Source organism: Rhinoraja longicauda, chromosome 38 (assembly GCF_053455715.1).
Source record: "Rhinoraja longicauda isolate Sanriku21f chromosome 38, sRhiLon1.1, whole genome shotgun sequence".
Taxonomy (NCBI): Eukaryota; Metazoa; Chordata; class Chondrichthyes; order Rajiformes; family Arhynchobatidae; genus Rhinoraja; species Rhinoraja longicauda.
This window is the reverse complement of record NC_135990.1, coordinates 5017104-5088732: the sequence shown is the minus strand read 5'-3', so window position 1 is coordinate 5088732 and position 71629 is coordinate 5017104. Positions and strand designations below refer to the sequence as shown.

Here is a 71629-nt window from a genome sequence, read left to right as displayed (position 1 = left end):
TTAACGAAGAGACTTTGATTTGCACACAAGAATGCTGAACTATTCGAGACGCAATGTTGCTGAGGATTACATGGCAGGATTCGGACGATTCCTTGGCACCATTTCCCTGTTGTTCTGCTCAATGTTTACCTCCAGACGATGCACGACGAACTTATCAAATGGCCGTCAGACTGTGGGGACTTGCTTCCTGAAGTCAATGGATCCAAACTTCAGAATTGGAAGTTGATGTGCATTAGCCAGCGCACTACATATTTAATGCATGGACAGGGCAAATTATTTTACCCTGACATTTATAATTTTCTTTCAGACTTGGTGCAGCGGTAGAGTTGCTGCCTTACAGCGTTTGCAGCGCCGGAGACCCGGGTTCCATCCCGACTACGGGTGCTGTCTGTACGGAGTTTACACGTTCTCCTCGTAACTGCATGGGTTTTCTTTGGGATCTGGTTTCCACCCACACTCCAAAGACATAGAAACATAGAAAATAGGTGCAGGAGGAGGCCATTTGGCCCTTCGAGCCAGCGCTGCCATTCATTGTGATCATGGCTGATCATCCACAATCAGTAACCCGTGCCTGCCTTCTCCCCATATCCCTTGATTCCACTAGCCCCCAGAGCTCTATCTAACTCTCTTTTAAATTCAACCAGTGAATTGGCCTCCACTGCCCTCTGTGGCAGAGAATTCCACAAATTCACAACTCTCTGGGTTAAAACGTACAGGTTTGTACGTTAAGTGTAAATTGTCCCCAGTGTGTGTAGGATAATGTTAGTGTGCAGGGATCGCTGGTCGGTGCGGACTAGGTGGGTCGAAGGGCCTGTTTCCGCGCTGTATCTCTAAACCTAAAACTAAAACAAACACTAAGTATATTTATAAGAAAATAACTGCAGATGCTGGTACAAATCGATTTATTCACAAAATGCTGGAGTAACTCAGCAGGTCAGGCAGCATCTCGGGAGAGAAGGAATGGGTGACGTTTCGGGTCGAGACCCTTCTTCAGACTGATGTCGGGGGTGGGACAAAGGAAGGATATAGGTGGAGACAGGAAGATAGAGGGAGATCTGGGAAGGAGGAGGGGAAGGGAGGGACAGAGGAGCTATCTGAAGTTGGAGAAGTCGACCTTCATACCACCGGGCCGCAAACTGCCCAGGCGAAATATGAGGTGCTGCTCCTCCAATTTCCGGCGGGCCTCACTATGGCACTGGAGGAGGCCCACGACAGAGAGGTCAGACTGGGAATGGGAGGAGGAGTTAAAGTGCTGGGCCACCGGGAGATCAGTTGCGTTAATGCGGACCGAGCGCAGGTGTTCAGCGAAGCGATCGCCGAGCCTGCGCTTGGTTTCGCCGATATAAATAAGTTGACATCTAGAGCAGTGGATGCAATAGATGAGGTTGGAGGAGGTGCAGGTGAACCTCTGTAAGTATATTTATTGGGTCGAACCACTAATCTTTTGCGCCTCTCTGACCTTCCCAAGATCCAATAGGGATGGTCAATAAATGAGGGCCTTGTCAGTGATGCCAATTCTTTCTTCGTTTAGTTCAGAGATACAGCATGGGTTTCCTCCGGGTGCTCTGGTTTCCTCTCACGTCGCACAAGACGTGCAGGTTTGTAGGTTAGAAACATAGAAACATAGAAACATAGAAAATAGGTGCAGGAGTAGGCCATTCGGCCCTTCGAGCCTGCACCGCCATTCAATATGATCATGGCTGATCATGCAGCTCAGTATCCCGTACCTGCCTTCTCTCCATACCCCCTGATCCCTTTAGCCACAAGGGCCACATCTAACTCCATCTTAAATATAGCCAATGAACTGGCCTCAACTACCTCCTGTGGCAAAGAATTCCACAGATTCACCACTCTCTGTGTGAAAAAAAACGTTCTCATCTCGGTCCTAAAAGACTTCCCCCTTATCCTTAAACTGTGACCCCTTGTTCTGGACTTCCCCAACATCGGGAACAATATTCCTGCATCTAGCCTGTCCAACCCCTTAAGAATTTTGTAAGTTTCTATAAGATCCCTCCGCAATCTTCTAAATTAATTAGTTCTTTGTAAATTGCCCCTCATGGGACAGATGGAACTGGTGCACGGATCGCTGGCAGACACAGGCTCGATGGGCCGAATGGCCTGTTTCGCCAAAACTCAAACATAAACGTAAGATAACACTGAAAGATTGAGTCTACAGGGCCTATCCAGAATGCCGACTTTCAGTTCAGTTCAGTGATACAGCACGGAAACAGGCCCTTCGGCCCACCGAGTCCGCACCGACCAGCGATCCCCGCACACTAACATTATCTTACTCGGGATGATTTACGTTTTAACCTACAAACCTGTACGTCTTTTTGGAGTGTGGGAGGGAACATGAGCACCCGGAGAAAACCCACGCAGGTCACGGGGAGAACGTACAAACTACGTACAGACGGCGCCCGTAGGTCAGGATTGAACCTGAGTCTCAGGCGCTGCATTCGCTGTAAGGCAGCAACTCTACCGCTGCGCCGCCATTACAATTTGGCACCAGTGCCGTCGCAGGAGCAGCCAGAACCAGGTTGTAGACAACGACCAACTGATCCGTGGGTGGTTGTGGCTGGACGCAGGTCACGGCCTGATCAACTGCTGGGTCGTCTGGACGAGGGGGTCTGATGTTGTGAGACCCGGAACCCCCGATGACCCCAGGTCACATCAGTGATGATGCGTCCCAGTGCATCCAGAAGATGTATCTTGCACATTGATATGTAACTGTTGAACATAGTACTGTGACACAGAGCAGCACAGGGACAGGCCCTTCACTGCTCAACGTCGCTGCCAAACATGATGGCACGATAAACTAATAGACAATAGGTGCAGGAGGAGGCCATTCGGCCCTTCGAGCCAGCACCGCCATTCAATGTGATCATGGCTGATCATTCTCAATCAGTACCCCGTTCCTGCCTTCTCCCCGTACCCCCTGACTCCGCTATCCTTAAGAGCTCTATCCAGCTCTCTCTTGAATGCATTCAGAGAATTGGCCTCCACTGCCCTCTGAGGCAGAGAATTCCACAGATTCTCAATCTCCTCTGGCTGCATGTGTTCCGAAGTTCATAACTGATAGGAGCAGAGTTAGGCCATTTAACCCATCATGTCTACTCCACCATTCAATCACGGCTGATCTCTCCCTCCTAACCCTATTCCCCTTCCTTTTCCCCATAACCCCTGACACCCGTGCTAATCAAGAATCTATCCATCTCTGCCTTAAAAATATCAATTGACAGCCTGACAATTGACAAAGAATTCCACAGATTCACCACCCTCTGACTAAAGAAATTCCTCCTCATTTCCTTCCTAATTCAATGCCCTTTTATTCCGAGGCGGTGGCGCAGCGGTAGAGCTGCTGCCTCACAGCGCCAGAGACCCGGGTTCGATCCCGACTACGGGTGCTGTCTGTATGGAGTTTGTACGTTCTCCCCGTGACCTGTGTGGGTTTTCTCCGAGATCTTCGGTTTCCTCCCGCACTCCAAAGGTGTACAGGTTAATTGGCTTGGTGTAAATGTAAAATTGACCCTAGCGTGTGTAGGGTAGTGTTCGTGTGCGGGGATCGCTGGGCGGTGCGGACTCGGTGGGCCGAAGGGGCTGTATATCTAAACTAAACGTACAAATGTACAAGTATTGCTTAGCTAATTAGATTCACTGCATCCGCTCAGGGAACCTTGCCAGGGAATATTCATCAAAAAATTGTTCTCTCGGTCAAACTTCACTTGATTCCCCCGTGAATTAGAATGTATGGATATAATTAACAGCAACACACTATCTGAAAACAAAGTCACTAACTCATTCGACTGGAAGACCAAGTCATAATGCAGTAAATAATACTTCATCAAATAATGCTCCAACATGCATTGTTCACTTGGGCTCAAACTAGGCTTGTATACACTGGAATTTAGAAGGATGAGAGGAAATCTTATCGAAACGTATAAGATTATTAAGGGGTTGGACACGTTAGAGGCAGGAAACATGTTCCCAATGTTGGGGGAGTCCAGAACAAGGGGCCACAGTTTAAGAATAAGGGGTAGGCCATTTAGAACTGAGATGAGGAAAAACTTTTTCAGTCAGAGAGTTGTGAATCTGTGGAATTCTCTGCCTCAGAAGGCAGTGGAGGCCAATTCTTTGAATGCATTCAAGAGAGAGCTAGATAGAGCTCTTAAGGATAGCGGAGTCAGGGGGTATGGGGAGAAGGCAGGAACAGGGTACTGATTGAGAATGATCAGCCATGATCACATTGAATGGCGGTGCTGGCTCGAAGGGCCGAATGGCCTCCTCCTGCACTTATTGTCTATTGTCTGTTGTCTATTGTTCACCTTAAAATGGTGACACCGCCCCATCTCAAAATTAATAATAAATGGAACTAGCACAATCACAATAAAACTTTATTAGCCAAGTATGTTTTGCAACATACGAGGAAATTCATTTGCCGTGCAGTCATGAAACTGCCTTTAACGGAGACACATAGAACTGATGATGCAGGAATCTTGAGCAAAACACAAAGGGCTGGGGGAACTCAGCGGGTCAGGCAGCATCTGCGGAGGGAATGAACGAGCACTGTGGTAGCGCTGCTGCCTCACAGCGCCAGAGACCAGGGTTCGATCCTGATCTCTTTTTTTTTTTTTTTTTTTTTTTTTTTTTTTTAATATATAAAAGTTTTATTCCAAAGAAAAACATACACACATACTAAGCAAAATGTGATCAAACAAAAGCCGCCTGTATCGGCAGTTTACAAATTAAACAATTATCACATTAAAATCCCGCCATCTCTGTCAACAATACATTCAACCCCCCGCGGCGACCAGCGTTCCCGGAAGGCCTCCATAGTCCCCGTGGACACCGCGTGTTCCCTCTCCAGGGACACGCGGGCACGGACGTAAGCCCGGAACAGGGGTAGGCAGCCGACTTCTGTGAGGCCGTCGACTGCCCGCTGCCTGGACCCGCGGATGGCCATCTTGGCCAGGCCCAGGAGCAGACCGACAGGGAGACCCTCTCCTCCCTCCTGACCCTCCCCCCTCTGTACCGGGTGCCCAAAAATTAAAAGCGTAGGGCTAAAATGGAGCCAGAACTTGAGGAGCAGCCCCTTCAGATACTGGAACAGGGGCTGTAACCTCACGCACTCTGTATACAAGTGGTACACGGTCTCCTCCTCACCGCAGAAGCGACAGGCGGCAGACGAGACCGTGAACCGGCTCAAGTACCTGTTACAGGCTATAGCCTTATGCAACACTCTCCACCCCAGGTCCCCGATGTAAAGCGGGAGGACCCCCTTATAGAGAGACCTCCACTGGGGACCGCTCCCGCCGTCAGGTGGTAACACGGACCGCCAGGGCGTGTCCGGACGGAAGACGAGAGCGAGGAAGTGGAGAGTGTGCAGGAGCAGCCTGTACAAAACGCGCCTCTCCGCGTCACGGAACGGCACGCTGGGCATCTGGGAAAGGCGGCTCATATTGCGTGGGGCCGGCTCTCGGGAAGGGACCCGTGCCGTGGGCCCAATGAGCAATTCCGACGGAGTGGGGGTAAGCCCAGTCGGAATCGCTCCACACACACACCTCTCCTCGACACCCACCGTGACAGGGTGAGGACCGGCCCCCCTCACAACCACAGCACCCCCCTCCCCCTGAGGAGCAGCGCCCTGGCTGAAGGTGACCAAATTCCTGGCTCTCAGGAGATCACGGTAAAAACCAGGCAACTCCCGCCTAGCGCGCTGACTCATGCCCGCTACCGGGAGCTTTGATCCCTCCTGGAGGCAGCGCCCCTGGCAGAAAAAGTACGTGGCCAGCGAGTGCCATCTGGGAGGGCACTCGGAGTACACGTACTTCCGCAAGGTCCTGAGTCGGAGGGCTGCCACCTGAGTGCGGACGCAGACCAGCGCCTGACCGCCCTCCTCCAACGGGAGACTCAGAACCCCAGCAGAGACCCAGTGGTTCCTCTCACCCCAGAAGAAGTTAACTAACCTCCTCTGTATCATGGCGATGAAACGAGAGGACGGGACCAGAGTGGCCAGCCGGTACCACAGCAGAGAGGCCACCAGCTGGTTTATGACCAAAGCCCTACCCCGATATGATAACACACCAAGGAGGCCTGACCAGCGCCCCACACGGGCGACCACCTTCGCCTCCAACTCCTGCCAATTCGCCTGCCAAGCCCCCTCAGTGGGACTCAGGTAGATCCCCAGATAGAGGAGGTGCGTGGTGCTCCACGCAAAAACTGCCATCTCCTCCGGCAGGGAGTCTACCTGCCACTGACCCACCAAGAGCCCAGCACACTTCCCCCAGTTGATCCTGGCGGAGGATGCGGCTGAGAACACCCGCTGGCACTCACGCATCCTCCGCAGGTCAACCGGGTCGGTGAACATTAGTAACACATCGTCGGCGTAGGCCGAGAGAACCACCTCCACCCCCGGCCCCGGCAAATCCAAACCTGCCAGCCGCCTCCGTAGGAGGCACAGGAATGGCTCCACACAGAGGGAATAAAGCTGGCCGGACATGGGGCATCCCTGACGAACCCCCCTCCCAAAGTGAATGGGAGCCAACAAAGAGCCATTGACCTTGACCAGGCACTCTGCAGCAGCGTATAGGAGCCGGACCCGGGCCACAAAATGGGGTCCGAATCCAAACGCCCGCAGAGTCCCGAGAAGGTAGTCGTGTCCCACCCGGTCAAACGCTTTCTCCTGGTCAAGGGAGAGAAAGGCAACGGACTGACCAGCCCTCTGGCACAGATGGATCAGGTCCCGGACCAGATGGATATTGTCCTGGATGGACCGGCCCGGGACTGTGTAGGACTGGTCAGGGTGGATCACATGGGACAGCACGGGCCCCAGGCGATTGGCCAATGCCCGTGCAAAGACTTTGTAACCCGTACTGAGAAGAGAGACCGGGCGCCAGTTCTTCAAGAGGCGGAGATCGCCCTTCTTGGGCAGCAGGACGACGACTGCCCTGCGCCATGAGAAGGGCATCTCCCCGGTCGCCAGGCTCTCCCCCAACACCTTCACATAGTCGCCCCCCAGGACACCCCAGAAGGCTCGAAGAAACTCCACAGTCAGCCCATCCAGCCCCGGAGACTTGCCCCTACTGAGCTGGTGCAGGGCACCAGTCAACTCCTCCAGAGTTAGGGGATCATCGAGGCGCTCAGCCACCTCCCTGCACACTACGGGTAAGCCCTCCCACAGCACCCCTTGTGCCTCCCTACTAGATGTTTCCTCGGAGAACAGAGTGTCATAGAACGACCAAACTGAGGCACCGATCCTCTCCGGATCCGTGACGGAGGAGCCATCGTCCGCAAGCAACTCGACAACCTGCTTGCGGGCACCTCGGCACTTTTCCAGGGAGAAGAAAAAGGGGGAGGCGCGGTCCAGATCGTGCAACATCTGGACTCGCGACCTCACATACGCGCCCCGGGACCTCCTCAGCTGCAAGTCCCTCAGTGCCCCTTTCTTCTCCTGGTACTCCTCCCACTCACACGATTCCCCCTCCGTCTGACCCAGGCGAGACTCCGAGTCGAGCAACTCTCTCTCAAGCCGTCCGATCTCGGAGTCCCGCCCCTTGGTCGACCCCCTCGTGTAGTCCTGGCAAAACAGACGGACGTAAGCCTTCCCTACATCCCACCACTGCCTTAGGGAAGGGAAAAGCCCCTGCCTTTCCCTCCACTCCGCCCAGAACTGCTTGAATGAGTCCCGGAACCGGCGCTCCTCCAGCAGCCGGTTGTTGAAGTGCCAGTACGCGGACCCTGCCCGTGTGCGCGTCGGGATAAAGTCCACTCGCACCAGGCAGTGGTCCGAGCACGGCTCCAACCGCATGGAGGCTGCCGAGACACAGGACACATAAGCCTTAGACACATATACACGGTCAATACGGGAACCACCCCCCTTAAACCTGTATGAGAAGGCGCCGGAGTTGGGATGGAAATTCCTCCAAGCATCTACTAGCTCAAAAGAATCCACCAACTCCCTTAATGTCTTGACCGCTGCCGGATCGCGCTGAATGCCAGAGCGATCTCTCGCCTCAAGGGTACAATTAAAATCACCCCCCAGGAAAACACACTCCCCCCGATCGATGGTGTTCAACAGCGCGGTCACTTCTTGTGTTAACCGCGTCTGCATAGCACCGCTCTTGGGGGCGTACACATTAATAAAATGTAATGGCACGCCATCCAGGCGCACGGCCAGATACAACAACCGGCCTGGTACAATGTCCTGCACCTTGACAATCTCCGGCTGGAAAGATGGGGCCAACAGGAAGGCCACTCCACTCGAAATGGAGGTGAGATGGCTGATGTAGACCCCCCCTTCCCACTCCAGGAGCCAGGTGGGCTCGTCACTAGCCACAGTGTGTGTTTCCTGCAGGAAGCTCACCGCGTACCCCCCGTCCCTCAGCACCGAGAGATGGTGAAACCTACGGAGAGACTCCCTGGCCCCATTAATATTCAGGCTGGCTATAGTGAGCTTCATTTTGAAAGGGCACAAGAACTTTTACCAGCCCCCCTTGACGGAATGGAGCCTCCCCGAGCCCTCTGCCCTTTCTTTAGGGACTTAAAAAGCTCTTGGAGCTGGCGCCGCTCATTTTTCAATACACCTGCCAAGTTCCCCTCCTCCTGAAGGATGGCATAAATGGACTGCAAGGGTACCGTCAGGTCCGACCAGCGGTCAACAGCCAGATCTGCCTTATTCCTCTTCCCTCTGCTGTCCTTCAGAAACTTCCGGAGTTCCCAGATATCAACAAGCCGAGACACGGGGCTGCGGGTGGGACAGTCCATCAACTCACTGTCGCTGGACTCCACGTCCCCCTCCTCCTCCCACTCAATGTCTGAGCCCGAGTCTGGATAGTTCTGACTCCCAGCCGCCTCGCTCACCCCTCCCTGTGAGGTGGGCGGGTCGGCCACATCACCCGGTCCCTCCTCCGTCACCATCCCACCCCCAGGATCAGTGACGGGGGCAGGTACCGGTACCTCTAACTGTGGCAAGCTGCCTGGTAAATGGCCAAGCTCCTGCGCACCCCCACCGCCCTCTGTGACCGGATTGGGGGCAGTGATGTTGGAGGAAGTCTCCGGGGCGGGCAGTGAGAGGGTACGTCTGGAGTCCGACCGAAGGACACGATCCGAAACGACCATGTCCTCCTTCGCACCCAGGGCACCCGGCCCAGCACCGTCACCCAGAGAGTCCCCGTCCCCCACCACCAGGGGAACCACCTCGCTCTGGCCCTCAGGGGGCGATGTTCCCGGAGTCTCCCCTGCTCCCTCAGCCGATGGGGCAGCACACCCCTCAATAGGACTCGTAGCCTCAATGGGGAGCATGGGCTGGGGACCCACCCCCACACTCAAGTCCCCCCCATCAATCTTCCCCTGGTCACCCTCTAAGCCAGCGGACGCAATCCCTGGGGGAACAGCCCCCTCGGGTAGTGTGTCACCACTCTCAGGTGGTCCCTGCACTACAGAGGCATCCTCCTGCCCAGAGGAAGCGTGTACTGGGTACTCTGCCTCAACAGGGGAGAAACACCTCCCTTCAGGTCGCCCCTGACCTTCAGGGCCGTTCTCCGTGTCAGAGGACCCGTGCCTCCTCCTCTTATAACCACTAGCGTGCGGTGGTACAGTCAGCTCCATTGCTGAAGCCTGTTCCTCCGCCCCGCCATCTACCTGCTCATCCTCTCCAGCCCTCAGACCCTCAGGCTCAGAGGCGAGCTCGATAATATCTACTGCCGGGGGACCCTCATTAAGGTGACCTTCTGCCTGGCGTCCCGCTTGAACGTTCTTCTTCTTCCTTTTAGCTTTCTTACTGTTCTGTCTCTCCCAGTGCCCCTCATCCACCCCCCACCCTGCACCGGCATCCCCTGCCACAGGTACGGGACATGGGGGTGGTGGGGGAATGGAGGATGGGAGCAAGGGAACAAAGTCATCACGGGCCACCGTGGTAGAACCAGCAGCCCCAGATGGGCCAGCACTGCCTTCCTGGGCCACCTTGGTGGAGCTGGCAGCCCGGTGCTTGGGACAATTCCTGCGGAAATGCCCCACCTCTTTGCATGCATGGCAGCGTGCTTGGCCCGTGTTCCAAAACACGCGATAGCAGAATCCTTCCCATTCAACCTCAAAACTCCCCTCCATATCAATCCCCTGTGCCAGCTGTATGTACACACGGCGATTGAACGTTAATACATGCTGCATTTCGGGATCATCCAACCTATGCAACAGTTTGGTGGGCCCAGACCGCACCTCCCCCAGCTTAGTTACATGTGGGAGCAGGAGCGCGTCCGGAACATAAGGGGGAACGTTGGACAGCATGACCGGCAGCACGGGCCGTCCCCATGGGTCCACCGCCATGTAAATCCCAGCCACCGTGATCCCCCTTTCCAATGCGGTAGCCACCGACTGCTCATTCTTTAGGATGACAACAGCCTTCCCACTGACCACCGCGCCTGCCATTATGGCCTTCTTGCCAACAGTCTCCCCCAGCGCGGTTAGCACAGCCTTGAAGGTAATGTTGCCCTGCAAGGTCACTTTCACCCCATGTATACGCCCCAACAACTCATGGCCCTTAGTCACGGAGACTGCCGACTGTACGGCAGCTGCATAATTCTTGGGGGCCGCCATCTTTAGGGCGTGGAGCAAAACAAAACGTCTCCGTTTTTTATAAGTCAAAGCAGTCTTTCTGCTATTGCTGCACCTCCACGCATTTGCAGCAGTTTAAAGTCGTGAAGGCTTTCCTGGCAAAGCAACAGAAAGCAGTCTCCTCCTGATAAGATAGGGAAAAGTCCGTGCCAATCCTCCCGTCGTAGAAAATGGAGCTTCCGGAGGCTTCTTCCCCAGGTCTCGGTCGCCCTCCCGGCTTCAACGAAAATCCAATGCACTGTTGCCGTACTTACCCGGCACACCTGGACCGGGCAAAGTCGGTGTGGGAGGGAGCTTTCCGATGCTACAGACCACAAACACCGCTCCAGACTCAGCTCCCACCAGTTCAAGTGCAACTTGGCCTTCCGCCAGCCACTGCCGCTCCTACGACTTTCAGAAAACACGAACAAATCCTCCCCAATTAGAGGACTCTTTCAACAAAGAGAGTCTCTGCTTTCCGACAGAAGTCCAAAAAGCAAATTCTGACTGCTTTCGTTTGTCCTCGCCAAACAAATCCTTCGAAAATAATCAAATCCTCACAGCCAGCGCCACACACCCACGTCCGATCCTGACCTCGGGTGCTGTCTGCGTGGAGTTTGCATGTTCTTCCTGTGACCGTGTGGGTTCCCTCCGTGTCCTCCCACATCTTTAGTCAGCAGGTGGAGAATCTGTGGAATCCTTTGCCACAGAAGGCTGCGGAGGCCAAGTCTGTGAAATTTTCTAAGGCAGAGATAGATAGATTCGTGATCAGTGCCGGTGTCAGGGGTTATGGGGAGAAGGCAGGGGAATGGGGTTAGGAGGGAGAGATAGATCGGCCATGATTGAATGGCGGAGTAGATTTGATGGGCTGAATGGCCTAATTCTGCTCCTATCACTTATGACCTTATGATACCAAAGACAGGCATGTTTGTAGGTGAATTGGCCTCTGCAAATTGCCCCTTGTGTGGGGAGTGGATGTAAAAGTAGGATAAAATAGAACTAGAGTGAATGATTGTTCGATGGTCAGCATGGACCTGGTGGGCCGAAGGGCTGCTTCTATGCTGCCTCTCTAAACTAACCATTTTAGTTTGGGACTGTTCTTCCTGGGGGGGGTGGATAAACAATAGACAATAGACAATAGGTGCAGGTGTAGGCCATTCGGCCCATCGAGCCAGCACCACCATTCAATGTGATCATGCCTTCTCCCCATACCCCCTGACTCCGATATCCTTAAGAGCTCTATCCAGCTCTCTCTTGAATGCATCCAGAGAATTGGCCTCCACTGACTTCTGAGGCAGAGAATTCCACAGATTTACAACTCTCTGACTGAAAAAGTTTTTCCTCATCTCCGTTCTAAATAGCCTACCCCTTACTCTTAAACTGTGGCCCCTGGTTCTGGACTCCCCCAACATTGGGAACATGTTTCCTGCCTCTAACGTGTCCAACCCCTTAATTATCTTATATGCTTCGATGAGATCCCCTCTCATCCTTCTAAATTCCAGTGTATACAAGCCTAGTCGCTCCAGTCTTTCAACATAATGGCCTACTCCTGCACCTATTTTCTATCTTTCTATGTTTCTATGAATTACCTTCTGTTCTCCCAGTAGAGGATCAAAGGAGAAAGTTGTCACTTTGAGTTTTGAAAGATCTGCAACTCACCATACCTTCAGTCAGTGTGACTTTCAGAAGCCCATAATCCTGTCACTAATGTTAATCCTGAGAAGTCCATTTCAAAGCCTCGAGGAGCAAATGACACTGGAAATTGGATGTCTGTTCAATTGAGATGCTAGGGATGCTATTTAATGGTTTTTAAAGTGTGACCTTTATATAAAGCCTGAAATGTATTTCTGCCACAAATCCTTTACGTCCCATTGCTATATTGACTACATCTCCACACCACCCAGGGTTGCCAACTTCCTCACTCCCAAATAAGGGACAAGGTGACGTCACCGCCCCGCGCCCCACGTGACCTCACCCAGCCAGCGGCCACGTGCTCCCGCTCCACCAGTGGCGGCCACCCGGGCCGGGAGGCGGGTTGCTATGCAACCTCCGTTAGGCTGCGCCCGGGCCTCCGGGCTAAACTGTCCGGACCTACACTGTCCGGGCTTACAGCGTCCGGGCCTAGAGCATCCGGGCCTACAGTGTCCGGACCTACACTGTCCGGACCTACAGCGTCCATGCCTACAGCATCCGCGAATACACTGTCCGGGCCTACAGCGTCCGGGCCTACAGCGTCCGGGCCTACAGCGTCCGGGCCTACAGCGTCCGGGCCTACAGCGTCCGGGCCTACAGCGTCCGGGCCTACAGCGTCCGGGCCTACAACGTCCGGGCCTACAACGTCCGGGCCTACAGTATCCGGGCCTACAGCGCCCCCCCCCCCCCCCCTGGGGGGCGTATTTGACAATATCTGGCTGGATTTCATGTTTTAAGGTTCTACGGGCAGAATTAGACCATTCGGCCCATCAAGTCTACTCCGCCATTCTCAGCCCCATTCTCCTGCCTTCTCCCCATAACCTCTGTCTGAGGCAGGGCCTCGACCCGAAACGTCGCTCATTCCTTCTCTCCAGAGATGCTGCCTGTCCCGCTGAGTTACTCCAGCTTTTTGTGTCTATCGTCGGTTTAAACCAGTTCCTTCCTGCACCCCTGACACCCGTGCTAATCAAGAACCGGATTCCACCTTAATCAGATCCAATCTCCACCTTAAAAAATATCCATTGACAGCCCCCACAGTCCGCTGTGGCAATGAATCCCATAGATTCACCACCCTCTGGCTAAAGGAATTTCTCCTCCCCTCCTTTCTAAAGGTGCGTCCTTTTATTCTGAGGTTATGGCCTCTGGTCCTAGATTGTAGCTTAAATTGTGACGGTTGTTTCACTGATGCATTAAAATCTTGCATGTTTGGAAATTGTGCCTAAATCTGGATGATAACAAAATTCTTGATGCAATCAAGGGAAATGAGTCAGGCTCTGAGGAATAGCAACTTATTTAATTAATCACCTCTCACCATGTATCACAGTAGCAGCAACCAAGGACTTATGTTTGTGTCATTAATGTCGCAATGCACAGCAATCGCACGCCAAACTGTAGTGGAATACAAACATTGGCTCGAACATCAGGAAGTGCCCGCTGTACTTAATCCTAACAGTGCAGTGAAATCACGAGTATAGAAGTTGGGAGGTCACGTTGCAGTTGTAAAAGCCGTTGGTGAGGCTGCATTTTTGAGAGTATTGTGTTCAGTTCTAGGCACCGTGTCAAAGGAAAGGTGTTGCCAAGCTAGAAAGGGTACAGAGAGGTTAGATGAGGAGAAATTTCTGTCGTCAGAGGGTGGTGAATCTGTGGAATTCCTTGCCAGAGAAGGCTGTAGAGGCCGTCAGTGGATATTTTTCAGGCAGAGATAGATAGATTTTCGATTAGTACGGGTGTCAGAGGTTATGGGGAGAAGGCAGGAGAATGGGGTTCGGAGGGAGAGATGGATCAGCCATAGACAATAGACAATAGGTGCAGGAGGAGGCCATTCAGCCCTTCGAGCCAGCACCGCCATTCAATGTGATCATGGCTGATCATTCTCAATCAGTACCCCGTTCCTGCCTTCTCCCCATACCCCCTGACTCCGCTATCCTCAAGAGCTCCATCTAGCTCTCTCTTGAATGCATTCAGAGACTTGGCCTCCACTGCCTTCTGAGGCAGAGAATTCCACAGACTCACAACTCTCAAAAGAGATTGAATGGCAGAGTGTAGAATTGATGGGCCGAATGGCCTAATTCTACTCCTATCACACATGACTTTATCCGACACACTGAGGATGATTTTACAGAAGCCTCTGGGGTGTGGGTGGAAACCGGAGCAGCCGGAGAAAATCCATGTGTACATAGGGAGAACGTACAAAATCTCCAGACAGTAGTCGGGATTGAACCCGGGATCAAACCCGGGGGTCACGGGCGCCGTAAGGCCACATTATCGGGCCCCTTGCACAATGATGTAGATGGATTCATGGACATTCAGTCGCTGCTAAGCCTTCACTCAGAGATTTCCCCGATCCAAAGAGAGCATTTCAATCCGCAATACAATTACCCGTCAATGCAGTGAGCATCATTTTACTTAAGCAGTGGTAAATCGAGATGGACTGAATCATTTGGCCCTTAATTGCAACCATTTGTTCATTTACTCAGAGGAAGGAAAATCATTTCCCCCCCCCCCTCAATTTGTCTTATTCCGTATACTCAGCTGCAGTGAATAATTAGGTAACACTTTCAAGACCTCATGCGTTTTTCAAGAGTACGAACAACTCTCACGACTGGAAACAATTTTTAAACGGGACCAGGTGTCGACAACTAAAAAGCTTCATTGCGTGAAAGTGGGAAGTGAGGCAGAACTGAAAGAGATTGCTGATATAATTGGACTTTGGGGTTGAGATTTTAATTTGCCTTTTATCTTGCTTTCCATATTGTTCGTCAAAACAGCAGCTGAAATTAAGAAAGTTATCATCTCCAGCCGTGGTCGGGTAGGCAGATGGCAAAAATGTTGTACAATCTATGGGCAATTGGGTTGAGTAGTTTGTTCCAACTGAGATCATGTCTTCCCTGTTGAGTGAACAGTTTAAGAATAAGGGCCATTTAGAACGGAGATGAGGAAAAACTTTTTCAGTCAGAGAGTTGTGAATCTGTGGAATTCTCTGCCTCAGAAGGCAGTGGCGGCCAATTCTCTGAATGCATTCAAGAGAGAGCGAGATAGAGCTCTTAAGGATAGTGGAGTCAGGGGGTATGGGGAGAAGGCAGGAACGGGGTACTGATTGAGAATGATCAGCCATGATCACATTGAATGGTGGTGCTGGCTCAAAGGGCCGAATGGCCTCCTCCTGCACCTATTGTCTATAAGATAGGGGTAAAGATGCCAATCTCTGGCCAGGGTTCATCAGCCTTCTCTCTGCCCTTTTCTTTCTCCAATTTCTTTCTTGCCGATGTTGGGCGCCGGGCGGCTGACGAGGATGGACATGTGGAGTGAGGTCATCACTGCCGAGGGAAGGAGCGAAGGAGAACCTGGCGTGGGGACCGCAGTGAGGGAGGGGGAGGAACAATGGGCAATGGGGACTCGACGTGGGGGAGGGGGGGAGAGCAAAGGGGGAACTGGTGCAAGTGGAGGGGGGGATTTGTAACTTTGCAAGCTCCCTTCATGGGCAACTATTGCACACCTTGGCAAGTCATGCAAGCAAAGAACTTCACTGTGACTGTGAATTACGTGTGACAATATGGTTGTTCATTCATTATTCTTTTCTCTTCTGTCAAGATCTTGGCATCGACCATATTGCACAGCTACAACGGTAGAGTTGCTGCCTTACAGCGCTTGCAGCGCCGGAGACCCGGGTTCCATCCCGACTACGGGCGCTGTCCGTACGGAGTTTGTACGTTCTCCCCGTGACCTGCGTGGGTTTTCTCCGAGATCTTCGGTTTCCTCCCACACTCCAAAGACGTACAGGTTTGTAGGCTAATTGGCTTGGTAAATGTAAAAATTGTCCCTGGTGGGTGTAGGATAGTGTTAGTGTGCGGGGATCGCTGGTCGGCGCGGACCTGGTGGGCCGAAAGGGGCCTGTTTCCACGCTGTATCTCTAAACTAAGCTAAAACCTAAACTTTGCAATTTGAGCTAAACACAAAATGTAGGAGAATCCAGTTGTGACCATAAACTAAACTAGGCTGAAACACAAGAAAATAGGAGCAGGAGTAGGCCAAACGGCCCCTCGAGCCCGCTCCGCCATTCAATACGATCATGGCTGATCCTACCCCAACCCCCTTCCCACTATCGCCCTTCTTCCCACCCAAAAGAACCGTGTGATCTCCTGGGAGAGGCGAAAAAACATTGACCGAAGAAGAATAATGGTCATATTGTCCCCTTTGCTTAGTTTAGTTTAGTTTAGTTTATTGTCACGTGTACTGAGGTACAGTGAAAAGCTTTGTTGCGTGCTAACCAGTCAGCCAGCAAAGTCCGATCAAGGATAGTCTGAGGTATTTATTCACAAAATGCTGGAGTAACTCAGCAGGTCAGGCAGCATCTCGGGAGAGAAGGAATGGGTGACGTTTCGGGTCGAGACCCTTCTTGAAGAACTCTAACTTTAGATCGTTCCTCTGTCCCTCCCTTCCCCTCCCCCTTCCCAGATCTCCCTCTATCTTCCTGTCTCCACCTATATCCTTCCTTTGTCCCGCCCCCCCTGACATCAGTCTGAAGAAGGGTCTCGACCCAAAACGTCACCCATTCCTTCTCTCCCGAGATGCTGCCTGACCTGCTGAGTTACTCCAGCATTTTGTGAATAAATACCTTCGATTTGCACCAGCATTTGCAGTTGTTTTCTTATACATAAGGATAGTCTGAGGGTCACTAAAGAGGTGGATAGTAGTTCAGCACTGCTCTCTGGTTGTGGTAGGATGGTTCAGTTGCCTGATAACAGCTGGGAAGAAACATGTCAGATATACAAATGCCTTGCTTAATTCACAATTGTGCTTAATTCACAATTATCATCTACATGAGCGGCTAATTGCAAGGCGGTTTGCAAGAATACTTTCACTTGCAAAATGCTGACAGCTCCCCTTTTTTAAATATAATTTTCTGTTCGCTGCAGTTCAGGATTTCACTTCGGGAGTATGAAAACCAAAATTACCATCTCGCAGAATGACAGCATAAACTGTTTTGGGTCCTGCAAGCAAATGGTTTTTTAAAGAAATGATTTATCTCTGTCAAAGAAAAGGCACCTCTTGAAGCTTACACTTCAGGTTTGAGCTGCTGGTTTGAATTAAGCCCATAATGCTGCTGTGGATTTTCCAAGCACCGTTAAATTCTCTCTTCCACGACCTGCGTTTAGAATTGTCAGTGTAAGCCCAGAGAATTGTAAATCCAAAACACATGGGAGTAGCAATAGGCCATTGAGTCTACTCTGCCATTTGATCATGGCTGATCTATTTGTGAAAAAAGGCGGCAAGGGGGGGGATCGAACCTGGGTCCCTGGCGCTGTAAGGCAGGACCGCTACCGTGCCGCCCTGTTGAAGGGCTGGAGAGGAAATCGACGCAGAAGGCACACGAGAAAGAACGAATTTGCACGTTTTTCCCCACAGTTGTGATAAATTGCGTCACAACAAGAAAGGACCAATGATGTTTTTCACTGCAATGATGCTGAGCGTTGAATAGCTGCCATTTTCTTCAAACAATCGATTATATATTTTGCACATGAGGACGGAGGACTGTGACGATTTGAAATGCGTGCAATGGCTCGGGTTCTGTAAATAGCAACCTCAATTATTTGCAACGTCATCGATGAGGAAGCTGCAGTAACCCTCACTTAACACATGCACCACTTTGTACGGGAAAGCAATTATTGGCTAACACTTGGCCCTAAATGGAAAGGAAACGTTTTGAAAGTTAAATATGTGAATTATGATTTTTAGATTTTTAGATTTAGAGATACAGCACAGAAACCCACCGGGTCCGCGCCGCCCAGCGATCCCCGCACACTAACACTATCCTACACCCACTAGGAACAATTTTTACATTTGCCCAGCCAATTAACCTACATACCTGTACGTCTTTGGAGTGTGGGAGGAAACCGAAGATCTCGGAGTAAACCCACGCAGGTCACGGGGAGAACGTACAAATTCCGTACAGACGGCGCCCGTAGTCAGGATCGAACCTGAGTCTCCGGCGCTGCATTCGCTGTAAGGCAGCAACTCTACCGCTGCGCCCTGGAGACAACCTTTCAGAAGAGCTGCCTTAGTCTGAGGAAGGGGCTCGACTCGAAACGTCACCTGTCCATGGTCTCCAGAGATGCTGCCTGAGCTGCTGAGTTACTCCAACCACTCCATGTCCTTTTGTGTACTAACCAACCTCTGCAGTTTAGTTTAGTTTAGGTTAGAGATACAGTGCGGAAACAGGATTTTCGTCCCACCAAGTCCACACCGAGCAAAGATCACCCTTTACACTAGTTCCATCCGACACACTGGGGACAATTTATCGCAGCTAATTAATCTGCAGCGTAGGTTTACTAGGTTAATTCCCGGAATGGCGGGACTGTCATACGTTGAAAGACTGGAGCGACTAGGCTTGTATACACTGGAATTTAGAAGGATGAGAGGAGATCTTATCGAAATGTATAAGATTATTAAGGGGTTGGACACGTTAGAGGCATGAAACATGTTCCCAATGTTGGGGGAGTCCAGAACCAGGGGCCACAGTTTAAGAATAATGGGTAGGCCATTTAGAACGGAGATGAGGAAAAACCTTTTCAGTCAGAGAGTTGTGAATCTGTGGAATTCTCTGCCTCAGAAGGCAGTGGAGGCCAATTCTCTGAATGCATTCAAGAGAGAGCTAGATAGAGCTCTTAAGGATAGCGGAGTCAGGGGGTATGGGGAGAAGGCAGGAACGGGGTACTGATTGAGAATGATCAGCCATGATCACATTGAATGGTGGTGCAGGCTCGAGGGGCCGAATGGCCTCCACCTGCACCTATTGTCGATTGTCTATAAACCTGCACGTCTTTGGAATGTGGGAGGAAACCAGAGCACACGGAGGGAACCCACGTGGTCACGTGGAGAATGTACAAACTGTGTACAGGCAGTACCCATAGTCTAGCAGCTGCCGCTCACCTGCGGTCCATTTGTCTTTGTGTTTTTGTTGGTTTTTTTGGTCTTAGTTGTAGTTGTGATGTGGTGTTTTGTGTTTGTGTACTGTGTGTGTGTATGTGGGGGGGGAGGGGGGAAACTGTAACACTGTAAATATGTGTCCCTTCCGAACGGAGACCCGACCTTTGTTTTCTGGGCCGTGTCTCCGTTCCTGCTGCGGCCTACCATCGGCCCAACTCCTGGAGCTGTCGGCCTCCATCGGACTTACCATCCAAGTCCGTGGATCGGACTTACCATCACCGGAGCCGGCCGTCTTCGGAGGCTGCGGGAGCGGCTGCGACTCGCCTTAGGTTCGGGCCGCGTGGATTCCGACATCGGGAGTTCCGGCAGCGGCAGCGTGTTCGCCCGCCCCGGATCGCGGGGCATGGGGCGCGGACATTTCACCGTCCGGCGCGGCCTAGGATGGCCGCGGGATATTTCTCTGCTGGGCGGGGGTTTCAATGTCGGGAGCCACGACCGTCCCGACGTGCAACAACAGCGGCAGCGACAGCGTGTTCGCCCGCCCCGGATCGGACTTATCATCAGCGGAGCCGGCCGTCTTCGGAGGCTGCGGGAGCGGCTGCGACGCGACGCGCCTTGGGCTTGGCCCGCTGTGGACCGTCCGGTGCGGCCTGCAACCACAACAACCTGGCTGCGGGCGAGGACAGCGGGAGAAGGGAAAGACATTGTGGCCTTCCATCACAGTGAGGAGAGAGAGGACTGGAGGAGACTCACTGTGATGGATGTTTCTTTGATGGATGTTTCTTTTTTTGTGTGTTTTTGGGGTTGGGTGGTTTGAGGGCCTGTTTGATGCTTTTATTGTTGGACTGTGTTTTTTGGGGGTTTTGGGGTGTGTGATTTGAATGCCTATTTAATGCTTCTATTGTTGGACTGTGTTTTGGGGGGTTTTTGGGGTTGGGTAATTTGGGTGCCTGTTTAGTGCTTTTATTGTTGGACTGTGGGTGATTGAATTAACATTTTGTTCAAGATGGCCGCGCCGTTGTGTTTGGCTGCCTGCCACTGTATGTTTCTTTTTTTCCTAGTCAGATGTGCAGCACTTTGGTCAACGTGGGTTGTTTTTAAATGTGCTATACAAATAAATTGACTTGACTTGACTTGACTAGGGTGGAGTGGGGGGGGGGGGGGGTGGGAGGGAGGGGGGGGTGGGGGAGAAGGTGCTACACCAACGCAGGAGAGGTTTAGGCCCAACGGGTCCACTTAGTCTCGTCTCCATTATACCTTTCCCCTCTCACCTTAGAGCTACGCCCTCTAGTGTCGGACATCTCCGCACTGGCAAAACAAGTTCTGACTGTCTACCCTATCTATGCCTCTCATAACTTTACGTACAATGTATGGACGTTGGTTTTGATTGATTGAAAATATATCCTGTGGCAGTTCATACCATATAGAATAGAATAGAATAGAATAGAATAGAATAGCCTTTATTGTCATCTAAAAAACAAGTCTTTTGGACGAGATTCCATTACCCACTGTCCAACAATAACAGCAATAAAAATAAGCAATAACACACACAATCACAAACCAACACAAAACAAAAAAAAGAAACATCCATCACAGCGAGTCTCCTCCAATCACCTCCTCACTGTGATGGAAGGCCAGAATGTATTTTCTCTTCCCCTGCCGTCTTTTCTCTTCCCCTACCTATAACCCTGTGTGAAAACGTTGCCCCTAAGGTTCCCATTAAATGATTCTCCTCTGACCATAACCTGTGTCCACTGGTTTTTGATTCCCCTACTCAGGGTAAAAATACTTTAATGGATTCGCCCCACCTTCACCCCTCAAGATTTTATACACCTTCATCAGATTACTCCGCAGCCTTCTGCACTCCAAAGAATAAAGCCCTGGCTTATCCAGTCTCTCCCCATAGCCCTGGCTCTTGAGTCCTGGCAACATTTGTAATAGACAATAGACAAAAGGTGCAGGAGTAGGCCATTCGGCCCTTCGAGCCAGCGCCGCCATTCAATGTGATCATGGCTGATCATCCACAATCAGTACCCCGTTCCTGCTCTCTCCCCATACCCCCTGACTCCATTATCATTAAGAGCATTAAGGTACTGATTGTGGATGATCAACCATGATCACATTGAATGGCGGTGCTGGCTCGATGGGCCGAATGCCCTACTCCTGCACCTATCTAGCTCTCTCTTGAATGCATCCAGAGAATTGGTCTCCACTGCTTTCTGAGGCAAAGAATTCCACAGATTTACAACTCTCTGACTGAAAAAGTTTTTTTTCATCTCCGTTCTAAATGGCCTACCCCTTATTCTTAAACTGTGGCCCCTGGTTCTGGACTCCCCCAACATTGGGAGCATGTTTCCTGCCTCTCGCGTGTCCAACCCCTTAATAATCTTAAACGTTTCAATAAGATCTCCTCTCATCCTTCTAAATTCCAGTGTATACAAGCCCAGTCGCTCCAGTCTTTCAACATACGACAGTCCCGCCATGCCGGGAATTAACCTAGTGAACCTACGCTGCACGCCCTCAATAGCAAGAATATCCTTCCTCAAATTTGGAGACCAAAACTGCACACAGTACTCCAGGTGCGGTCTAACTCGGGCCCTGTACAACTGCACACAGTACTCCAGGTGTGGTCTCACTAGAGCCCTGTACAACTGCACACAGTACTCCAGGTGCGGTCTCACTCGGGCCCTGTACAACTGCACACAGTACTCCAGGTGCGGTCTCACTAGGGCCCTGTACAACTGCACACAGTACTCCAGGTGCGGTCTCACTAGGGCCCTGTACAACTGCACACAGTACTCCAGGTGCGGTCTCACTAGGGCCCTGTACAACTGCACACAGTACTCCAGGTGCGGTCTCACTAGGGCCCTGTACAACTGCACACAGTACTCCAGGTGCGGTCTCACTAGGGCCCTATACAACTGCACACAGTACTCCAGGTGCGGTCTCACTAGGGCCGTGTACAACTGCAGAAGGACCTCTTTCCTTCTACAGGCAGAGATAGATAGATTCTTGATTTGTTACGGGGGTCAGAGGTTATGGGGTGAAGGCAGGGGAATGGGGTTAGGAGGGAGAGATAGATCAGCGATGATTGAATGGCAGAGTAGATTCTGCTCTTATCACGTATGACCTTATGAACATGCTCGTAAACCTTCCCTGCGCTTTTTTACCTCTTTAATTGATCATCTATGCTGTAATTCTTCTGCTATTTGTCTCGATTTCCTTGGACTCATTTGCTCCAAGCATCACTCATTTTGTTGTTTCTCGCGTTGTCCATTTGAATCATAACTGGAGTCATGACCCATGTAATGTGTTTGTCACGCTACAGATTACCAGCACTGGCTCACAGTTAGTGTGAGCCTTTCCAACACCAACTCAGCAACCTCTCATTGTGATTGTCATAAAACCGTATAAAATAGATTGTCATCAAATCATATTTATGATTGCCATGAAACCGGAACCCTCGGTTTTTGGTGTTGATAGAGTCGTAGAGTGACACAGCGTGGAAACAGGCCCTTCAGCCCACCTTGCCCATACCGGCCAACATTTCCCAGCTACACTAGTCCCTCCTGCTTGCGTTTGGTCCATATCCCTCCAAACCTGTCCTATCCATGTACCTGTCTAACTGTTTCTTAAATGTTGGGATAGTCCCAGCCTCAACTACCTCCTCTGGCAGTTTGTTCCATACACCCACCACCCTTTGTTTGAAAAGGTTAATTCCCAGAATGGCGGGAATATCATATGTTGAAAGACTGGAGCGACTAGGCTTGTATACACTGGGAATTTAGAAGGATGAGAGGAGATCTTATCGAAACGTATAAGATTATTAAGGGGTTGGACACGTTAGAGGCAGGAAACATGTTCCCAAAGTTGGGGGAGTCCAGAACAAGGGGCCTCAGTTTAAGAATAAGGGGTAGGCCATTTAGAACGGAGATGAGGAAAACTTTTTCAGTCAGAGAGTTGTGAATCTGTGGAATTCTCTGCCTCAGAAGGCAGTGGAGGCCAATCCTCTGAATGCATTCAAGAGAGAGCTAGATAGAGCTCTTAAGGATAGCGGAGTCAGGGGTATTGGGGAGAAGGCAGGAACGGGGTACTGATTGAGAATGATCAGCCATGATCACATTGAATGTTGGTGCTGGCTCGAAGGGCCGAATGCCTCCTCCTGCACCTATTGTCTATTGTCTATTAAAAGGTTACCCCTCGGATTCCTGTTAAATCTTTTCCCCTTCACCGTAAGCTCTGTCCTCCGTTACTCAGTTCATCTGGGCTAGAGACTCTGTGGTCTGCTTCTGGATTACATCAGTTACACTGGGCTGTAGGAAATAATCGGGCTACAGTTTAGTTTGTGGGTCTCATTGTGAAAAAAGGCGGTGGGGGGGAATGAAGATGAGTCTGGTGCTGAAGGGGTTAAATGGTGGTCCGCATTCATTTGCATTGGAGTAGCTGTGGGAGTTTGAAGGGGAGGGGGGGAGGGATGGAGGAGAGGAGGGAGGAGGGGGAGGGGAGGAGGGGAGAGTGAGGAGGGGAGGGAGGAGGGAAGGAGGGGGAGAGAGGAGAGAAGAGTGGGAGAGCAAGGGTGAGAGTGCAGAGGGAAGAGAGAGGGGGGGGGAGAGAGGAGAGGAGAGAGCGAGGGGGAGGGGAGAGAGTGAGGGGGAAAGGAGTAGGGGGGAGAGAGTGAGGGGAGGGAGTGAGGGGGGAGAGAGGAGGGGGAAGAGGAGGGGGAGTGGGAGAGTGAGGGAGGAGGGGGGAGAGTGAGAGGGAGGGAGAGGGGAGAGTGAGGAGGGGAGAGAGTGAGGAGGGGGGGGAGAGAGGAGAGGGAGAGGGAGGGAGAGTGAGGAGGGGAGAGAGTGAGGGGAGAGGGGGGGAGATGGAGAGAGGAGGGGAGTGTGAGGAGAGAAGAGGGGGAGAGGAGAGGAGGGCAGGAGGGGGAGCGGAGAGGGGAAAGAAGAGGGGGAGAGGGGAGAGAGAGAGGAGGGGGGAGAGAGAGTGAGAAGGGGAGAGAGGAGGGGAGAGGAGTGAGGGGAGAGAGTGAGGAGGGGGGAGAGAGGAGGGGGAGAGAGAGTGAGGAGGGGGGAGAGAGGAGGGGGAGAGAGAGTGAGAAGGGGAGAGAGGAGGGGAGAGGAGTGAGGGGAGAGAGTGAGGGGGGGGGAGAGAGGAGGGGGAGAGAGTGAGAAGGGAAGAGAGGAGGGGAGAGGAGTGAGGGGAGAGAGTGAGGGGGGAGAGAGGAGGGGGGAGAGAGAAGTGAGAAGGGGAGAGAGAGGGAAGAGGAGGGGAGAGAGAGAGGGGGAGAGGAGGGGGAGAGAGAGGAAGGGGGGAGAGGGGAGAGAGAGAGGGGGAGAGAGTGAGAAGGGGAGAGAGGGAGGGGGAGGGAGGAAGGGGAGGGAGAGGAGGGGGGGAGAGGAGGGGGAAGAGGAGAGGGAGGAGAGAGAGAAGCAGCTTCAGCGATTGATTCGCAGCTCATTGCCTCTGCTCTTTAGAGAGCGAGAGGAGAGAGAGCGAGAGAGAGACGCCAGCAGAGGGCACGACCAAACCAGAGGAGAGGAGAGGAGCGACTGGGAGCACGAAGCCGGGAGAGGCACCAACCACTCCGTGTGCCGCTGGATGGAGTAGAGACCGGGGAGCCCAACATGTCCATGTCCATGGCTGGCCGGGGTTAGAGAGGGCAGGGGCGATTGGAGGGTGCATTAGCACTTAAAGGAGGTAGGACGCACTGGTCTTTGCTGCCTGCGCCCAGCGTTTGCGTTGCAACTCTTCCCCCTTCCCTCCCCAAATTGGGTTTAAATCCTTGCAAAACTTCACCCCCACGTCGGCGAGGGAGAGATGGGGGTCCCTTCGTGAAGACCGGTGAAGGTAGGGGAGGAAAGAAGTTGTTGGGGGGGGGGGGGGGTTTGCCCTTGGAGAGAGGGGGGGGGGAGGAGGCAAAGATTTGGGGGGGAGTGACCATGACCATGAATGACCATGACCATGAATGACCATGACCATCAATGACCATGACCATCAATGACCATCAATGACCATGACCAAGACCACGACCAAGACCAAGACCAAGACCAAGACCAAGACCAAGACCAAGACCATGACCAAGACCAAGACCATGACCAAGACCATGACCATGAATGACCCATGACCATGAATGACCATGACCATGACCATGAATGACCATGACCAAGACCACGACCAAGACCACGACCCAGACCATGACCAAGACCATGAATGGACCATGAATGACCATGACCATGAATGACCATGACCATGACCATGAATGACCATGAATGACCATGACCAAGACCACGACAAGACCACGACAAGACCACGACCAAGACCATGACCAAGACCAAGACCAAGACCATGACAATAGACAATAGGTGCAGGAGGAGGCCATTCGGCCCTTCGAGCCAGCACCACCATTCAATGTGATCATGGCTGATCATTCTCAATCAGTACCCCGTTCCTGCCTTCTCCCCATACCCCTGACTCCGCTATCCTTAAGAGCTCTATCTAGCTCTGTCTTGAATGCATTCAGAGAATTGGCATCCACTGCCTTCTGAGGCAGAGAATTCCACAGATTCACAACTCTCTGACTGAAACAGTTTTCCTCATCTCCGTTCTAAATGGCCTACCCCTTATTCTTAAACTGTGGCCCCTGGTTCTGGACTCCCCCAACATTGGGAACATGTTTCCTCGCTCTAACGTGTCCAACCCCTTAATAATCTTCTTAATGACCCCTTAATAAACCGCTTAATGACCATGACCATGATTGACCATGACCCATGGAATGACCATGACCAAGACCATGACCAAGACCATGACCATGAATATGACCATGAATATGACCATGGCCATGACCAAGACCATGACCAAGGACCATGACCAAGACCATGACCATGACCATAAATTGACCATGACCAAGACCATGAATGACCATGACCAAGACCATGAATGACCAAGACCATGACCATGACCAAGACCATGACCATGACCAGACCTGACCATGACCATGAATGAACATGACCAAGACATGAATGACCAAGACCATGACCATGAATGACCATGACCAAGACCAAGACCAAGACCAAGACCAAGACCGATGACCATGACCATGACCATGACCATGGACCATGACCATGACCATGACCATGACCATGACCATGAATGACCATGACCAGGACCATGACCAAGACCAAAGACCATGACCATGACCATGAATGACCATGACCAAGACCATGAATGACCAAGACCATGACCATGAATGACCATGACCATGACCATGACCAAGACCAAGACCAAGACAAGACCATGCCAAGACCATGACCATGACCATGAATGACCATGACCAAGACCATGACCAAGACCAAGACCATGACCGAGTGAGAAGACCAAGTGAAGAAGGGTCTCTTATCTCCGTTCCTTCTCTCCAGAGATGCCCCAGGGTTGAGTTGCTGCAGCTTTCTGCGTGTGCAGCTTCGGGTTTTCCTCTCCTGCACCCATGGAGGACCCCAGCAAGGGCGAGGAGGAGAGCCCCTTGCCTTTCCACAACCTGCCGCTGGACGTGGTGGAGATGAGGGTGAAGGAAGGCAGCAAGATCAGGAACCTGATGGGCTTCGCCATCGGCAGGATGGAGCTGCAGGCCACCAGCCACATGGTCTTCAGCGGGTCGGGCCGGGCGGTCACCAAGACCATCACCTGCGTGGAGATCATGAAGAGACGCATCGGTGGTCTCTACCAGGTCACCAGGCTACGCTACAAGCCCCTGAGAGAGGATGTCCACCCTCCGGGGGCCGGAGAGGATGTCCCCCCTCTCACACTGCTGAGAAACGTCCCGGCCATCTACATCCTCCTGTCCAAGGAGCCCCTGGACCCGACTGACAGCGGCTACCAGGCCCCTGACTCCGCCCATGGGCTCTGGGTCCAAGATGCAGAGGGGGGCGAGATGGAGCCCACCCCCACAGCCAGAGGAACCAAGCGCCAGCTCTGCTGCGGGGCGCACGGAATAGTCACAAAAATCACCAGGGCAGAGCTTCCACTAGCCCCATCCTCCAACTACACTGACCCACAGGACTACCAGCAGTGACTCCTGCAAGCATCACATAACTACGAAGATCATATAACTTTACAGAACAGTTTGTAAACATTAAACGCATCAATCTGCAACGTCAAGGCTCTGTGCTCGTGTGTCTGTATTTTAGTGTGTGTTTAAGAGTGTGTGTTAGTGTGTACGTTTCAATGTGTTTGTGTGTTCAAGATTGTGTGTGTGCTAGTGTGTGTGTGTGTGTGTGTTAATGTATGTATTAATGTGTGCGTTTCAGTGTGTTTGTGTGTTCAAGATTGTGTGTGTGTGTTAATGTGTGTGTGTTAGTGTGAGTGTGTGTGTGAGTGTGTGTGTGTGTGTTAATGTGTGTGTGAGTGTGTGTTAGTGTGTGTGTGCTAATGTGTGTGTTTCAGTGTGTTTGTGTGTTCAAAAGTGTGTGTGTTAGTGTGTGCGTGTTAGAGTGTGTGTGCTAATGTGTGTGTTTCAGTGTGTTTGTGTGTTCAAGATTGTGTGTGTGTTAGTGTGTGTGTGCTAATGTGTGTGTTAGTGTGTGTGTGCTAATGTGTGTGTTTCAATGTGTTTGTGTGTTCAAAAGTGTGTGTGTTAGTGTTAGAGTGTGCGTGTGCATTAGTGTGTGTGTGTGTTAATGTGAGTGTGTGTTAGTGTATGTGTGTGTGTGTGTGTGTGTGTGTGTGTGTGTGTGTGTGTGTGTGTGTGTGTGTGTGTGTGTGTGTGTGTGTGTGTGTGTGTTAGTATGAGTGTGTGTTAATATGTGTGTGTGTGTGGGTGTGTTAATGTGTGTGAGTGTTTGTGTTAGTATGTGTGGGTGTGTTAATGTGTGTGTGTGTGTGTTAGTGTGTGTGCGCTAATGTGTGTGTGTGTGAGTGTGTGTTCCAGTGTGTTTGTGTGTTCAAGAGTGTGTGTGTGTGTGTGTGTGTGTGTGTTTAAATGTGTGTTTTGGTGTGTGTATTTGTGTGCCTACATGTATTTATGTGCATGTATGTTTGCGTGTTTCCTGCCTCTAACGTGTCCAACCCCTTAATAATCTTATACGTTTCGATAAGATCCCCTCTCATCCTTCTAAATTCCAGTGTATACAAGCCTAGTCGCTCCAGTCTTTCAACATATGACAGTCCCGCCATTCCGGGAATTAACCTAGTAAACCTACGCTGCACGCCCTCAATAGCAAGAATATCCTTCCTCAAATTTGGAGACCAAAACTGCACACAGTACTCCAGGTGCGGTCTCACCAGGGCCCTGTACAACTGCAGAAGGACCTCTTTGCTCCTATACTCAACTCCTCTTGTTATGAAGGCCAACATTCCATTGGCTTTCTTCACTGCCTGCTGTACCTGCATGCTTCCTTTCAGTGACTGATGCACTAAGACACCCAGATCACGTTGTACGTCCCCTTTTCCTAACTTGACACCATTCAAATAATAATCTGCCTTCCTATTCTTACCACCAAAGTGGATAACCTCACACTTATCCACATTAAACTGCATCTGCCATGCATCCGCCCACTCACACAACCTGTCCAAGTCACCCTGCAACCTCATAGCATCTTCCTCACAGTTCACACTGCCACCTAGCTTTGTATCTTCGGCAAATTTGCTAATGGTACTTTTAATCCCTTCATCCAAGTCATTGATGTATATTGTAAATAGCTGCGGTCCCAACACCGAGCCTTGCGGTACCCCACTAGTCACTGCCTGCCATTCTGAAAGGGACTCATTTATCCCCACTCTTTGCTTTCTGTCTGTCAACCAACTTTCTATCCATGTCAGTACCCTACCTCCAATACCATGTGCTGATACCAATACCTCCGTCTGTACGGAGTTTGTACGTTCTCCCCATGACCTGCGTGGGTTTTCTCCGAGATCTTCGGTTTCCTCCCACACTCCAAAGAAGTACAGGTATGTAGGTTAATTGACTGGTTAAAATGTAAAAATTGTCCCTGGTGCGTGTAGGATAGTGTTAATGTGCGGGGATCGCTGGGCGGCGCGGACCCGGTGGGCCGAAGGGCCTGTTTCCGCGCTGTATCTCTAAATCTAATCAATCTGAATTATGTTGGTTGAAGTTTTCCTAATGGCTGCAGTGGGATTCGAACTTGTGTTGGCGGTGTGGTCGTGTTCATGTTTCAGCCACCGTGTTGTCAGCACGCCACAGCAAGGAGCTGGTCACTGGTTTCGGTAGGACTCAGAATCAGGTGTCTTTGAATGGGAAGGTGAGGTGCACAAGGAACTGCAGATGCTGGTTTACACCAAAGACAGACGCAAAATGCTGGAGTAACTCAGCAGGACAGGCAGCATCTCTCCTCCCCTCTCCTCTCCTCTCCCCTCCTCTCCTTTCCCCTCCCCTCTCCCCTCTCCCCTCCCGTTCCACTCCACTCCCCTCCCCTCTCCCCCATCCCCTCTCCTCCCTTCTCCCCACTCCTTCCTTCTCCTCCATCCTCTCCCCTCCCCTGCCACCTCCCCTCTCATCTTTCCCCTCCCCTCTCCCCTCCCCTCCCACTCCCCTCCCACTCCCCTCCCACTCCTCTCCCCTCTCCTCCCCGTCCCCTCTCCTCCTCTTCCACTCCCCTCCCACTCCTCTCCCCTCTCCTCCCTGTCCCCTCTCCCCTCTCCTCCCTGTCCCCTCTCCTCCCTGTCCCCTCTCCCCTCTCCTCCCTGTCCCCTCTCCTCCCTGTCCCCTCTCCCCTCTCCTCCCTGTCCCCTCTCCTCCCTGTCCCCTCTCCCCTCTCCTCCCCGTCCCCTCCCCTCCCTTCCCCTCCTCTTCCACTCCCCCCGCTACTTCGTTCTCCTCCATCCTCTCCCCTCCCCTGCCACCTCCCCTCTCATCTTTCCTCTCCCCTCTGACCTCTCCTTCCACTCCTCTCCTCTCCCCCCCCCCCCTCCCTCTCTTCCACTCCCCTCCCCTCTCTGGAGAAATGGAATAGGTAACGTTTCGGGTAGAGACCCTTCTACGGACTGAGACTCAGGGGAGAGGGGACTGAGAGATATGAGAAGGTACATAAAACAAATTAATGAAAGAGATATGCAAAAAGACAGACCAGGTTTTGTGTCTGAGAGCCTAGGGGGGTTTAATTACCATCTGTACCAGTAAGGGAACAATTAAATTCCTATTTGCCGCAGCTTAGCAGGCTGGTAAACACTACCAAGCACAATATATCATAATTGATAATACACTAAAGGTAATACTAGACAACAATAATAAGTGCAAAACCAAAGTCTGTAGTGTAACCAAACACAGAGTCCAGAGAAGATCATTGTTGCTGAGGTTAGTGTTGTGCACTGTTCAAGAGCCCATGGGAAGAAACTGTTCTTGAACCTGGTGGTCAAAAGTCCCAGGAGCTGAATTAGGCCATTTGGCCCATCAAGTCTACTCCGCCATCCAATCATGGCTGATCTATCTTTCCCTCTAAACCCCATTCTCCTCCCTTCTCCCCAGTTGTACAGAGCATTGGTGAGACCACACCTGGAGTATTGCGTACAGTTTTGGTCTCCTAATCTGAGGAAAGACATTCTTGCCATTGAGGGAGCACAGAGAAGGTTCACCAGATTGATTCCTGGGATGGCAGGACTTTCATATGAAGAAAGACTGGATAGACTCGGCTTGTACTCGCTGGAATTTAGAAGATTGAGGGGGGATGTTATAGAAACGTACAAAATTCTTAAGGGGTTGGACAGGCTAGATGCAGGAAGATTGTTCCCGATGTTGGGGAAGTCCAGAACAAGGGGTCACAGCTTAAGGATAAGGGGGAAGTCTTTTAGGACCGAGATGAGAAAGTTTTTTTTCACACAGAGAGTGGTGAATCTGTGGAATTCTCTGCTACAGAAGGTAGTTGAGGCCAGTTCATTGGCTATATTTAAGTGGGAGTTAGATGTGGCCCTTGTGGCTAAAGGGATCAGGGGGGTATGGAGAGAAGGCAGGTACGGGATACTGAGTTGGATGATCAGCCATGATCATATTGAATGGCGGTGCAGGCTCGAAGGGCCGAATGGCCTACTCCTGCACCTATTTTCTATGTTTTTATGTTTCTATAACCCCTGACACCCGTACTAATCAAGAATCTATCTATCTCCGCCTTAAAAATATTCCATTGACTTGTCCTCCACGGCTGTCTGTGGCAATGAATTCCACAGATTCACCACCCTCTGACTAAAGAAATTCCTCCTCATCTCCTTCTTAAAGGTACGTCCTTTTATTCTGAGGCCATGCCCTTTGGTCCTAGATTCTACCACTAGTGGAAACATCCTCTCTACATTCATTCTATCCAGGCCTTTCACTATTCACTTTGTGTTTGACAAGGAAGTGATATCGATGCCACTTTGTAATTCAAGTGGACAAATAACACTGGATTTGCACAGAAACCTTTCAATAAGCCATAAAGTAAAACCTACCTTCCTCTTTCAGTTTCAATTATTGTCACGTGTACCGAGGTACAGTGAAAAGCTTTTGTTGTTCAATAATCATTTAGTTCACGTATCTGAAAATACAATATTCAAGAGTCAAGAGTGTTTTATTGTCATGTGTCCCAAATAGAACAATGAAATTCTTACATGCAGCAAACATAATACACCATAAACAATGTAATAAACAAGAAAAAAAAATGTTCAGTGTGTGTATATAGACACATACTCACACATATATATATATATATATATATATATATATATATATATATAAATATAATGTGTACTGTAATGTCTTGAGAGGTCGGGAGCTTTTCTCTTGAAGGTTGGGAGGTGTGGGTGCCGGAAATGAAGACAGAAAAGTTCTTGTTTTCCAACTTAAATTCCATATATTTAGTCTTTTACAAAAACAGGTAAACTTAATTGTTTGCAGACAGGTACACAAAACCAAAACAGGTAGTGAAATCAAAACTGTAGCTTGCTGCCTTCTTACAAAATATAACTCAAACACCGATGAGCTGATTGCCTCAGTGAGAGAGCTAAAAGGGAAGGGATGCAGGGTATTTAACAAAGAGACAACGACTGCTTCTCTCCCCGTCTGCTCCAGTCTTTGTTAAATACCCTCCTTCCCTTTTAGCTCTCTCACTGAGGCAATCAACTCATCTGGTTCAGCTGGACAGCAATCAGTGTCAGCAGCAATCAGTGTCAGCAGCAATCAGTGTCAGCAGCAATCAGTGTCAGCAGCAATCAGTGTCAGCAGCAATCAGTGTCAGCAGCAATCAGTGTCAGCAGCAATCAGTGTCAGCAGCAATCAGTGTCAGCAGCAATCAGTGTCAGCAGGGCAGGCAGCCCAGCTGACTATGGGTTTTGTAGTCTTTTGCTGGCAGCCATGATGGTTTGTAGTCCTTGTTGCATCCACTGGGAGGAAATGTATCTCCCCTCTATGACTCCACCTCTCATGATATCACAATACACACATGCATGCATAAAAAAGACAATAATAGTGCAATAATAACAATAATAGTCCATGTAGTTCAGGGCTTATTTGAGGTTGCAGTGTTTAATAGCCTGATTGCTGCAAGGAAGAAGCTGTTCATGAACCTGGATGTCACAGTTTTCAAGCTCCTGTACCTTCTACCCGATGGCAAGGGTGAAAAATGTGTGTGGCCTGGGTGGTGTGGGTCTCTGATGATGCTGGCTGCCTTTTTGAGGCAGTGACACCGGTAAATCCCTTCAATGGTGGGGAGGTCAGAACAAACGAAGGACCGGGCAGTGTCCACAATCGAACAAAGTTTAATTGGGCCATGATGCAACCAGTCAATATGATCATTGAGGAAGGATATTCTTGCTATTGAGGGCGTGCAGCGTCGGTTTACTAGGTTAATTCCCGGAATGGCGGGACTATCATATGTTGAAAGACTGGAGCGACTAGGCTTGTATACACTGGAATTTAGAAGGATGAGAGGAGATCATATCGAAATGTATAAGATTATTAAGGGGTTGGACACGTTAGAGGCAGGAAACTTGTTCCCAATGTTGGGGGAGTCCAGAACAAGGGGCCACAGTTTGAGAATAAGGGGTAGGGCATTTAGAACTGAGATGAGGAAATCTGTGGAATTCTCTGCCTCAGACGGCAGTGGAGGCCAATTCTCTGAATGCATTCAAGAGAGAGCTAGATAGAGCTCTTAAAGATAGCGGAGTCAGGGGGTATGGGGAGAAGGCAGGAACGGGGTACTGATTGAGAATGATCAGCCATGATCACATTGAATGGCGGTGCTGGCTCGAAGGGCCGAATGGCCTCCTCCTGCACCTATTGTCTATTGGACACCTGTAGAAGTTCAAGAGAATCCTCTCTGATATACCTTCTTTCCTCTTTGCAATCCCTCCTCCATCAAGATTCTCTCTGACAATGTTTTCCCTTCTTTTGCTTGAGAAACACCCAAGGCTTTCTTCGCCTGTGTCACATCCAGTGAATTTGAGCAAAGACTCAATATTTCACCATGCAGTTTATATAATGACAAATTATCCTCTTGTTTTCTTGATTGAATACACACCCAGTCAATTATTTAATCAAATGTCTTCTGTCAAGACTAAGTTACTTTTTGCCCTATTCTGTAAATCTCACACATTTGGGATGTGTATTGAAATGAGTTTCATCTACGTTCTGATTTTCTAACAAACTGCCTGTAATTTTGAACTTTGATGTCCATTTGCACCCCGGCCACTCCCTCTTCTCCCCTCTCCCATCGGGCAAAAGATATAGAGGTGTGAAAACGCACATCTCCAGATTCAGGGACAGTTTCTTCCCAGCTGTTATCAGGCAACTGAACCATCCTACCACAACCAGAGAGCAGTGCTGAACTACTATCAACCTCTTTGGTGACGCTCGGACTATCCTTGGTCGGACTTTGCTGGCTTTACCTTGCACTAAACGTTATTCCCTTATCATGTATCTGTATGCGGTAAAGGACTAGATTGTAATCATGTATTGTCTTTCTCCTGACTGGATAGAAAGCAACAAAAGGTTTTCACTGTACCTCAGTACACGTGACAATAATAAACTTAACTAAACAGTGAAATCTTAATCGGAGTTTATTCATTCAGCAACGCTGGTGACTGTAAAGAATTACTCTGAATAATTTATTTTGACTTTTAGGAAGCAAGCAGTAAATTGGAGCAATGGATTTTCTCTCTGGGTTAATTTTATTTCAGAAAATAATGCAAAATGGCAGTGTGAATAAGGGTATCGACTCAAAGCGTCATGTCCATGTTCTCCAGAGATGCTGCCTGACCCGCTGAGTTACTCCAGCACTCTGTGAAACGTCACCTATCCATGTTTCCCAGAGATGCTGCCTGACCCGCTGAGTTACTCCAGCACTCTGTGAAACGTCACCTATCCATGTTCTCCAGAGATGACGCCTGACCCGCTGAGTTACTCCAGCACTCTGTGAAACGTCACCTATCCATGTTCTCCAGAGATGCTGCCTGACCCGCTGAGTTACTCCAGCACTCTGTGAAACGTCACCTATCCATGTTCTCCAGAGATGCTGCCTGACCCGCTGAGTTACTCCAGCACTCTGTGAAATGTCACCTATCCATGTTCTCCAGAGATGCTGCCTGACCCGCTGAGTTACTCCAGCACTTTGTGTTCTACGCAAGATTCCAGCATCTGTAGTTCCTAGTGTCTCCAATAATGGTTTGTTTAGGTTTTATTAACTGTGAAGCTTTTGCCAAGGCATAATTTCTGCTGGTTGTGTGTTGTGCTAATGGGTGAGGATTCAGAAGGAATGAAAAGAGGACTGGCCGGACATTTGAAGCAAAATTCGGGGAGAAAGCAGGGATGTAGTTCTTGATTGGTTTGCTGCTCCAAAGAGCAGTCAGGAGCATAGCAGGCCCTTCAGCCCACCGAGTCCATGCCGACCAGTGATCCCCGCACACTAGCACTATAGCACACACACACACTGGGGACAATTTTACAAGCCAAGCCAATTAAGTTACAAACCTGTACGTCTTTGGAGTGTGGGAGGAAACCGGAGCACCTGGGGAAAACCCACGCAGTAGGACCTCCGTACAGCCAGCACCCATAGTCAGTATCGAACCCGGGTCACTGGCACGGTGAGGCAGCAACTCCTCTACTGCCACGCCACACAAATGTAGTTCTAGAAACATAGAAAATAGGTGCAGGAGGAGGCCATTCGGCCCTTCGAGCCAGCACCGCCATTCATTGTGATCATGGCTGATCGTCCACAATCAATAACCCGTGCCTGCCTTCTCCCCCTATCCCTTGATTCCACTTGCCCCTGGAGCTCTATCTAACTAACTTCTGTAAAGGGGTTGGACACGTTAGAGGCAGGAAACATGTTCCCAATGTTGGGGGAGTCCAGAACAAGGGGCCACAGTTTAAGAATAAGGGGCAGGCCATTTAGAACTGAGATGAGGAAAAACTTTTTCAGTCAGAGAGTTGTGAATCTGTGGAATTCTCTGCCTCAGAAGGCAGTGGAGGCCAATTCTCTGAATGCATTCAAGAGAGAGCTAGATAGAGCTCTTAAGCATAGCGTAGTCAGGGGGTATGGGGGAGAAGGCAGGAACGGGGTACTGATTGAGAATGATCAGCCATGATCACATTGAATGGCGGTGCTGGCTCGAAGGGCCGAATGGCCTACTCCTGCACCTATTGTCTATTGTCTATTGTAAAGTCATTATTTTTATCCTCCTTGTAACCGCATTTGGCAAGGCAAGCAGATCACACATCTGTATTCCCATCCGCGCACATCTGGAAAAGGGCAGGCTGTCTGTGTATGAGGTCAGCACGTTTGCGCGTTCTTTTATCAATTCACCGGCTGCGATACTCCCTGACAAAGTCAGTCTTTGTTGTCGAAAGCTAATTGCCCTTGAATGGAGGGGCCATTTATAATCAATTACGTTGGTGAGCTTGAAGTCTTGTAAGGATGGTAGATTCCTATTCCCGGAGGGCACTAGTGAACCATATGGCTTGTTATAACAACCCTATAATTCCAGAGTCGCCATTAGTGGCACCAGCTTTTTGATTCCTCATTGAATTGATTGACTATCTAAGTTCTTGCAGCCTCTCTCGTGGGATTCGAACCCTTGCCTGTGGATGGTGAGAGTGGCCATCTACATTCAAGCCCAGTAACATACCACTCTGCTATCATATCCTCTATTGCTTTATGTCAATAGGGGAAGGAGAGTTGAGATTACAATGTGTACATGGAACATAGAAAAGTACAGCACAGGAACAGGCCCTTCGGCCCACAATGTCTGTGCTGAACATGATGCCAAAATATTTTTTGTTTTTAGTTCTAGTGCGAAAACAGGCCCTTCCGCCTACCTAGTCTGTGCCGATCAACAATCCCCGTCGGAAGAAGGGTCTCGACCCAAAACGTCACCCGTTCCTTCTTTCCAGAGATGCTGCCTGACCCGCTGAGTTACTCCAGCATTTTGTGTCTATCAACAATCCCCACACACTAGCAAAATCCTACACACACTAGGGACAATTTCCAATTTTACCAAGCCAATCAGCCTACAAACCTGTACATTTTTGGAGTGTGGGAGGAAACCGGAGCACCCGGAGAAAACCCACACAGGTCACAGGGAGAAAGTTTAAACTCCACACAGACAGTGCCCATAATCAGGATTGAACCCGGGTCTCTGGCACTGTAAGGCAGCAACTCTACCGCTGCGCCACCATGATGCCTCTAATCCTATCTGCATGCACATGATCCACATCCCTCCATTCCCTGCATATCCATGTGTGTATATAAAAGCCTCTTAAATACCACTATTATATCTGCCCCCATTGCCACTCCTGGCAGCACCGGCAGCCACTACCCCGTGTCTCATTTAATCACTTATATACCCCCCTTATCTCCTTTAATCTTTGCCCCTCTCACATTATAGTTATGTCTTCAATACTTTGACATTTCCACGTTGGGACCTAGTTCTATCTACTCCATCTACATCTGTGTCTTGGTAAGTGAACGGGTGTTTGTTTGTTTGTTGTGTGTAGTGTCATAGAGTGACACAGCGTGGAAACAGGCCCTTCGGCCCAACTTGCCCATGCCGCCCAACATGCCCCAGCTACACTGGTCCCACCTGCCCGTATCGCTCCAAACCTGTCCTATCCATATACCTGTCTGTTTCCTAAATGTTGGGATAGTCCCAGCCTCAACTACCTCCTCTAGCAGCTTATTCCATGCACCCACCGCCCTTGTGTGAAAAAGTTACCCCTCAGATTCTTATTAAATCCTTTTCCCTTCGCCTTAAACCTATGTCCTCTGGTCCTCGATTCACCTACTCTGGGCAACCTACCCGATCTATTCCTCTCATGATTTTAAACATGATGACAATGGGTGTTGGGGTATGTCTATGTTGCAATGGTGATCGATGCGGTGCGGCACATCCAGATAAACAAGTCTGCCTTGACCATTGATCGCCCGTTCACACTAGTTCTACGTTATCCCACTTTCTCATCCACTCCCTACGCACTAGTGGACAATTTACAGGGGGCCAATTAACCTACAAACCCGCACGTCTTTGGGATGTGGGGGGAAACCGGAGCAGCCGGAAGAAACCCACGCAGTCACATGGAGAACGTGCAAACTCCACACAGACAGCACCCGAGGTTATGGATCGTACCCGGGTCTCTGGCACTGTGAGGCAACAACTTTACCAGCTGTGCCACAGTGTCGCCCTTATTGCAAAGACGTGTGGCAGTATGAGGGCATTTTAGACCCCAGGATGATATAGGATGCCCCAGTGTGATGTGGGACCATCGACTTCTCCAACTTTAGATAGTTCCTCTGTCCCTCTCTTCCCCTCCTCCTTCCCAGATCTCCCTCTATCTTCCCGTCTCCACCTATATCCTTCCTTTGTCCCGCCCTCCCCCTGACATCAGTCTGAAGAAGGGTCTCGACCCGAAACGCCACCCATTCCTTCTCTCCCGAGATGCTGCCTGACCCGCTGAGTTACTCCAGCATTTTGTGAATAAATACCTGGGATTTATGTGGCGTGAGTCCTATAGTTTTTGTGCCGCACTTTGGGAAAGATAGTGGGAATAAGCAGAGCGATGAAGAGGGAATGGTGAATTAATGTTAGATTAAAGGGAGCTTAGATAAGTGCGCGCAAAAGAAACAAGGCACTTTCAGCTGCTCGTGAAGACAGGAGATAAGGAAAATATTAACACTAAGTTGTGGTTGGCTGGGGATTTATAGCAAGCCCGTTGCAGAAATGACAATACACTTTCTCAAGTCATAACGATTAATCTTCTGTGGCAAAAATCTCAAAACTGCTTCAAAGGAGCACAAATCATTACGTTCTTTCAAATCCGCGTTAGCTCGAATTAATCCCGATTATTACACACTCTTGCCAGCATCATTTGCCGTCCTTCCGATAAGACGGAATTAAATTATTCATGGAAACGTTGCCATGGGGTTCAATGTGAGTGAAGTCAAGAGTTTCAAGCTATGTGCCAATCATTTTATGCGTTTGAAAGTCAAATTAGCTTTACAAGCTAAAACCATGGCAGCATGTCAGATCTGAACGCAATTCAATTATCTGATAGCTTAATTAAACATGATAAAGATGAAGGAATATCCTAGGACTCTGCTTACTTTGGGCACGACAATGTGAAGCACAGAGAATCTGTCAACTGCAGTGGTGACCATTGCTGTGTGGCTGAGATGTCCCGACACTTTGGTCCCGCTGCTCGGAACAAAGGAGAACACGGCCTAGGGGGACCGACAGGATCAAAGGAGGTTCCTTTATGAAGGAGATGAGGAGGAATTTCTTTAGTCAGAGGGTGATGAACCTGTGGAATTCTTTGCCACAGAAGGCTGTGGAGGTCAAGTCAGAAGAAGCATCCTAACCTAAAACATCACCTTTCGTTTAGTTTAGATTAGTTTAGAGATACAGCGCGGAAACAGACCCTTCGGCCCACCGAGTCAATAGACAATAGACAATAGGTGCAGGAGGAGGCCGTTCGGCCCTTCGAGCCAGCACCGACATTCAATGTGATCATGGCTGATCATTCTCAATCAGTATTATCAATCAGTCCGCGCCGACCAGCGATCCCCACACACTAACACTACCCTACGCACACTATGGAAAATCTTACATTTACATCGCTAATTAACCTGTATGTCTTTATGGCCTCCAAGACCAGAGGCCACAGCCTCAGAATTAAAGGACGTTCCTTTAGGAAGGAGCTGAGGAGGAATTTGTTTAGTCAGAGGGTGGTGAACCTGTGGAACTCTTTGCCACAGAAGGCTGTGGAGGCCAAGTCTGAAGAAGCATCCAAACCTAAAACATCACCTTTCGTTTAGTTTAGCTTCGTTTAGATACAGCGTGAAACAGGCCCTTCGGCCCACCGAGTCCGCGCCGACCAGCGATCCCCGCACACTAACACGGATTTTAGAAGGATGAGAGGAGATCTTATTGAAACGTATAAGATTATTAAGGGGTTGGACACGTTAGAGGCAGGAAACATGTTCCCAATGTTGGGGGAGTCCAGAACAAGGGGCCACAGTTTAAGAATAAGGGGTAGGCCATTTAGAACTGAGATGAGGAAAAGCTTTTTCAGTCAGAGAGTTGTGAATCTGTGGAATTCTCTGTCTCAGAAGGCAGTGGAGGCCAATTCTCTGAATGCATTCAAGAGAGAGCTAGATAGAGCTCTTAAGGATAGAGGAGTCAGGGGGTATGGGGAGAAGGCAGGAACGGGGTACTGATTGAGAATGATCAGCCATGATCACATTGAATGGCGGTGCTGGCTCGAAGGGCCGAATGTCCTCCTCCTGCACCTATTGTCTATTGTCTAAAACTACCCTACGCACACTAGGGACAATCTCACATTTACACCAAGCTAATTAACCTACAAACCTGTACGTCTTTTTGGCCTCCAAGACCAGAGGGCACAGCCTCAGAATTAAAGGACGTTCCTTTAGGAAGGAGCTGAGGAGGAATTTCTTGAGTCAGAGGGTGGTAAATCTGTGGAATTCTTTGCCACACAGAAGGCTGTGGAGGCCAAGTCAGTGGATATTTTTACGGCAGAGATAGAGAGATTCTTGATTAATATCGGTGTCAGGGGTTATAGGGAGAAGGCAGGAGAATGGGGTTAGGAGGGAGAGATAGATCAGCCATGATTGAATGGCGTAGGAGACTTAATGGCCTAATTCTACCGGCTTCAGTCAGTGTTATTTCTATTGATCTCATACAATATCAAAATCATTATTTATTTGGACGTTACTTAATTGAATAACAAATACGAGGGAATAGTGGGCTCCAGCTACAGTATGTCGGTTAAATGTGTCAGCTCCGCCTTCCATAATGAAAGCATTCTAAATCCTTGATGAGAAAATGTTTCATAAATTATTCCAAGAAATAACAAATCTTTCATCTGTCCTCACACTTAATAAGAGTCATGGTAAGAGTCCGAAGAAGCAAGAGGTTATAGAAACATAGAAACATAGAAAATAGGTGCAGGAGTAGGCCATTCGGCCCTTCGAGCCTGTACGCACCGCCATTCAATATGATCATGGCTGATCATCCAGCTCAGTAACCTGTACCTGCCTTCTCTCCATACCCCCTGATCCCTTTAGCAAAAAGGGCCACACCTAACTCCCTCTTAAATATAGCCAATGAACTGGCCTCAACTACCTTCTGTGGCAGAGAATTCCACAGACTCACCACTCTCTGTGTGAAGAAATGTTTTCTCATCTCGGTCCTAAAAGACTTCCCCCTTATCCTTAAGCTGTGACCCCTGGTTCTGGACTCCCCCAACATCGGGAACAATCTTCCCGCATCTAGCCTCTCCAACCCCTTAAGAATTTTATATGTTTCTATAAGATCCCCCCTCAGTCTAAATTCCAGCGAGTACAAGCCCAGTCCATCCAGTCTTTCCTCATATGCAAGTCCCGCCATCCCAGGGATTAATCTGGTGGACCTTCTATGTACTCCCTCTAAGGCAAGAACGTCTTTCCTCAGGTTAGGAGACCAAAACTGCACACAATACTCCAGGTGCGGTCTCACCAAGGCCCTGTACAACTGCAGCAGAACCTCCCTGCCCCTAAACTCAAATCCTCTTGCTATGAATGCCAACATACCATTCGCTTTCTTCACTGCCTGCTGCACCTGCATGCTTGCTTTCAATGACTGGTGCACCATGACACCCAGGTCACGTTGCATCTCCCCTTCTCCCAATCGGTCACCATTCAGGTAATACTCTGCTTTCCTGTTCTTGCCGCCAAAGTGGATAACCTCACATTTATCCACATTATATTGCATCTGCCATGCATTTGCCCACTCGCCTAATCTATCCAAGTCACTCTGCAGCCTCCTAGCATCCTCCTCGCAGCTAACACTGCCACCCAGCTTTGTGTCATCCGCAAACTTAGAGATGTTGCATTCAATTCCCTCGTCCAAATCATTAATATATATTGTAAATAACGGGTCCCCGCACTGAGCCTTGCGGTACCCCACTAGTCACTGCCTGCCATTCCGAAAAGGACCCGTTTATTCCTACTCTTTGCTTCCTGTCCGCCAACCAATTTTCTATCCAGCTCAAAACTGAACCCTCAATACCATGTGCTTTAAGTTTGTACACCAATCTCCTTGTCGAATGCCTTCTGAAAGTCCAGATATAACACATCGACTGGTTCTCCCTTATCCACTCTACTAGTTACATTGTGTTATTTCATTGTGTAAAACACAAACTACTGGAGTAATGTCCGAAGAAAGGTCTTTACCCGAAATTGCGCCTATCCATGTTCTCCGGAGATGCTGCCTGACCTGTTGAGTTAATCCAGCACTTTGTGTCCTTTTGAGTATTAACCAGCATCTGAAGTTTCTTGTTTCTAAGTACTGGAGTAACTCAGCAGGTTAACAGTATCTGAGTTCAGTTTGAGTTTAGTTTCTTGTCACGTGTACCGAGGTACAGTGAAAAGCTTTTGTTGTGTGCTAACCGGCCAGTGGAAAGACCATACATGATTACAATCGAGATATCCACAGTGTACTGACACAGGATAAGGGGAACAGCGTGAATAATGGAACGGACGGACGACGTTTTGGGTCGGGATCTTTTCAGGATACTGTGCAGCGTGTGATGGGCATCATTCCGACAACTCTATTGCTGCATAAACCCTTCCGCAGAGATGGGACTTACAGATTAAATGTAACATCTTCATTGTAACACCCCGCCCTCCTTCCTCCATCCCAGCATGTCCATGTGTGGTGAGAAGCAGTGAGATACCCTTTTCTCACTCCTCCACAGCTCGCACGATGCCCCAAAGTTTAGAGATACAGCGCGGAAACAGGCCCTTCGGCCCACCGAGTCCACGCCGACCAGCGATCCCCGCACGCTAACACTGTCCTACACTCAACAGGGACAATTTACGCTTATACCAAGCCAATTAACCTACAAACCTGTACGTCTTTTGAGTGTGGGAGGAAACCGAAGATCTCAGAGAAAACCCACGCAGGTCAACGTACAATCTCCATACATGCATTCAAGAGAGAGCTAGATAGAGCTCTTAAGGATAGCGGAGTCAGGGGGTATGGGGAGAAGGCAGGAACGGGGTACTGATTGAGAATGATCAGCCATGATCACATTGAATGGCGGTGCTGGCTCGAAGGGCCGAATGGCCTCCTCTGCACCTATTGTCTATTGACAACACCCATAGACACAAAATGCTGGAGTAACTCAGCCGGACAGGCATTCCTTCTCTCCAGAGATGCTGCCTGTCCCGTTGAGTTACTCCAGCATTTTGTGTCTATCTTTGAATGAAGCAGCATCTGCTGTTCTTTTCTACCCGCAGTCGGGATCGAACCCAGGTCTCTGGCGCTGCAAGGCAGCAACTCTACCGCTGCACCACCTAAAGGAGGAGATATATTTTTACTTGTAAGCTGCAGATTGTCAAAGTGAGTAAACGCTGTAATTTATTTTTCAGGATACTTTGGAAACTGCTTTCCCCTGAAGAGCTTTGATGATCTCCGTGGAAGGACCAGAGAAAATCAGTACTCAAGCAGCACAACCATCTCTTTCACACCCCCAGGCTCAGGTAATGAAACACTTTACGAGATTTTTGGCAATGGTTAGTTTTCAACTGAGGGCTGATGTTCCTATCTCTCCTGATCACAGAAATATGAGCAGTTGTTGAGTTAATTTAGCTCTTGACACCCTCCAACCCAGTGATCCACCAGGACCAAGGGCATTGATAGCCAAGTTAAGAACTTGAACTTGAACTTCAGATACACGATAGAGGATTAGAAGGATGAGAGGGGATCTTATCGAAACGTATAAGATTATTAAGGGGTTGGACATGTTAGAGGCAGGAAACATGTTCCCAATGTTGGGGGAGTCCAGAACCAGGGGCCACAGTTTAAGAATAAGGGGTAGGCCATTTAGAACGGAGATGAGGAAAAACGTTTTCAGTCAGAGAGTTGTGAATCTGTGGAATTCTCTGCCTCAGAAGGCAGTGGAGGCCAATTCTCTGAATGAATTCAAGAGAGAGCTAGATAGAGCTCTTAAGGATAGTGGAGTCAGGGGGTATGGGGAGAAGGCAGGAACGGGGTACTGATTGAGAATGATCAGCCATGATCACATTGAATGGTGGTACTGGCTCGAGGGGCCGTATGGCCTACTCCTGCACCTATTCAGAGTGTCTCTGAGGATCCTTCATTGCTTCTACTCTGGGGCTGTAGAGAGCATCCTGTCCGGCAACATTACAGTCTGGTTTGGGAACAGCTCTGCCCAGGACAGGATGGCCCTGCAGAGAGTAGTGCGTTCGGCAGAACGCACCATGGGAACTACACTCGTCCCCCTGCAGGACCTATACATCAGGAGGTGCAGATCCAGAGCAAGCAAGATTATGAGGGACCCCTGCCACCCCAGCAACGGACTGTTCCAGATGCTACGATCAGGCAAACGCCTCCGCTGTCACGCTGTGAAAACGGAGAGGATGAGACGGAGCTTCTTCCCACAGGCCATCAGGACTGTCAACTTTTATAACCCCAGAGACTAAATTTTTGTCGACACTAATAGTAACTTATTAACTTTATTTATATGCTGTAACTGTAATTCTTTTTGTGCACAATCCGCAGGCATTGCCACTTTCATTTCACTGCACATCGTGTATGTGTATGTGACAAATAAATTTGACTTGACTTGACTTGGCTATTATCTATTGTCTATTGATAGTAGCGTTTATGAGGCTTTTAGATAGGCACTTGAAAGTGCAGGGAATAGAAGGATATGGACCATGTACAGGCAGATGAGATCATGCATGGGAAGGAACTGCAGATGCTGGTTTAGACCGAAGATAGACACAAAAAGCTGGAGTAACTCAGTGGGACAGGCAGCATCTCTGGAGAGAAGGAACGGGTGACGGAAACTAAACAATGGTCTCGACCTGAAACGTCACCTGTGGGAACATAGAGAAGCCCAGGAGGAACCACAGAAAGAACAGAGCACCTCACAACTGTCACCTCTGTGGAAGAATCTTCAGTTCCAACACTGGACTCGCCCACGGATGGACACAAAGTGCTCGACCAACTCAGCGGGTCAGGCAGCATCTCTGGAGTAAGGGAATAGGTGACGTTTCGGGACTGGAACCTCGTTTAGTGATACAGTGTGGCCCCTCGGCCAACCGAGTGTGTGCCGACCAGCTGTTCCCACACATTAACACTATCCTACACACACTGGGGACAATTTTCAATTTTTTTTGCCAAAGCCAATTAACATTTCCGTCACCTACAACGGGACCCCACCACTGGCCATATCTTCCCGTCCCCTCCCCTCTCTGCGTTCCGCAGAGACCGTTCCCTCTGCAACTCCCTGGTCCACTCGTCCCTTCTCACCCAAACCACCCCATCCCCGGGCTCTTTCCCCTGCAACCGCACGAGATGCAACACCTGTCCCTTTACCTCCCCCCTCAACTCCATCCAAGGACCCAAACAGTCTTTCCAGGTGAGACAAAGGTTCACCTGCACCTCCTCCAACCTCATCTATTGCATCCGCTGCGCTAGATGTCAACTTATTTACATCGGCGAAACCAAGCGCAGGCTCGGCGATCGCTTCGCTCAACACCTGCGCTCGGTCCGCGTTGGCCAAACTGGTCTCCCGGTGGCCGAGCACTTCAACTCCCCCTCCCACTCCCAGTCTGACCTTTCTGTCATGGGCCTCCTCCAGTGCCATAGTGAGGCCCACCGGAAATTGGAGGAACAGCACCTCATATTTCGCCTGGGCAGTTTGCAGCCCAGCGGTATGAACATCGACTTCTCCAACTTTAGATAGTTCCTCTGTCCCTCTCTTCCTCAGTTCTCCCTCTATCTTCCTGTCTCCACCTATATCCTTCCTTTGTCCCGCCCCCCTGACATCAGTCTGAAGAAGGGTCTCGACCCGAAACGTCACCCATTCCTTCTCTCCTGAGATGCTGCCTGACCCGCTGAGTTACTCCAGCATTTTGTGAATAAACACCTTCGATTTGTACCAGCATCTGCAGTTATTTTCTTATACAACCTATAAACCAATATGTCTTTGGAGTGTGGGAGGAAACCGGAGCACCCGGAGAAAACACTTCTTCAGACTGAGAGTTAAGGGAGAGGGAAACGAGCCAGGTTGAAGATATGCGAAAAGCACCGACGATCAAGGAAAGGTGGAGCCCACAATGGTCCATTGTTGGCTGTGGTGTAGGTGATAATGTGTTAATACAGACAGTGAAACTCAATAGGACGACAGTGAAACTCAATAGGACGACAGTGAAACCTGTAGTTCGGCTAGGATGGGGGAGGGACCGAGAGAGAGGGGATGAAAGGCTTACTTGAAGTTAGAGAAATCAATATTCAGACCGACATCTAATGTTTAACAATTATCGCAGCAGCCACTGGCTTCGGCAATGCACCAAGACTTTAACAAACTGTGCACATTTTCACTGCAGTGTGCATCCTGTCCTTCGCTGTTTATTCAGACAGGGAAGTTAAGGGGATCTTTTGCAATCCTGTTTAAAATAGAGGAATTTTTACGTAAACAGATTCAGCTACAGCATAACAACAGTAAGCTGAAATGCTGCATGGCTTAAATATGATAGAGATACTAGTTAGACCCAAAATGCTGGAGTAACTCAACGGGACAGGCAGCATCTCTGGAGAGAAGGAATGGGGTCGAGACCCTTCTTCAGATACTAGTCCTGGCCATTATTTCTTGCAAATTCGTGAACTCCTTTTGATACACTGCTGCACAATATCCAGCAGGAACCTATCTAAGAGTTTGCCTACTCTAAGAGAGTCCATTCTGAAAGAATCCTAACCCTAGGAAAGCAAATCATTGCAGATGTGGATTAATTCATAATATAATGGGTTGTGATATATATGTGGAGTGAGAGCTAATCATAATCCTAATGGGCGCAGCGGTAGAGTTGCGACCTTACAACGCCAGAGATACGGGTTCAATCATATGATATGATATCATATCATATATATACAGCGCGGAAACAGGCCTTTTCGGCCCACCAAGTCCACGCCGCCCAGTGATCCCCGCACACTAACACTATTAACACTATCCTACACTAGGGACAATTTTTACATTTACCCAGCCAATTATACCCAGCCAATTAACCTACATACCTGTACGTCTTTGGAGTGTGGGAGGAAACCAAAGATCTCGGAGAAAACCCACGCCGGTCACGGGGAGAACGTACAAACTCCTTACAGTACAGCACCCGTAGTCAGGATCGAACCTGAGTCTCCGGCGTTGCATTCGCTGTAAAGCAGCAACTCTACCGCTGCGCTACCGTGCCGCCTGACTATGGGTGCTGTCTGTACGGAGTTTGTACGTTCTCCCTGTGACTGAGTGAGTTTTCTCTGCGTGCTCTAATTTCCTCTCACATTCGAAAGACATGCAGGTTTGTAGGTTATTCGGCTTTTCTGTAAACTGTCCCTGGTGTGTAGGATAGTGGCAGTGTGCAGGGCGATCGCTGGGTCGGCGCGGGCTCTGTGGGCCGAAGAGCCCGTTTCCAGGCTACATCTCTAAACTAAACTAAGTAAAGATAAATATAGAGGTATAGAATCATGCAATACAGGAACAGGCCCAAAGGCGGCACGGTAGCGCAGCGGTAGAGTTGCTGCTTTACAGTGAATGCAGCGCCGGAGACTCAGGTTCGATCCTGACTACGGGTGCTGCACTGTAAGGAGTTTGTACGTTCTCCCTGTGACCTGTGTGGGTTTTCTCCGAGATCTTCGGTTTCCTCCCACACTCCAAAGACGTACATGTATGTAGGTTAATTGGCTGGGTAAATGTAAAAATTGTCCCTAGTGGGTGTAGGATGGTGTTAATGTACGAGGATCGCTGGGCGGCACGGACTTGGAGGGCCGAAAAGGCCTGTTTCCGGCCGTATATATATGATATGATGATATGATGATAGGTCCATACTGACCAATTTGTTTATTCATGCAACGGATGTGGATCTTGGAGGTTGAGCCAGCATTTACCTGCCCAGACCTAGTTTAGTTTAGTTCAGAGATACAACCCACCAAGCAGACACATTAACACAAACCTACACACCACGGGGACATTTTATGTGGAGTTCTCTGCCACAGAAGGCAATGGAGGCCGATTCACTGGATGTTTTCAAGAGAGAATTAGATTTAGCTCTTAGGGCTAGCGGAATTAAGGGATATGGGGAGAAAGCAGGAACGGGGTACTGATTTTAGATGATCAGCCACGATCATATTAAATGGTGGTGCTTGCTCGAAGGGTCTACTCCTGCATCTATTTTCTATGTTTCTGTGTTTCTATGACCCTTCTTCAGAATAATTCCAGCATTGGCAGTTTCTTGTGTCTCCTAAGACGGTTGTAAAATGCTTCTGTCTTGTAATCTAATAAAACCAGCCCCACTGGGCTATTGGATCAACGAAACATCGGCAGACAGCTCGTAACGAGAACAATTATAATTTCTATCTCCCTCTCTCCTGAGGAGGACAGAAATTATTTGACTCTATTTTTAATGGCTCGGTAATGAAACCATAGATCTGTTTTGCTCGTAAACCTGCAATTTCCGAAGTTCAATTCGTGTACAGGGTAAAAAGTGACAAGCATTCATTAAAAGGCAATTTTCAGCCTATAACAAATCTAATCAGATCAATGATCAGTCTTCTCCAAGTACCGAAAATGCTTTGGACCCCAAACTACTCTGAATTATTCATTCACTTATCCAGAGAATAACCTCGCAAAATAGCAACAGACTGTCAATTTTTGTTGTAATCTTCTGGTCAATTAAATTGGGATTTTAAACCAAGAGCACTAGGGTGTGAATGTGTGTACTTTTTGCAAATGTAAATGTAAATTAGAAGGATGAGGGGGGATCTTATTGAAACATATAAGATAATTAGGGGATTGGACACATTAGAGGCAGGAAACATGGTCCCAATGTTGGGGGAGTCCAGAACAAGGGGCCACAGTTTAAGAATAAGGGGTAGGCCATTTAGAACGGAGATGAGGAAGAACTTTTTCAGTCAGAGAGTGGTGAAGGTGTGGAATTCTCTGCCTCAGAAGGCAGTGGAGGCCAGTTTGTTGGATGCTTTCAAGAGAGAGCTGGATAGAGCTCTTAAGGATAGCGGAGTGAGGGGGAATGGGGAGAAGGCAGGAACGGGGTACTGATTGAGAGTGATCAGCCATGATCGCATTGAATGGCGGTGCTGGCTCGAAGGGCTGAATGGGCTACTCCTGCACCTATTGTCTATTGTCTATTGTCTATTGTCTAACACTGTCTGAGGAAGGTATTTATTTCACAAAATGCTGGAGTAACTCAGCGGGTCAGGCAGCATCTCAGGAGAGAAGGAATGGGTGACGTTTCGGGTCGAGACCCTTCTTCACACCTGCTGAGTTACTCCAGCATTTTGTGAAATAAATACCTTCGATTTGTACCAGCATCTGCAGTTATTTTCTTACACTGTCTGAAGAAGGGTCTCAACCCGAAATGTCACCCATTCCTTCTATCCAGAGATGCTGCCTGTCCCGATGAGTTACTCCAGCTTTTTGAGCCTATGTTCGGTGTAAACCAGCATCTGCAGTTCCTTCCTACACAGTGGCTACTGTGGTGCCTCAAAGGTTATATTAACGGCAGTAATTTTTAGATTTAGATTTAGAGATACAGCGCGGAAACAGGCCCTTCGGCCCACTGAGGCCGCGCCGCCCAGCGATCCCCGCACACTAACACTATCCTACACACACTAGGGACAATTGTTTCCATTAACCCAGCCAATTAACCTACAAACCTGTACGTCTTTGGAGTGTGGGAGGAAACCGAAGATCTCGGAGAAAACCCACGCAGGTCACGGGGAGAACGTACAAACTCCGTACAGACGGCGCCCGTAGTCAGGATCGAACCTGAGTCTCCGGCGCTGCATTTGCTGTAAGGCGGCAACTCTACCACTGCGCCACCGTGCCGCTCAATATCTTGATATTATGCCACTTGGCTACGAGCTAGAGTTCTGGGCAAAGATACTAGAGGAACAATATAGACCACTCGACCCTAAAAACCGTAGTATGTCATGGCGCCATTTTAGTCGGCAGAAACTTGCGGAAACATTTAAAAAGAAAAATAACAAAAATCGGTGAATTGATAGATGAGATATATTCTGCATTTTAATGGTATCATCACACATACTGTTCCCCCAAAACACTGATTACACTGCGAGAGGCAGAGCGAACGGCGGGTTTTGCTTACTAAAATGGCGTACTACACTTCAGTATAGGCGATTTTCAATGGAGTGGTCCATCTTGCTCCTCTAGTATCTTTGGTTCTGGGCTACTGATTCAAATGTGGAATCATGGAAAGATACAGCAAAGAAATGATCCCACCACATCCATGACGGTCGTGATGTCTATTAACATCATGGATGAGGGTTTGACTCTTGACTAATTCATGCACAATTAATCATTTTTTGTGTGTTGTCTGAGTCTATGTACCTGTGGTGCTGCCACACGCAGAAGTTTCGCTGCACCTGCACCTCATCGTACTGTGTAGGAACAAACTGCAGATGCTGGTTAAAATCTAAGGTAGACACACAATGCCGGAGTAGCTCAGCGGGTCAGGCAGCATCTCGGGAGAGAAGGAATGGGTGATGTTTCGGGTGGAGACCCTACTTACTGTGCTTAACAGGGTGGCACGATGGCCCAGTGGTAGAGTTGCTGCCTTACTGCACCAGAGACCCAGGTTCCATCCTGACTATGGGTGCTTGTCTGTATGGAGTTTGTACGTTCTCCCTCTGTTCCAATTTCCTCCCACACTCCAAAGACACAGGGGTTTTCAGGTTAATTGGCTTCGGTACAAAATTGTAAATTGTACCTAGTGTGTGTGGGATAGTGCTTGTGTACGATGGTGATCGCTGGTCGGCACAGGCACGGTGGACCGAAGGGAACGTTTCCGCTCTGTATCTCTGACGTCTAAATTCTAAAAGACAATAAACTCAACTTGACGATTTTGACATTCAGTAGCATATAATCCTGACCGTTAATTTAGCAAGTAAAATACAGTCAATTCAAAATCTTTTACATTTGGAAAGAAGGCGGGTAGAAATAGTTAAAGGGCATGTGGCTCATGAAGGCTGCTCAAGGGGTGGCACGGTGGCGCAGCGGTAGAGTTGCTGCCTCACAGCGCCAGAGACCCGGGTTCCATCCTGACTACGGGTGCTGTCCGTACGGAGTTTGTATGTTCTCCCCGTGACCTGCCTGGGTTTTCTACGGGTGCTCCGGTTTCCTCCCACACTCCAAAGACAATAGACAATAGATAATAGGTGCAGGAGGACTCTCTTGAATGCATTCAGAGAATTGGCCTCCAATGCCTTCTGAGGCAGAGAATTCCACAGATTCACAACTCTCTGACTGAAAAAGTTTTTCCTCATCTTAGTTCTAAATGGCCTACCTCTTATTCTTAAACTGTGGCCCCTTGTTCTGGACTCACCCAATATTGGGAACATGTTTCCTGCCTCTAACGTGTCCAACCCCTTAATAATCTTATACGTTTCGATAAGATCTCCTCTCATCTGTCTAAATTCCAGTGTATACAAGCCTAGTCACTCCAGTCTTTCAACATATGACAGTCCCGCCATTCCGGGAATTAACCTAGTAAACCTACGATGCACGCCCTCAATAGCAAGAATATCCTTCCTCAAATCTGGAGACCAAAACTGCACACAGTGCTCCAGGTGCGGTCTCACTAGGGCCCTGTACAACTGCAGAAGGACCTCTTTACTCCTGTACTCAACTCCTCTTGTTATGAAGACCAACATTCCATTGCCTTTCTTCACTGCCTGCTGTACCTGCATGCTTCCTTTCAGTGACTGATGCACTAGGACACCCAGATCTCGTTGTACGTCCCCTTTTCCTAACTTCCTAACAAAGACACAGGGGTTTGCCCGTTACTTGGCTTAGGTAAATTGTAAATTGTTCCTCGTGCGCGTAGGATAGTGCTAGTGTATGGGATAATCACTGGTCGGCACAGACGCGGTGGACCGAAGGGCCTGTTTGCATGCTGTATCTCCAGCATCCAAAAGATAATAAACTTAGCTTGACTTGATATTGACATTCGGAAACAAGCGATTCTGGCCATTAATTTAGCAGTTAAAAATCTCGTCAATTCAAAATCTTTTAGATTTGGAAAGAAGGCGGGCAATAGACAATAGGTGCAGTAGTAGGCCATTCGGCCCTTCGAGCCAGCACCACCATTCAATGTGAGCATGGCTGATCATTCTCAATCAGTACCCCGTTCCTGCCTTCTCCCCATACCCCCTGACTCCGCTATCCTTAAGAGATCTAGCTAGATCTATCTAGATCCATCCATCTATCTAGATCTATCCAGCTCTCTCTTGAATGCATTCAGAGAATTGTCCTCCACTGCCTTCTGAGACAGAAATAGTTAAGAGACACTCGAACAGTTTGAACCTCTGTGTGTACAAACTGGCTCACCTACGCCCCCTGTAGATTGCAAAGCGAATCATCTCAAATTTATTTCCTTGAAATAGCCTTTCATCTGCAAATTTACAATTGTTTCCAGTAAACATAGAAATATAGAAACATAGAAAATAGGTGCAGGAGTAGGCCATTCGGCCCTTCGAGCCTGCACCACCATTCAATGTGATCAGGGCTGATCATCCAACTCAGTATCCCGTACCTGCCTTCTCTCCATACCCCCTGATTCCTTTAGCCACAAGGGCCACATCTAACTCCCTCTTAAATATAGCCAATGAACTGGCCTCAACTACCTTCTGTGGCAGAGAATTCCACAGATTCACCACTCTCTGTGTGAAAAAAAAAGTTCTCATCTCGGTCCTAAAAGACTTCCCCCTTATCCTTAAACTGTGACCCCTTGTTCTGGACTTCCCCAACATCGGGAACAATCTTCCTGCATCTAGCCTGTCCAACCCCTTAAGAATTTTGTAAGCGCTCTATCTAGCTAGATCTATCTAGATCTATCCATCTATCTAGACCTATATAGCTCTCTCTTGAATGCATTCAGAGAATTGGCCTCCACTGCCTTCTGAGGCAGAAATAGTTAAGAGACACTCGAACAGTTTGAACCTCTGTGTGTACAAACTGGCTCACCGACGCCCCCTGTAGATTGTAAAGCGAATCATCTCAAAGTTATTTCCTTGAAATAGCCTTTCATCTGCAAATTTACAATTGTTTCCAGTAAAACAAAATGTGGTACTTTAAAGGAAACAATGACTGATGCCCAGTGCATGGGAACGGCATGTTTACAAGGCTTTTACTTATAGAATAGGACTTACTTAGTTAGTACATACAATAGAATAGTACTTGAAGGTAGACACAAAACGCTGGAGTAACTCAGCGGGTCAGGCATCATCAAGGGAGAGAAGGAATGGGTGACGTTTCGGATCGAGACCCTTCTTCAGACTCGAAACGTCACCCATTCCTTCTCTGCCGAGATGCTGCCTGACCCACTGAGTTACTCCAGCATTTTGTGTCTACCTTTGATTTATACCAGCATCTGCAATTTTTTCTCCTATAGAATAGTGCTTATTTACTGAGCAAGCCATAAAAACAGCTTATTTTCCATGAGCAGTAGCTCTACTCAACAGCCAAAAATCTGTAGCCTCTTTTTACTCTAACTCTTTCTTGAAAACATCCAGTGAATCGGCCTCCACTGCCTTCTGTGGCAGAGAATTCCACAGATTCACAACTCTGGGTAAAGACGTTTTTCCCCATCTTAGTCCTAAATGGCCTACTCCTTATTCTTAAACTGTGACCCCTGGTTCTGGACTCCCCCAACATCGGTAACATTTTTTCTACATCTAGCCTGTCCATTCCTTTGAGAATTTTATATGTTTCTATAATATCCCCTCTCATCCTTCTAAATTCCAGTGAATACAAGCCCAGTCGACCCATTCTTTCATCATATATCAGTCCCACCATTCCAGGAATCAACCTGGTGAACCTGAGCTGAACTCCCTCAATAGCAATAATGTTCTTCCTCAAATTAGGGGACCAGAATTGTACACAGGTGCGGTCTCACCAGGGCACTGTACAACTGCAGTAGGACCTCCTTGCTCCTAAATTCAAATCCTCTCGCAATGAAGGCCAACATGCCATTAGCTTTCACCACTGCCTGCTGTACCTGCATGCTTACTTTCAGTGACTGATGTACAAGCACACCCAGGTCGCGTTGCACCTCCCCTTTTCCTAATCTAACACCATTCAGATAATAGACAATAGACAATAGGTGCAGGAGTAGGCCATTCGGCCCTTCGAGCCAGCACCGCCATTCAATGTGATCATGGCTGATCATTCTCAATCAGTACCCCGCTCCTGCCTTCTCCCCATACCCCCTGACTCCGCTATCCTTAAGAGCTCCATAATCTGCCTTCCTTATCTTGCCACATAACCTCACATATATCCACATTAGACTGCATTTTCCATGCATCTGCCCACTCACCAAACCCATCCAAGTCACCCTGCAGCCTCATAACATCCTCATCGCAGCTCACACTGTCCCCCAGCTTTGTGTCATCCGCAAACTTGGAGATATTACTTTTAATTACCTCGTCTAAATCGTTAATATATATTGTAAATAACTGGGGTCCCAGCATCAAGCCTTGCTGCACCCCACTAGTCACTGCCTGCCATTCTGAAAAGGACTCATTAATTCCTACTTTTTCCTTCCTGTCTGCCAACCAGTACTCTATCCATGTCAATACCCTACCCCCAATATCATGTGCTCTAAATCTGCACACTAATCTCTTGTGTAGGACATTGTCAAAGGCTTTTTGAAAGTCCAGATACACCACATCCACTGGCTCTCCCTTATCCATTCTACTTCTTACATCCACAAAAAAAATCCAGATGTCATGATTTCCCCTTCATAAATCCATGCTGACTTTGACCGATCCTGTCACTTCTTTCCAAATGCGCTGCTATAACATCTTTAATAATCGACTCAAGCATCTTCCCCACTACTGATATAAGGCTAACTAGTCTATAATTCCCTGTTTTCTCTCTCCCTCCTTTCTTAAAAAGTGGGGTTACATTGGCTACCCTCTAGTCCACAGGAACCGATCCAGTCTATAGAACATTGGAAAATGATCACCAATGCATCCACAATTTCTCAGGACACCTCCTTGAGAACTCTGGGATGTAGACCATCAGACCCATGGGATTAAACTGCCTTCAGTCACAATAGTTTACATAAAACAATTTCCTGACTAAAATGGATTCCCTTCAGTTCCTCCCTCCCACTGGCTCCTGGAGAGGGTCTAGAGGTGGTTTACAAGAACGGTCCCAGCAATGAGTGGGTTAACATATGATGAGCGTTTGGCGGCACTGGGCCTGTACTCGCTGGAGTTTAGAAGGTTGAGGGGTGACCTCATTGAAACGTACCTAATAGTGAGAGGCCTGGATAGAGTGGATGTGGAGAGGATGATTCCACTAGTGGGAGAGTCTAGGACTAGAGGTCACAGCCTCAGAATTAAAGGACATTCTTTTAGAAAGGAGATGAGGAGAAATTTCTTTAGTCAGAGGGTGGTGAATCTGTGGAAATCTTTGCCACAGAAGGCTGTGGAGGCCGTCAGTGGATAATTAAGGCGGAGATAGATAGATTCTTGGTTAGTACGGGTATTAGGGGTTATGGGGAGAAGGCAGGAGAATGGGCGGCACGGTAGCGCAGCGGTAGAGTTGCTGCTTTACAGCGAATGCAGCGCCGGAGACTCAGGTTCGATCCTGACTACGGGTGCTGCACTGTAAGGAGTTTGTACGTTCTCCCCGTGACCTGCGTGGGTTTTCTCCGAGATCTTCGGTTTCCTCCCACACTCCAAAGACGTACAGGTATGTAGGTTAATTGGCTGGGTAAATGTAAAAATTGTCCCTAGTGGGTGTAGGATAGTGTTAATGTACGGGGATCGCTGGGCGGCACGGACTTGGAGGGCCGAAAAGGCCTGTTTCCGGCTGTATATATATGATATGATATGATAATGGGGTTAGGAGGGAGAGATAGATCAGCCACGATTGAATGGCGGAGTAGACTTGATGGGCCGAGTGGCCTAATTCTGCCCCAATAACTTGTGACCTTATGACCTTGTGAACAAGCCCTTCGGGGATATTCTCATATTATCTCAGGTCGTCGGCGGAGTATGGACTTAAGCAAGAAGGGCTTCTTGGAGAAGAGCTGCCTTAAATTTAGTTGCGTCTGGTTGAATAACTATAGTCGGGTGAAGACCCTACACGGATAGCCCAGCTCGGTGTGTGGGAGAGACTCAGCGGGCCGGGCAGCATCTGTGTGGAGGTGGTGGAGGGGAGAGAGAGGGGCGGAAGTGACATCCGTTGCTAGGGGAGGGGGGTGACGGGTGACGTCAGTGCGGGGCGAGAGAGGGAGAAAGGGTCGTGCCGGCGGGACGGGTGACGTCAGTGCGGGGCAGGGGAGGGAAAAGGACGAGTGGGTGACGTCAGTAGGTGACGTCGGTGCGTGGCAAGGGGCGGAAGTGACATTAGGGGGAGGTTGTCGGGTGACGTCAGTGCGGGGCTGGGAGAGGGAAAGGGGCGGTGTTGACATCAGGGGTGACGTCAGTGCGGGGCAGGGAGAGGGAAAGGGACGGAAGTGACACCAGTGGGTGACGTCAGTGCGGGGCAGGGAGAGGGAAAGGGGCGGAGGTGACATCAGTGGGTGACGTCAATGCGGGGCAGGGAGAGAGAAAGGGGCGGAGGTGACATTAGGGGTGACGTCAGTGCGGGGCGGGGGAGCGGGTCGGAAGTGACATTGGTGCGGGGCGGGGCGGGGCGACGTAATTCCGGTGGAGGGGGCGTGCTGTCTCTCTCTGTCAGATAGTCGGCGGCGGCGGCGATCACCACCTGAGGAGCCGGCGAGCAGCCATGTTCCGAGCGGGTCTGAGGTGCGGCGGCAGCAGCGGCCTGGCCGCCTGGAGGAGGGCGGCGGCGCTGGCGGCCAGGGGGACGCCATCATCGGCCCAGGCCCCGGCCCGGGCGCAGCCGGCGGGTGAGAACATGAGGCGGCGGCGACCCCCTAAAATGGCGGGCACTGCACTGGGGGGAGTGAGGGAGGGAAGGTGAGGGGCGGCATCAGTCCCCAGCCTCGGCCCCGGCACTCCCGACCTCCCCCTCCGCCCGCTGCAGCCGCGCCGGCCCGTGCCCTTGCAATGACCCGGCGGCAGGAGAGGCAGGCCTCGGGCCTGCGGGCGGGCTGGAGACTCAGACACACACGCCGGCCTCACCCTGCGCTCACTCCCTCACTCCCTCACCCACTCACTCACTCCCTCACTGACCCCCTCCCTCCCTCACTCACCCCCTCCCTCACTCACCCCCTCCCTCCCTCCCTCCCTCCCTCACTCACCCCCTCCCTCCCTCCCTCACTCACTGACCCCCTCCCTCACCCTGTCCCTCCCTCACTCACCCCCTCCCTCCCTCCCTCACTCACCCCCTCCCTCCCTCCCTCACTCACCCCCTCCCTCCCTCCCTCACTCACCCCCTCCCTCCCTCCCTCACTCACCCCCTCCCTCCCTCCCTCACTCACCCCCTCCCTCCCTCACTCACCCCCTCCCTCACTCACTCACCCCCTCCCTCCCTCCCTCACTCACCCCCTCCCTCACTCACCCCCTCCCTCCCTCCCTCCCTCACTCACTCACCCCCTCCCTCCCTCACTCACCCCCTCCCTCCCTCACTCACCCCCTCCCTCCCTCACTCACCCCCTCCCTCACTCACCCCCTCCCTCACTCACCCCCTCCCTCCCTCACTCACCCCCTCCCTCACTCACTCACCCCCTCCCTCACTCATCCCCTCCCTCCCTCACTCATCCCCTCACTCACCCCCCCTCCCTCACCCTGCGGTCACCCCTCCCTCACCCTGTCACCCCCTCCCTCAATGCTCCACCCTCACCTTGTGATCATCCTCTCCCTCACCCCATCACCCCTCACCTTGCAATCACCCTCCACTGCTGCCCTCACTCTGCACAGCTGACAGTTCCATTACCACCTCCCTCCTTTCAATCCTTCCACCCCGCACTCCCTCCCTCCACCCGTCACCACCTCGCTATCCTCCCCCTGTGGTCACCCCCTCCCTCAACTCCTCCCCTCTTCCCTACTCTCACCATGTAGTCACCCCCTATCTTCACTACATGGCTGACAGTTCTATCGCCACCTCCCTCCAAAACTTCCACCCTACTCCTCCCTCAAGCCCACCCTCCCCCCCTCAACCCCACACCCCCTCCTTGCTATCACCCTGCAGTCACTCCCACCTGTCCTCACTGCAAAGCTGACTGCTTTCCCTATCCCCCCAGTTTGTCCACATTCCTCCCAACCCTCCCGATCCACACCTTGCTGTCACCCCTCCTTCCTGCACACTGCTGACGCTTCTTTTGTGGATATCTTCAGCCCAGCCAATGTCAGCTTCCCTACTTACTGTTAACCTCCCCTTCCCCGGTAGTAATAGCACGTTATCTTTTTTTCTTTCTCCTTGCAGTCACCTTGCACTCATTATGGTCACCTTCCCTGTGTCCCTGCAGACTCTTCATTCACCAGCTTTCTGAACACCGCATCCCCTTGCATCCTCCTTTGGCGACATCTCCCTCTTCCACCACTCCCCATATTGCTGTCACCTTATGTACATCATTAATGACCCTTGGGTGATTTTTGTGGTGTAAGAACAATGCAAACTAAAAATCCGAGAGACCATGAAATACTGTCTTAATCGTTAGCCAGAATGCAGCATTTGCGTACTTAAAGCACAGCCTGCAGAGGCGTGTGTTTTTTGGGGGAAATGACTGATGTGGTTGACTAATGTATTGGGATTTGAAGATTATTCTCTTTTTAGTTTTCATTAGAAATTCTAAATTGTAGCTACCTCTGCTGCCGCCAACATTAACACTGCGTTTGGTGGAAGGATATTTCAAGGTCGTTTTTCACTTCTAGCCTGAAGGCCTGTCCACAAATGCTGCAGTATTATATTCAAATTGTCAAAAAGACTCCTACTTTTATGAAATCTAAAACGCGCGTCCCAAATGGTATTTTCGATTTGATTGTTTCCTGTTTGGGGTGGGGCACTCTTGAAGTAAATGTTGTTTTTGGATAGAATCGTGCATTATTTAAACTATCACAAGAGTCAGTGGAAACTCTTTGAATATTTTTACGGTGGATGTGGATAAAAGGGTGAAAGATTATTGTAGTTAGAAGAGAACGCTATGTAGAGGTTAAAATCAGATTAGCAATGACCTTATTAAATTCCAAAGCAAGCTTGAAGGGCTAAATAGCCTATGTGTGGGTCTGAATGAGCACCTGATGAGTCAACTCACACATTTAAGACCATAAATTATTTGTTTTTTTGCAGTGCCATGAAGGTTTGTCGACCTGTCTCTGAAATAGAGAGCATACCACAATATAGTTTTTAGGTTTATTGCTGTGTATGCATCCGTGCTTGTTAAACTAGCGTGAATGGGAAATGATTCAACTTCAGTTGAATAAAATTAATTTAGAGAGCCCAGTTGTAAATATATTAATGTATTACTTTGGAAAGCTAATTGAATCAGTCTGCATCCAGGTGTGGGATACATGAGCTGCTTGGAAGAGCTATTATTCCCGGAAAGTTTGGGCATACAGGACAGATCAAAAACAGCAGTGCCTCTCTGGGGCCTTGGGATACAACTGGAGCTTGTGGGTTGTTGATTGTGCTGGGCAATTTCTGCATAAGTCTCTAGATAATCAATGTAAGGTGTCAAAAGGGGAAGATTGATACACATAGGCCATGTGAAAAATTCTGTGAAGTATAGTGGCTGTTCTTCAAGCTCTTTGAGAACTTCAAGTAGAGTTTTGCATTTGCCAGTATTCATAGAAATAGCAATTTTTAAAAGGCCTAGTTGAATTGTGAAATATTAGTTGTCATTTAAAAAATATATTTATACAAGATTGCTCCCAAATGTTTGGAAAATATTGGTTGATGAAACATTTCACCCCTCTTTGCCGTTTGAATTTGTTAAGATACTGAGCATTGGTGGTGAAGACCTTAAGCTGTTCATTTGAAACATTTTAAGGAAGTTGAGGGTTTATTTTTTCAGTTCTGGAGCAACTGTTGGGCATGGCTCTGTCAATAATTAATGTTTCCTTATTTTTTAAAATGAGTATTGTAATAAAGATTTATTGTTACTGATCCAGCATTGCGTTCCAAAAGAGATTAATCTTCTGCTTTCTGGATTAATTTCAAAAGTCACACCCCCAGGCAATATTTTGTTTCAGTGTTGAGAAGAATTGTGGATTGGGTGCCTGTTCCCAACATTTAAGGTTTGTTTACTGGACACAATGCAAAGCTGGCATTATATTGCTTTTATTTCATGAGTGCCCCTCCACCCCAGAAAATCAGGCAAAAATTGTCAGAAGTCAGGTTACTTAGAATTCTTTTTAATAAGAGGAACTGGACATCGGAAACAAGTTTCTAATTTGAAACAGTTGTAATCTTTTTTTTCTCGCCCTCTCAAAATCAGCTGTTTTATTGAAATGTTTCTGGTTTACTGTGTTACCTTGTTTAATTGCCATTGAACAAATTGAAATTCTACAGTCCAGACATGGTAAACCTTCACTGAAACATCTTTGATCGCAATCTGCGTTTTAACATCTTGAAGTCTTCAACTGAGATTGATTTTGAGGTTGGATCTGTTTGGCAACTGATACAAACTGTAATCTTCTTGGTCAGCTGTCATTCTTTCAGTGACAATAGACAATAGGTGCAGGAGTAGGCCATTCGGCCCTTCAAGCCAGCACCGCCATTCAATGTGATCATGGCTGATCATTCTCAATCAGTACCCCGTTCCTGCCTTCCCCCCATACCCCCTGACTCTGCTATCCTTAAGAGCTCTATCTAGCTCTCTCTTGAATGCATTCAGAGAATTGGCCTCTAGTATTTGTGAGAACACCCCTGGTGATTTTGTTCAGAGTCTGTGGCATGGTTTGATTTTCTCTTTGCACAAAACAGGTTAATGATAATTATGATTAAATTTCTTGTAAATACTCTGAAAAATGTGCTCACCTGTTCTTAAAAATATTTCACAAAATTATGGCAACTTTATGTTACAGTAGGATGAATTCTCAGTTTTGCACATCGGAGACTGGAAATAAATTGTAACTTTGGTCCAGATGTACACAATAGGATAATACAATAATGCACAGGACGTTACGGGTCGAGACCCTTCTTCAGACTGAGCGGGCCCACCCCATCCCCTGACGTCAGTCTGAAGAAGGGTCTCCAGAGATGCTGCCTGATCCGCTGAGTTACTCCAGCAGTTTAGTGTCTACATGCAATAATGCATGGTATTTATTAATGGTCACTATATGCCCCATCAGTTTAATTACCTGTAAGGTGATTATTTAATGAAACGAAAGAACTGCAGCAAGTGTTTGTGGAGCAGTACGCTATGGGTGGCCATTGGAAATATTGCTCGCTGAAAGTAGGATTTTGTAGTGGGGCTTGAAGCATGCATTTTTTTGACAGCTGCCCTTGCTGCACGATGGTACTCGCATGGGAAGCAGGAAACGGATGAGGAGTTTGATGCCCGCTGGATGACGTACTTCAACAAGCCTGACATCGACGCCTGGGAGCTCCGAAAAGGTAAAAGGAAAAAATCTGTTGGGGTAGCCTGTTGATGTCACTGCTCCTCGGAGAACGTTTCAACCTCATAGACCGTGACTATCGTCTAAAGAATCAAGCTTTCCTTACTGCAGCTTGAATAAAGTTGGAAGACGAATTGTAATGTGAATCTTGCCAAATTTTATTTTTACATAAAAAAATCTGAATTTGTCAAGGGTTGTGGGGAGAAGGCAGGAAATGGGGTTAGGTGGCAGAGATCAGCCACGATTGAATGGCGGAGTTGACTCGATGAGCAGAATGGCCTAATTCTACTCCTATTACTTGTGAACTTAAGAAATAATCTGCCCGCCCCCTCACCAGCCCCATTGAAAGCAGGTAGTGTAGGAAAATAACTGCAGATGTTGGTACAAATCAAAGGTATCACAAAATGCTGGAGTAACTCAGCAGGTCAGGCAGCCTCTCAGGAGAGAAGGAATGGGTGACGGTTCGGGTCGAGACCCTTCTGCAGACTGATTTTACAGTGGAACTTCAGTCTGAAGAAGGATCTCGACCCAAAACGTCACCCATTCCTTCTCTCCTGAGATGCTGCCTGACCTGCTGAGTTACTCCAACATTTTGTGATACAATTGAAAGCAGGTGGTTAGTGCATTGTTGCATTATGGTCCTGTAGAGGTGAAATGGGAATTTTGCCTCCATTCATTTTTCTTCCAAATTTTCTCCTGAAGTCTGTTTGTTTTCCTGTTATTATGCTGTAGTGGTTTGTGTCTGAGGCTGTCATTTGGGTACTGTCTGGAGTGGGAGCAAGGAGAATGTGTGGCAAAGAGCTTTTGCCTACGTGAGAGTCTGTTCATGTGCTATTTTGAGTGAGATGTGTAAATTGAAAGTATAATGGGCACAGTGTAAGATTTCTTCTTTACCAATTTATTGGAGTAGTTAAGTGAAGTGGAATGTAGTAAAAAGCTTATTTGTTGCGATGGAGAGCAATAAAATATGGTACAAATGCTGCCTGATGAGTTAACATTACTCCAAACTTCAATGGATTTAGAGTATTGTATCTTACCATACCAATTAATTTGACATGAACATTTAACATCCGTGACAGGGTTTGAACTGTGTTAAATAATGATGTTTGCAAAATGCCGTTCCTAATGATACAATTTTCCCATCTATTTGGTCTGTTTCCAATTAGCAACCATGTGGGTTTGTGGTAAGTGTATTTTGTAGATGGTGTAGGTTCACCTGTATCCGTTAAGAATGTGAGAGGTTCACTTGGTTGGGGTTGGGATCTTGTTGGAGGCTTTTGGAGAGGCTACAGTGAGGCATCCAGTAGTAAGGAACTCCAGTCTGAATAACTCAGTCTGGAGAAGGGTCTTGTCCTGAAACGTCACCAGTGATGCTGCCTGGCCCACTGAGTTACTCCAGCTTGTGTCTATCTCAGGTAGACTGGGTTTGGCTATATGGTGTGTGATGTACACTGCTGCTCCAAGCCAATTTGGATTGATGACTGTTGGTGCGAAATGCCGTTTGTATTCTGCTGTGCAACTATTTTCAATGTGGGGACAGTAAGCACAAAGTCCAAGAGTAACTTGTTGGGTCAGGCAGCATCTCTGGAGGACACGGACAGGCGACATTTAGGTCGAGATCCTGATTATAGGAAGGCTGAGACGCCTGGAAAGGAGGTGGGGGCAGGGCAAAGGCTGGAACCTGATAGGCAGATACAAGTGAAGGGGTGTAGAAAGGAACAGCAGATGCTGGTATAAACTGAACATAGGGATAAAGTGCTGAAGGAACTCAACCAGTCAGGCAACATCTCTGGAGAAAAAGAGTGGGGGATGTTTCAGGTCTGGACATCCGAAGAAGGGTCCCGACCCGAAACGTCGCCCATCCTTTTTCTCCAGAGATGCTGCCTGGTCTGTTGAGTTACTCCAACGCTTTGTGTCATCTACAGTGAAGGTGGTTTGATTGGCAGATGGGTGGGCAAAGGACAGAGATCAAAAAGGTGTCAGATAAGGAGAGCGAAGGAGTAAAATGTGAGCAGAAGGAGGGAGATAGGTGGACATTAATTGGGGGGGGGGGGTTAAAAGGAGTGGGATAGGGGGCAGGTTCAACGTGGATCTGTTTCTGTAAACGCTGCAAGAAATCCAAAAGGATTAGCGTTCCTAGCTCTCTACACACAATATTTGTGAATTTTTCAATTTAATCCTGACTCAAGTTCTGCTTCTGTGCCAGTCTGAGCTGGACTGACATGTGTTGGTGGAGGAAAGAACTAGCAGGTGCTAGTTTAAATCGAAGGTAGACACGAAATGCTGGAGTAATTCACTGAAAACTCACTGAAGAAGGGTCTCGTCCCGAAACGTCACACATTCCTTCTCCCCAGAGATACTGCTTGTCCAGCTGAGTTACTCCAGCATTTTGTGTCTACCTTTGACATATATATGTCGGTTCTTGGTCTTTACAGCACACAATTTAAACTTCCCCAATCTGATCCTTGTCCCTTCCTCCTATTCTTTTGTGCATTGCATTAAATGTTTAATAATTCTTTGAAAATTGTCGTTTTAAGAAAAAGAGTGCTTTGCTGATTTTGCTGCAGTGAATGTCTATTTTATTTCCAGGAATGAACACCCTCATTGGATACGATCTGGTACCTGAACCCAAAATAATTGATGCAGCCCTGCGAGCATGCCGTAGATTAAATGATCTAGCTAGCGGAATCCGTATCCTCGAAGCAGTGAAGGTCAGTGGAATTGAAACTGCTTTACCATCAGTTACTTGTTTTGTAATCATGAAGGTAAAAGATTGGAGTGTGTTGATATCTGGGTGCACATGAGAATGGTGTAGTATTTTTGCAGAGCTATAAAATGGAAGCAAAGTTTGGTTGCTGCATCCTGTTTGAATCTGCAATGCAGATATCCTATTTATTGCTCAGATGCTTTAAAACTGTAACCTCTTGCAAGTTGCTAAGTGCTGCAAATACTGAATTTCTGTGATACTTTGCTGCTGCCCCATTTTCTCTCCTGGCTGCGGTACTTCATGTCTTCATTTACCTGCCTCTGAATCAGAGCCCTTCTGCTGCTGAGCTGATGGGGCTTATTGTCTGACGCCTGAGGCAAGAGGTACGGAAGTGTGAAGCCATGTACCTCCAGGGGCAGTTTCTTTCCAGCTGTTACAGGCGACTGACCCGTCCTATCGCCAACTAGAGAGCAATCCTGACCTACCATCTACCTGATTGAAGACCCTTTAACTCTGTTTTTCTTCCCTCAGGTGTGACCTGACTATTCCCTGACATTTCCACTGTGCACCTTGCAAGCAAACAACAAATAATCTCTGCACTACTGACACTGCTCCCCTGTGGTGCCATTGCCTGCAGTGTTACACTGTGCAATTGATTCTTAATACCCCTTAGAATTGGCAATATTGCTTTCCCCAGAATTGGCATATTCTTAGATCAAACTGGAGTCAGATCTATGAGTTGCAGTCTTGCAGCATCGATGCATGTCAGCATTGGAAGAATGGGATTCAGTGGTGTTTACCACCACCAAAAATAAATTGGAGCATCTTAATTCGAGTTTGTGGAGAACCAGCTGTGTTTGCTGACAAACATGATTTCTAATTCTGTTCTTGGAAGAAGTTATGATCTAACTGGTTATCCTTTTTGGTATAACTTCTACATTATTAAATGTTTGTCAATAGTCAATTTTATTTGTCACATACACATAAATGTGCAGTGAAATGAAATATTACCTGCAGTCCAACAATAAGAGAAATAAAAATAAGCAATAACACACACAATCATAAACCAACACCAAACAAAAAGAAACATCCATCACAGTGTCACCTCCTCACAGTGATGGAAGGGCAGAATGTATTTTCTCTTCCCCTGCCGTCTTCTCCCGCGGTCAGGCTGTTGAAGTTGCCACGTTCCAGGCCGCGCCGGACGGTAAAATAATAGGTATATAGATACTGGTCTTGCATATTATTATAGATATTTTTAACCTAGTATTATCTGTAATTAAAGAAGCTACCACCATCCAGGTTGAGGTTTAACTTCAGTGTGTTTTCTGGCAAGTAGATGGGCCATGCTATTAAATGATATTCTTGCAGAAAACAAAGGCGACTGTTTGGACTTCAATCTACATATTTTTTTCCCACGAAGGGCGAAAACAGACGGGAGTGACGTTAATGTCAAATTGAATTTTATTGGGAGATATTAAAGGAATATTACCAAGGTTAATTTTAGATAAATATCAGGAAAGATTTCTCAAAATAGCAATAGCAAAAAAATGTGTACTAGGGACAATTTTTACATTTTACCCAGCCAATTAACCTACATACCTGTACGTCTTTTCACTTAAAATTTGCATAGTAATATAAGAGGAAAATTGAGTTTGAAGGGAGTTTAAAAAGCATCAGGAAGTGTAACCTGTTAAGTTTCAGTGTGTATATTTCAATTTGTCAAAGCGAGCTGAAACATGCAAGAACTTCATACCGTAGAACAGGCCCCAAACCTTACTCCCCGTGTTCCTGACTCCCCCTGTGTTTGCGACCTCCGTTCAGGCCACCCACTCCTGCTCACATTTCGGACTGCAGGAGGGTGCCATATGCTGGATATTTGGACGCCAGATTATTGTTGTTTTGCTGTAGTCGGGTTTATGGCATTATATGGCTGAATTAATGTTGACTCCTCTCAATTTTTCAGGATAAAGCCGGACCTCACAAAGAGATCTATCCGTACATTATTCAAGAACTCAGGCCCACGCTAACTGAACTCGGAATTCCTACCCCAGAGGAGATAGGTCTAGACAAATTATAATATTATACTTCGGTGAGTTTAGAATAGCACTGATCAAATATTTGTATGATTCAACCAATTTAATGTTGTGAGGAGATATGCAAAGTTTCACACTTGTATTTTTAAGTAATAAAATTATGTGTGAGAATAAAATCATGTACTGGATTGGCCACCAAAAAATTAGTTGGAGATTACTTTATCATAGCAAATACTCTTATATGGTGCATTAATGTTATAACATGTCCCAAGGTGGTACATGAGTGTTATCAGACAATAAGACTAAGCCACAATCAAACACAAGTCATCTACAGAACGTGAAATCTGAATGGAAACCTGGGGAAATATTGAGGTAAAAGATATGTTAAACTCTTCAATTATTTTCAATTGATTTAAGGAGTTTAACTTGATCCAATATTATGGTCCGTTAGCCTTGAGAAATTTCTTATTGATAGAATCTATATCCCCATGTGCATAAAGCTGGCATGATCCTGGTCTTTGGATCCTTCCTGGTGCATTCAGACAACTCTTAAAGTCTTGGAGGTGCAAGAAACTGAACGTGTTGGAATCTGGAGCAAAAAAGAACCCAAACTGCTGGAGGCACTCAGCACATGAGGCAGAGGCATAGGATAGTCAATGTTCCTGGTCTTGAATTGACAACCATCCCCTTTGCCTCCACTTGTGCTGCCTAACCCATTGAGTTACACTAGCAGTGTAGGAAGGAACTGCAGATGCTGGTTTAAACCGATGATTGACACAAAATGCTGGAGTAACTCAGTGGGACAGGCAGCACCTCTGGAGAGAAAGAATGGGTGAAGTTTCGGGTCTGAAGAAGGGTCTCGACCCAAAACGTCACCCATTCTCTCCAGAGATAGACAATAGGTACAGGAGTAGGCCATTCGGCCCTTCGAACCTGCGCCGCCATTCAATGTGATCATGGCTGATCATTCACAATCAGTACCCCGTTCCTGCCTTCTCCCCATACCCCCTGACTCCACTATATTTAAGAGCTCTATCTAGCTCTCTCTCAGATGCTGCCTGTCCCGCTGAGTTACTCCAGCATTTTGTGTTTATCTTCGAGTTGCACTAGCAGTTCGCTTGGTTCTAACTTGTTGGCTTTTGTAGTGGAAAAATTTCAAGACTTCATTAAAAATGATACATGAGTATGCTGACTGTGAGTAGTCATTTTTTACTTGTAACAGGTTAATCTAGAGAAGGCGATACATTTATGAATCAGTTGGAAATTTCATCAATTGCCTTCATTAATATCTTGTCTGTTTTTGATGAAGTGGCTCTGAAAAAAAAAAGTTGGCTTTGGTATAGATTTTGTATTTATTCCACTAACGTTTAGATTTTTAAAGATACTGTCTCCTCAATGAAAAATGATCCCTCCTCCACCTTTCTAGACCATTGCGTCATTTAACATCTTCATGTAATGAATGTTTTTTGTTGCAAATAATTCAGTCTAAAATATTGCTTTGTGGGTGAAACATTTCAAAGTCAAGCAACATAACTACTTTTCAATAAAGCAGAGAATAATTTGATACAAGATGCTTCTTGAGCCGAGTAGAGAACGTTGTTGGAGCTTGTGATTCCACCCTTGCACTGAACGGAGATTAATTGCTTGGCGTACCCTGATGCATTACATCCATCTTCAACCTCTTTTAGATTGCTTTCTGTGCCTGTGATCATTCAAAATGCCAACCTCTTAGTTTAGTTTAGAGACACAGCGTGGAAACAGGTCCTTCGCCCACCGAGTCCGCACCGACCAGCGATCACCGCACATTAACATTATCCTACATAATAGGGACAACTTTTGGAGTGTAGGAGGAAACCGAAGATCTCGGAGAAAACCCCTGGGGAGAACGTACAAACTTGGTCCAGACAGTCGAGAGAGAACCCGTGTCTCTTGCGCTGTAAGGCAGCGACTACTGCTGTGCCACCGAGCCGTCCCAACCTAAGATTACTGACATTTCACAACCAGACTTGTATGACCCACGGAATCTGTACTTTTCGTTATTGCGTCATTTATTTTGTGCTTGGATCCTAGAGGTGCAGCCATTTCAGCTGAAGGCAGATCTGTAGGTGGGACTGAAAATTTCATCATGTCTAGATTTGTCAGGGCAGCTTGTAACAATAACATGATGGTTGCCTTGTTACCTGAAAAATGCTGTTTCAAGCTCTAATCTGGTTCTGAACAACTTAAGTAAAACACAGTGTTTGAGTAACTTGGGGTGGGGCAGCATTTGCGGAGGAAATCGATGTGAGATTTCAGATCGGGCCTTTGAAGAAATGAGTCTGAAGAGTGTGCTAGTTGGGCCGAACGGCCAGTTTTCACGCTGTATGACTGACTCTTAGGGTCGCAAATAGAAACGTCGCCTATCCACTCCCTCACAGATGTTGCCTGACGTGCTCTAGACTCCAGCATCTGCAGTTCCTTATTCCTGCGAACAAAAGTATGTGCTTAAATGTAGCACTTTTCCGTATAATGTTAAGGCGTATTATAGCAAACCTAACTATTGTTTGGCTCTGTCTGGAAACTAAAATTGAATTGAATACTTTATTGACAAGTCCCAGTGAAATTCTTTGCTTGCATACCCAACGTATGCAAATAGTCGCCACATAAAGGGCGCTTACAAAGTTACAAATTCCGGCCCCGCGCCAGTTCCCGCTTTGTTCATCCCCCCCACCCCCCCATGGCGGTCCCACCGCGCCTGGTCCTCTGTCGTTCTTCCCCACGCCGGGTCAATTTGCACTGTCAAACTGTCAACTTGCACGGGTTCCTATGAAAGGATCACAGTTGTTCTACAAAATAAGACCGTTACCACACGATGATTGCACAGCACGATGGAAAATCTCCCCACATGAAGTGACACAGAATAATGGCATTCCTCCTGTCTTAATGTCGCAAACCTCTAATGTGGTTCTCACTGAAATCCGAGAGAATATTTGGAGTTGCACGGAACTTAGCTTTAATTTGGGGTGTCCACTGAGGAGACCATATACCTGCACAAGAGATGAGCTATTAGATTCTGCAAAGTTTGGAAAGATTTTTCTCAATCCTACTTCTATATTCTATACACCTTTGCTCTTTATTAAAATAAATATATGGGGCTAACTATGGATTATTCTTCATTTTAAAATACCAGCTGGGCCTTCAACTTTCTTAGCCCCCCAAACACAAGAACTTTGTTCCTAGTTTTTAATGTTTCTCTCTAATTCTTCTAATTCTCCCTTATTAACATTCCTTTGGCAGTTCTGATTTTCGCTCACGTGGTTGGATAAGTTCTGTTATCTTTTATGAATTACCTTGGGACATTTTACTGCATTAAACACAAACGCAACTTTCTTTAATATTCCCCTCCACAGATGCTGTCTGACCTGCTGAGTTACTCCAGCACTGTGTTTTGCTTTATTTACTGCCATCTCTGAAAATAATATGCTTGATAGACACAAAAAGTTGGAGTAACTCAGCGATTTTAAGAGGGACGGACAGAGTTGACGTGGGTAGGCTTTTCCCTTTGAGAGTGGGGAAGATTCCAACAAGGGGACATAGCTTCAGAATTGAGGGACAAAAGTTTAGGGGTAACATGAGGGGTAACTTCTTTACTCGGAGGGTGGTGGCTGTATGGAATGGGCTTCCGGTGGAAGTGGTGGAGGCAGGCTCGATTTTATTATTTAAGAGTAAATTGGATAGGTATATGGATGGGAGGGGATTGGAGGGTTATGGTCTGAGAGCAGGTCAGAGAGAGTGGTCGGCGTGGACTGGTAGGGCCGAACGGGCCTGTTTCCGTGCTGTAGTTGTTATATGGTTATATGGAGACAGGCAGCATCTCTGTTGAGATGGAATGGGTGACGTTTCGGGTCGGGACCCTTCTTCAGAGATGCTGCTTGTCCCGCTGAGTTACTCCAGCTTTTTGTGTCTATCTTCGGTTTAAACCGGCATCTGTATTTCCTTCCTACACATAGTATCCATGCTGTTTTCTATTGCCTTGTGATGACTGACTTCCTATGTTTACTGGCAACTTTGTTCGGTTTGAGTGAGATCCAAAGGAATTTGCCTGACATTATGCAACATCTTTTTTCTTCCAGACGGTTTCCAGACCTTCCTTTGACGTGATTGTACATGATACAAGATACGGTGTGAAATATGACTGTTGGACATTTAATTCTGTTCTGTTGTATGTATTCTGTTTCCCTGTGAACTCAGTTCAATAAACAGTGGTCTGATCAATTGATACCTGTTGTTTGAACAGATTTATATGCGTGCACGATCATTCCCTGTCAAAGTTTGGGCTGCCAAAAGAACTAGTAATTCCAGGTGGCAGCAGCTTCAACTTGTCAATGTTCATACCGATGCTGTCTTTAATGGCTGTGATAGTTGTCAGTTGCCGCTTCGCCATGATTTCCGAGAGGCCGTTTGGGTAGCTTGCTCACGCTATTTTGAGAAGAATCTGAGGAGTGTGCGTTCACCCACCTCATCGATTGAAAATCAGTAAGAAATATTTGTACGTAAAGTTTTGAGTCATTGTTGGTTTGGTTATTGAACCTCATCTACTCATAATCATACTTTATTAGCCAAGTATGTTTTGCAACATACGAAGAATTTCATTTGCCATACAGTCAAACCAATAAAAAGCAACAGGACACAAAATACATCTTTACATGAACATCTCACCACAGTGACTCCTCCGCATTCCTCACTGTGATGGAAGGCGGAAAAAAAGTTCAATCTGTTCCCTTTGTTCTCCTGAACTATTGTTCCCGATGTAGTCTGTGCATCGGCGGGACCAAGTCTAGAAGCAGCGTCCACTTCACAGAACTCTTGCACCAGGCCCGTCGAGACCGATTGGGTCCCCTCTTTTGTATTGAAGAGAGAGTTGGACTTAGCTCTTGGGGCTAACGCAATCAAGGGATATGGGGAGAAAGCAGGAATGGGGTACTGATTTTGCATGATCAACCATGATTTGGATGATCAACCATGATCAAACATTGCCCGTCTCCGTCCATCCCTCCTCCACAGCTGCAGAAACCCTCATCCACGCCTTCATCACCTCCCGTCTGGACTACTGCAACAGCCTCCTCTATGGCTCACCCTCAAAAATCATCAGTAAACTTCAATACATTCAAAACTCCGCTGCCCGTCTACTCACCCACTCCCCGATCCGTGACCATATCACCCCCGTCCTTTACAAACTCCACTGGCTCCCCATCCCCCAGAGAATCCAGTACAAAATCCTCCTCATGACCTACAAAGCCCTCCATAACCTGGCCCCATCCTACCTGACTGACCTCCACAGGCACACTCCCACCTGCACCCTCCGCTCTGCTGTTGCCAATCTCCTGTCCCCCCCCATCCGGACCAAACTCAGATCCTGGGGGGACAGGGCTTTCTCCATCGCTGCTCCCACCCTATGGAACTCACTACCCCAAACCGTCAGAGACTCCTCCTCACTCACCACATTCAAAACATCACTGAAGTCTCACCTGTTCAGCACTGCCTTCAACCACTGACCGTCACCTCACCTTCTGTCTCCTTTTTCTGTTCGTTTACTTATTTATCTATTTATTCACTTCTCTATGTTCTAGTAATCCTT

General features: G+C 48.4%; 3 protein-coding genes across 4 annotated transcripts in view; all 3 read left to right on the top strand.

Moving 5' to 3' along the window:
- Window positions 1–24860, top strand: part of LOC144610860 (AT-rich interactive domain-containing protein 3B-like) — a 179372-nt gene extending 154512 nt beyond the window's left edge. The window contains exons 5-6 of the mRNA XM_078429829.1: window positions 22532–22551; window positions 24681–24860. Of these exons, the coding sequence (XP_078285955.1) occupies window positions 22532–22551; window positions 24681–24860 (200 nt within the window). The remainder of the gene's footprint in view (window positions 1–22531; window positions 22552–24680) is intronic.
- LOC144610849 (ribonuclease P protein subunit p25-like protein) lies at window positions 24640–27349 on the top strand. Of its 2 annotated transcripts, none has more exons than XM_078429820.1 (2): window positions 24640–24903; window positions 26622–27349. In XM_078429820.1, the coding sequence occupies exon 2, from the start codon at window positions 26690–26692 to the stop codon at window positions 27272–27274; it is 585 nt and encodes a 194-aa protein (XP_078285946.1). In that variant the 5' UTR covers window positions 24640–24903; window positions 26622–26689; the 3' UTR covers window positions 27275–27349. The 2 variants fall into 2 exon arrangements, with proteins under 2 accessions (XP_078285946.1, XP_078285945.1); XM_078429819.1 differs by having other exon boundaries at window positions 24641–25053.
- A 29105-nt stretch (window positions 27350–56454) lies between these two features.
- LOC144610898 (cytochrome c oxidase subunit 5A, mitochondrial-like) lies at window positions 56455–70266 on the top strand. The gene is made up of 5 exons (XM_078429881.1): window positions 56455–56657; window positions 61151–61267; window positions 63859–63980; window positions 65943–66068; window positions 70125–70266. Exons 1-4 carry the CDS (start codon window positions 56534–56536, stop codon window positions 66054–66056), a joined length of 477 nt encoding a protein of 158 aa, XP_078286007.1. The 5' UTR covers window positions 56455–56533; the 3' UTR covers window positions 66057–66068; window positions 70125–70266.
- The last annotated feature ends 1363 nt before the right edge of the window (window positions 70267–71629 follow it).

Bases quoted from the DNA above. Each gene is read 5' to 3' on its own strand.
- LOC144610849 (XM_078429820.1), top strand. From the start codon at position 26,690: ATGGAGGACCCCAGCAAGGGCGAGGAGGAGAGCCCCTTGCCTTTCCAC.
- LOC144610898 (XM_078429881.1), top strand. From the start codon at position 56,534: ATGTTCCGAGCGGGTCTGAGGTGCGGCGGCAGCAGCGGCCTGGCCGCC. The intron at 61,268-63,858 runs GTAAAAGGAAAA...TTTTATTTCCAG, and splicing joins CGCCTGGGAGCTCCGAAAAG to GAATGAACACCCTCATTGGA. The intron at 63,981-65,942 runs GTCAGTGGAATT...TCAATTTTTCAG, and splicing joins GTATCCTCGAAGCAGTGAAG to GATAAAGCCGGACCTCACAA.